The sequence below is a fragment of the Ranitomeya imitator genome, chromosome 2 (genome assembly GCF_032444005.1).
Source record: "Ranitomeya imitator isolate aRanImi1 chromosome 2, aRanImi1.pri, whole genome shotgun sequence".
NCBI lineage: Eukaryota > Metazoa > Chordata > Amphibia > Anura > Dendrobatidae > Ranitomeya > Ranitomeya imitator.
In genome coordinates this window covers 265,913,373-265,985,461 of record NC_091283.1, presented here as the reverse complement: position 1 = coordinate 265,985,461, position 72,089 = coordinate 265,913,373, and the positions used below count along the sequence as shown (strand labels likewise).

Below are 72,089 nucleotides of genomic sequence, written 5' to 3'. Positions count from 1 at the left end.
AGGGAGACTTCGCTTCTCCCAGAAGGCACCTGGAATATGCAAATTAGCCTCCTGAAGCTTGAATCCCTGGTTTGGTGATGCTTTCGAAGCAGCTGGTCCCGGCTGTACCCAACGATCTTCTAGCTTAGGGAGACTTCGCTTCTCCCAGAAGGCACCTGGAATATGCAAATTAGCCTCCTGAAGCTTGAATCCCTGGTTTGGTGATGCTTTCGAAGCAGCTGGTCCCGGCTGTACCCAACGATCTTCTAGCTTAGGGAGACTTCGCTTCTCCCAGAAGGCACCTGGAATATGCAAATTAGCCTCCTGAAGCTTGAATCCCTGGTTTGGTGATGCTTTCGAAGCAGCTGGTCCCGGCTGTACCCAACGATCTTCTAGCTTAGGGAGACTTCGCTTCTCCCAGAAGGCACCTGGAATATGCAAATTAGCCTCCTGAAGCTTGAATCCCTGGTTTGGTGATGCTTTCGAAGCAGCTGGTCCCGGCTGTACCCAACGATCTTCTAGCTTAGGGAGACTTCGCTTCTCCCAGAAGGCACCTGGAATATGCAAATTAGCCTCCTGAAGCTTGAATCCCTGGTTTGGTGATGCTTTCGAAGCAGCTGGTCCCGGCTGTACCCAACGATCTTCTAGCTTAGGGAGACTTCGCTTCTCCCAGAAGGCACCTGGAATATGCAAATTAGCCTCCTGAAGCTTGAATCCCTGGTTTGGTGATGCTTTCGAAGCAGCTGGTCCCGGCTGTACCCAACGATCTTCTAGCTTAGGGAGACTTCGCTTCTCCCAGAAGGCACCTGGAATATGCAAATTAGCCTCCTGAAGCTTGAATCCCTGGTTTGGTGATGCTTTCGAAGCAGCTGGTCCCGGCTGTACCCAACGATCTTCTAGCTTAGGGAGACTTCGCTTCTCCCAGAAGGCACCTGGAATATGCAAATTAGCCTCCTGAAGCTTGAATCCCTGGTTTGGTGATGCTTTCGAAGCAGCTGGTCCCGGCTGTACCCAACGATCTTCTAGCTTAGGGAGACTTCGCTTCTCCCAGAAGGCACCTGGAATATGCAAATTAGCCTCCTGAAGCTTGAATCCCTGGTTTGAACTCGTCCCACAAAAATTAAGCCCTCACATGGCCATATGGACGGAAACATTATGGCTCTGGAAAGAAGGGGAGCGATAAACAAAAAAAGCTCCAGAGGTGAAGGGGTTTAGAAACATGGATATGGACATATCTATGGAAATAGATATATAGATATACAGTATCTGTATGTATCTATCTATCCCATATCTATCTAATTCTATCTATCTGTCTGTGTCTATCTATCTATCTATCTATTATCTATCTATCCCACATCTATCTATCTATTATCTATCTATCCCAGATCTATCTATCTGTGTGTCTGTCTATCTATCTATCTATCTATCCCATATCTATCTATCTATCTATCTATCTATGTGTCTGTCTATCTATCTAATATCTATCTATCTATCATCTATCTATCTATCCCACATCTATCTATTATCTATCTATCTATCTATCCCATATCTATCTATCTATCTATCTATCTATCTATCTATCTATCTATCTATCTATCTATCTATCTATCTGTGTGTCTGTCTATCTATCTAATATCTATCTATCTAATATCTATCTAATATCTATCTATCTATTTATCTATCTAAAATCTATCGATCTATCTATCTACAGTATCTAATATCTATCTATCTAATATTTATCTATCTATCTATCTAATATCTATCTATCTAATATTTATCTGTCTATCTATCTATCCCATATCTATATATCTATCTATCTAATATCTATCTATCTAATATCTATCTATCTAATATCTATCTGGAGCGCCCCCAGACACAGGGCCACGAGTTCGCGGTACCGGGCCTCTCTGGTTCGGTTCTGAGGCTGTCACGGTGGCTAGACCCGGTTCGCGACCCTGCTAAGGGGCGTCCAATAAAGGTGGTACAGTCTGTCAAGGGTTCGTGACGCCACCTGTGGTGTTCTGTCAGGGTGACCGACGCTGCTATGGGGTCCGCTGGGGTGATGGAATGGCAGCTGGATGGTATACCCTCCCACAGGTGAAGTATATCCCCAGGGCTTCCCAGTAAGGTAGATGGTAATGGTGTAAGGTGCAGTCAATAACGAGGACACAGGGTTGCAGTCTCTTTACCTCTTTACTGGAGACTTCAGGATCCACAATCCAGAGCACGCTTAACAGGGCTGTCTGAGACCGACCGGTCCGATGGGCACATCCAGAGTTTCCTTCGCAGATGGAAATCGTTGCCTACCACTAGCGCCTGTTTGTGTTGTAGTCCTACCCTGCTGAGCATTCGGAATAGTCCTCACAACTGCTGTTCTCGTTCGTTTGTTCTCTACAGCTCTCTCTTTCTTTAGTTCCAGATGTTACTAGTTCAACGTCCCCCCAGATATGTTATGGCTAGAACGCACCCGTTTGACGGGAAGGCCTGGAGTTCTTCCGGGACCCTAGAGACGCCCCTCTCCCACTGTTGCCCCCTATGTCTTCGTAGGTGTTTTGGTGAGACAGCCAACCTATAATTAACTGTCCTGCGGAGTTGGAGTAAGGCCTAGAGTCAGTTACTCCCGCGGTGTTCCGGCCACCGGCTACGTGCCTCAGTAGGATGTTGCCTCGGTCTCACGGCACGACTCCTACTGGTTCTCCTTTGTGTTGTGAATTCCGCTCTTGGGCTCCCTCAGGTGGTTGTAAGTGGCACTTTTGTGAGTTGTGCTCTTGGGCTTCCTCTGGTGGTTTCAAGTGGTATGGCTGCTCCTTGGATTTAGCTGTCATCAGCTGCTTCCACTGATCGTCTTTTCTGCTCGGCTATTTATTGCCTGGCTTTTCCTTCAGCCAGTGCCACTTGTAAATGGTTTCTGGTTGGATTCACATCTCTTTGGATTTCCCTGTTATCCTGACCAGTTCAGCAAAGCTAAGTTCTTGCTTGCTCTTTTCTGTCCACAGATTGTGGACTTATCCGTTCTGTGTTTTCTATGTTTGTCCAGCTTATCAGTATGAATTAATTCTGTCTTGCTGGAAGCTCTGGGAAGCAGATTTACCCTCCACACCTTTAGTCAGGTGTGGAATTTTTTGTAAACTGCGTGGATTTTTGTAGTGTTTTATACTGACCGCACAGTATTCCATCCTGTCCTATCTATCTAGCTAGACTGGCCTCCTGTGCTCATTCTGGTTTCATTCTGTGTATGTCTTTTCCCTCTCCACTCACATTCATTATTTGTGGGGGGCTAATCTATCCTTTGGGAATTTTATCTGAGGCAAGATAGTTTTCCTGCTTCTATCTTTAGGGGTAGTTAGCTCTTAGGCTGTGACGAGGTGCCTAGGGAGAGTTAGGAGCATCCCACGCCTACTTCTAGTGTTGTGTTGAGCTTAGGGACTGCAGTCAGTACAGATACCACTTCCTTCAGAGCTCGTTCCATGTTGCTTCTAAACCACCGCATCATAATAGTACAAGTGGCCAAAAATGAATTAAATGTATCCCAAAAGAAGGAAAAAATTCTGAGACATTTTTTTTCTGTGCTCCCTTTTGTCTTTTTTTTTTCCTCTTGACCTTTGGGTGGTGCAGGATTTGTGCTCTGGCATGGATGTTCAGGGTTTATTTTCTCGTGTGGATCATCTTGCTGCAAGAGTACAGAGTATTCAAGATTATGTTGTCCAGACTCCGGCTTTGGAGCCTAAAATTCCTACTCCTGATTTGTTTTTTGGAGACAGATCCAAGTTTTTGAACTTTAAAAATAACTGCAAATTGTTTTTTGCTTTGAAACCCCGTTCTTCTGGTGATCCCATTCAGCAAGTAAAAATCATCATATCCTTGCTGCGTGGTGACCCTCAAGACTGGGCTTTTTCTCTTGAACCAGGGGATCCGGCATTATTGAATGTAGACGCATTTTTTCAAGCGCTCGGATTATTGTATGACGAACCTAATTCTGTGGATCATGCAGAAAAGACCCTGTTGGCCTTGTGTCAAGGTCAGGAAGCGGCAGAATTATACTGCCAGAAATTTAGGAAATGGTCTGTGCTTACTAAATGGAATGAGGATGCTCTGGCTGCTATTTTCAGAAAGGGTCTTTCTGAAGCCCTTAAAGATGTAATGGTGGGCTTCTCTACGCCTACTGGTTTGAGCGAATCTATGTCTCTAGCCATTCAGATTGATCGGCGTTTGCGCGAGCGCAAAGCTGTGCACCATATGGCAGTGTCCTCTGAGCAGAGTCCTGAACCTATGCAATGTGATAGGATTTTGAATAAAACAGGATGGCAGGAATTCAGACGTCAGAATAGGCTGTGTTTTTACTGTGGTGATTCTGCTCATGTTATTTCAGATTGCCCTAAACGTACCAGGAGGGTCGCTAGGTCTGTTACCATTAGTACTGTACAACCTAAATTTCTTTTATCTGTGACCCTGATTTGCTCATTGTCGTCCTTTTCTGTCATGGCATTTGTGGATTTAGGCGCTGCCCTGAACCTAATGGACTTAGAATTCGCCAGGCGCTGTCGTTTTTCCTTGCAGCCTTTACAGAGCCCTATTCCTTTGAGGGGCATTTATGCTACTCCATTGGCCAAGGATAAACCTCAGTACTGGATGCAGATGACCATGTACATGGCTCCTGCACATCAGGAAAATTGCCGTTTTCTGGTGTTGCATAACCTGCATGATGTTGTTTTACTGGGTTTTCCATGGTTACAGGAACATAATCCGGTGCTGGATTGGAAAACTATGTCTGTGACTAGTTGGGGTTGTCAAGGGGTACATAGTGACGTTCCTTTGATGTCAATTTCCTCTTCCCCTCTTCTGAGGTCCCTGAGTTTTTGTCGGATTTCCAGGATGTATTTGATGAGCCCAAGTCCAGTTCCCTTCCTCCTCATAGGGACTGTGATTGTGCTATTAACTTGATTCCAGGTTGTAAGTTCCCTAAAGGCCGACTTTTCAATCTGTCTGTGTCAGAGCATGCCGCCATGCGGAGCTATGTTAAGGAATCTTTGGAGAAAGGGCATATTCGGCCGTCTTCGTCACCATTGGGAGCGGGTTTCTTTTTTGTTGCTAAGAAGGATGGCTCCTTGAGACCCTGTATTGATTATCGTCTTCTTAATAAGATCACGGTCAAATTCCAATACCCCTTGCCTTTGCTTACTGATTTGTTTGCTCAGATTAAGGGGGCTAGGTGGTTTACTAAGATTGACCTCCGAGGGGCATATAATCTTGTTCGTATTAAACAGGGTGACGAATGTAAAACTGCATTTAATACGCCCGAAGGCCATTTTGAATACCTTGTGATGCCATTTGGGCTCTCTAATGCTCCATCTGTGTTCCAGTCCTTCATGCATGATATTTTCCTCAATTATCTTGATAAATTCATGGTCGTATATTTGGATGATGTTTTGATTTTTTCTGATGATTGAGAGTCTCATGTGAAGCAGGTCAGGATGGTGTTCCAGATCCTTCGTGATAATGCTTTGTTTGTGAAGGGGTCTAAGTGCCTATTCGGAGCTCAGAAGGTCTCTTTTTTGGGTTTTATTTTTTCTCCCTCGTCTATAGAAATGGATCCTGTTAAGGTCCAAGCTATTCATGACTGGATTCAACCCACATCTGTGAAGGGCCTTCAAAAATTTTTGGGCTTTGCTAATTTCTATCGCCGTTTCATTGCCAACTTTTCCAGTGTGGTTAAGCCCCTTACTGATTTGACGAAGAAAGGCGCTGATGTGACGAATTGGTCCTCTGCGGCTGTTGAGGCCTTTCAGGAGCTTAAACGCTGATTTACTTCTGCCCCTGTGTTGCGTCAGCCGGATGTTTCTCTTCCTTTTCAGGTTGAGGTCGACGCTTCTGAGATTGGGGCAGGGGCCGTTTTGTCTCAGAGGGAGTCTGATGGTTCTTTGATGAAACCGTGTGCTTCTTTTTCCAGAAAGTTTTCGCCTGCGGAACGCAATTATGATGTCGGCAATCGGGAGTTGTTGGCTATGAAGTGGGCGTTTGAGGAGTGGCGACATTGGCTTGAGGGAGCTAAGCACCGCGTTGTGGTCCTGACCGATCATAAGAATCTGATTTACCTCGAGTCGGCCAAGCGGCTGAATCCTAGACAGGCTCGATGGTCCCTGTTTTTCTCCTGTTTTGATTTTGTGGTCTCGTATCTTCCGGGATCTAAGAATGTTAAGGCTGATGCCCTCTCTAGGAGTTTTTTGCCTGATTCTCCTGGAGTCCTTGAGCCGGTTGGCATTCTTAAGGAAGGGGTGATTCTTTCTGCCATCTCCCCTGATTTGCGGCGGGTGCTTCAGGAATTTCAGGCTGATAGGCCTGACCGCTGTCCTGTGGGGAAGCTGTTTGTTCCTGATGGATGGACAAGTAAGGTGATTTCTGAGGTTCATTGTTCAGTGTTGGCTGGTCATCCTGGGATTTTTGGTACTAGAGATTTGGTTGCTAGGTCCTTTTGGTGGCCTTCCTTGTCGCGCGATGTCCGTGCTTTTGTGCAGTCCTGTGGGACTTGCGCCCGAGCCAAGCCTTGCTGTTCCCGCACTGGTGGGTTGCTTTTGCCTTTGCCGGTCCCTGAGAGGCCCTGGACGCATATTTCCATGGATTTTATTTCGGATCTTGCTGTTTCCCAGAAGATGTCAGTTATCTGGGTTGTTTGTGACCGGTTCTCTAAAATGGTTCATCTGGTACCTTTGCCTAAGTTGCCTTCCTCCTCAGATCTGGTTCCATTGCTTTTTCAGCATGTGGTTCGTTTGCATGGCATTCCGGAGAATATTGTTTCTGACAGAGGTTCTCAGTTTGTCTCTAGGTTTTGGCGGGCCTTTTGTGCTAGGATGGGCATTGATTTGTCTTTTTCTTCGGCGTTTCATCCTCAGACTAATGGCCAAACTGAGCAAACTAATCAGACCTTGGAGACCTATTTGAGATGCTTTGTGTCTGCTGATCAGGATGATTGGGTGTCTTTCTTGCCGTTGGCCGAGTTTGCCCTTAATAATCGGGCTAGTTCGGCTACTTTGGTTTCACCTTTCTTTTGTAATTTTGGTTTTCATCCTCGTTTTTCTTCTGGGCAGGTTGAGCCTTCTGATTGTCCTGGTGTTGATTCTGTGGTGGACAGGCTGCAGCAGATTTGCACTCATGTGGTGGACAATTTGACGTTGTCTCAGGAAAGGGCTCAACGTTTTGCTAACCGCCGTCGGTGTGTTGGTCCCCGGCTTCGTGTGGGGGATTTGGTTTGGTTGTCTTCTCTTCATGTTCCTATGAAGGTTTCTTCCCCTAAGTTTAAGCCTCGACTTATTGGTCCTTATAAAATTTCTGAAATTATTAATCCGGTGTCTTTTCGTTTGGCTCTTCCAGCCTCTTTTGCCATTCATAATGTTTTCCATAGATCTTTGTTGCGTAGATATGTGGTGCCCGTTGTTCCCTCGGTTGACCCTCCTGCCCCGGTGTTGGTTGAGGGAGAGTTGGAATATGAGGTTGAGAAGATTTTGGATTCTCGTTTTTCGAGGCGGAGGCTTCAGTATCTTGTCAAGGGAGGGAAGGGAAGGGTTATGGCCAGGAGGATAATTCTTGGGTTGTTGCCTCCGATGTCCATGCCACCGATTTGGTTCGTGCTTTTCACTTGGCTCGTCCTGATCGGCCTGGGGGCTCTGGTGAGGGTTCGGTGACCCCTCCTCAAGGGGGGGGGGGTACTGTTGTGAATTCCGCTCTTGGGCTCCCTCCGGTGGTTGTAAGTGGCACTTTTGTGAGTTCTGCTCTTGGGCTCCCTCTGGTGGTTTCAAGTGGTATGGCTGCTCCTTGTATTTAGCTGATCGTCTTTTCTGCTCGGCTATTTATTGCCTGGCTTTTCCTTCAGCCAGTGCCACTTGTAAATGGTTTCTGGTTGGATTCACATCTCTTTGGATTTCCCTCTTATCCTGACCAGTTCAGCAAAGCTAAGTTCCTGCTTGCTCTTTTCTGTCCACAGATTGTGGACTTATCCGTTCTGTGTTTTCTATGTTTGTCCAGCTAATCAGTATGAATTAATTCTGTCTTGCTGGAAGCTCTGGGAAGCAGATTTACCCTCCCCACCTTTAGTCAGGTGTGGAGTTTTTTGTAAACTCTGCGTGGATTTTTGTAGTGTTTTATACTGACCGCACGGTATTCCATCCTGTCCTATCTATCTAGCTAGACTGGCCTCCTGTGCTCATTCTGGTTTCATTCTGTGTATGTCTTTTCCCTCTCCACTCACATTCATTATTTGTGGGGGGCTAATCTATCCTTTGGGAATTTTCTCTGAGGCAAGATAGTTTTCCTGCTTCTATCTTTAGGGGTAGTTAGCTCTTAGGCTGTGACGAGGTGCCTAGGGAGAGTTAGGAGCATCCCACGGCTACTTCTAGTGTTGTGTTGAGCTTAGGGACTGCAGTCAGTACAGATACCACTTCCTTCAGAGCTCGTTCCATGTTGCTCCTAAACCACCGCATCATAACACCTTTGTGCTTGATCTCGTTTACACTGTTCCACAATATCCTTCCCTTCGTGTCTCTCTCTTGGATACCGCCGCGGGGTGTGCAGGCGCGGTTCCGTTCTGTTCTGTTCGCTAGGCACCTGCCAGGTTCCCACGCCTGACAGGGACCCCCTGTGTCTTCTCCCTGCAACACCCCCTGCCACGGGATGTTGCCTGAATCCAACCCAGTCAGCTTCTGACTAACTTCCTCCCCGACCCCTAGTTTTACCAGTGTGAGGAGTGGCCCAATAAATAAAGCCTTTTTCTCCCCCTAGTGGCCGGAGTGTGAAGTGTAAAGTGTTCTGGTGATACCTGGTCAGGAGAACCCCTTCAGTGCCATCGGACGTACCATCACTCCCCTTAGTGGCAGAGCGTCATACTGCAACGACCAGATCTCTGGGGCGCTGCATATCTATGTATCTATTAATCTAATATCTATCTATTTATCTAATATCTATCTATTATCTATCTATCTATCTAATATCTATCTATCTAATATCTATCTATCCCATATCTATCTATCTATCTATCTAATATCTATCTATTTATCTATCTAATATCTATCTATCTATCTATCCCATATCTATCTATCTATCTATCTATCTATCTATCTATCTATCTATCTATCTATCTATCTATCTATCTATCTATCCCATATTTATTTATCTATCTATTTATCTAATACTAGATTGTGGCCCGATTCTAAGGCATCGGGTATTCTAGAATATGCATGTCCCCGTAGTATATGGATAATGATGATTCCAGAATTCGCGGCACACTGTGCCCGTCGCTGATTGGTCGAGGCAACCTTTATGACGTCATCGTCGCCATGGCAACCATTATGACATCTACGTCGATACTGTGCCCGTCGCTGAATAAGAAACGTGAGATGTCTACGTCCTTTATGACATCATCGTCGCTGTGCCTGGCGGCCTCGACCAATCAGAGACGCGGGATTTCTACGTCGATGCTGTGCCGGTCTCTGATTGGTCGAGGCCTGGCAGCCTCGACCAATCAGAGAGCCGGGATTTCCAGGACAGACAGACAAACAGAAAGACAGACAGACAGACAGACGGAAAAACCCTTAGACAATCTATATATATAATTGTCTAAGGGTTTTTCCGTCTGTCTGTCTGTCTGTCTGTCCTGGAAATCCCGCATCTCTGATTGGTCGAGGCCGCCAGGCCTTGACCAATCAGCGACGGGCACAGCGACGATGATGTCATAAAGGACGTAGACATCCTGCGTCTCTGAGTGGTCGAGGCCGCCAGGCCTCGACCAATCAGGGACAGGCACAGCGACGATGATGTCATAAAGGACGTAGAAATCCCACGTTTCTGATTCAGCGATGGGCATAGTATCGACGTAGATGTCATAATGGTTGCCATGGCGACGATGATGTCATAAAGGTTGCCTCGACCAATCAGCGACAGGCACAATCTGCCACGAATTCTGGAATCATCATTGTCCATATACTACAGGGACATGCATATTCTAGAATACCCAATGCGTTAGAATCGGGCCACAATCATGACATCTAACCATTATGACATCTACGTCGATATTGTGCCCGTCGCTGATTGGTCGAGGCAAATTCGCGGCAGACTGTGCCCGTCGCTGATTGGTCGAGGCAACCTTTATGACATCATCATGCCGCGAATTCTGGAATCATCATTGTGCATATACTACGGGGACATGCATATTCTAGAAAACCCAATGCGTTAGAATCGGGCCACAATCTAGTTATATATATAGATCTATCTATCTATTTATCTAATATCTATCTATCTATCTATCTATGTGTAATGGAGTGTGGGTTGGACAAATGTAAAAGAGGAGTTGGACGGAAATGACATCACAAATCTTTTGGAAGATAGAGGGGAGAGAGGAGGGAGGGGTTTGGGTGTGTTCTGGAGTGGGTCTGGTAGGTTCGGGCTTAGTGGCAGTGCAAAGCATCTTGGAACTTGTAGTATTAGAGCACAATAACTCAGGAGAAAGGAAGTTGTCGATTAACCCCATGAGAGTTGAATCCAGCACTGAAGATGTGCTGTTACAGCATGATAACAGCTAATATTGCTAAAATAACCACAGTAGATGTTTTCAGTGGCACATAATAGCAAGATTTATGAAAAAAAAACAAAAAACTTTATAGTAGTGGACAAATTGTAAAACCATTTATCTCCAGGTAATTGGCTAAACAGGTCAGGTGTAAGGGGTAAAGGATAGGGAAGGTGAGCTGTGATATTATTACTCTCTCTGAAGTCCAAGCATGGACGCCGCCCTCCATCCAATTACCAAACCCCACAGCGACTGGAGAGGAGCATGGCCGTATATGACCCTTAGCTGGACACTGGAAGGGGTTAAATAAGCGAGATTTCGGCATTTTAGCTCCTGGTGTGGAGCCGATAGCACAATCATATGCCGCCATATACTAGACGCCCGGTAACCGGTAATAATTCCCTCATGTGTGGGGTCTATTTGTCTCCAGAGAAATCGCACGTTACATTCCACACATAACATTGTGTAGAAAAGGCGGCGCGAGGTAATTGTGCCAGTAGTGAGGGCGAATAATGGCGGAAATGTCACTGACTGAGGAGAAGTCTCCATGTAGCGTCTTCACTGCGGATCACGTGACCCCTGACTCCTCCCCCCTGTGACCTCATCACAGGTCCTGTGCGCACAGAGCAGCCATATATGTGGAGTGCGGCTCTGCAGGTGGAGGTATGTGGAGATTCCCCATTACTGAGCGCGGGGACATTAACCCCTTCTGCACGGAGACTCTTTATAAGAATCATAACGTTGTTGTTCTGTTTCCTGTAATAGATACATACGAGCCAACTATGGAGGACAGGAAGTGAGGGAGCGGATTGTTCTCCTAGTACAAGGCCCCTTTCTTGGCCCCACACAGTGTAATGCCCCCATTATGCCCTGTAAGCAGGGTTCTGCCCCACACCCAGCTTCCTCGGGCACTTTACCATGAGCTGGTACCTCAGATTCTTCTCCGCACCCCTTTCCTTTGCTTGGCGCCAAATCTGTTTTGCCTTTGGGGCTCTGGCCTTAATAATATCAGTAACTGCGTCATCAAGGTCTCCTGACCAGGTGCACACTCTAGACTCTTCCCTCCGGAAACCCTCCCTCTTCCCATTGATGTCACATGGTCCTGTCTGGACGGCAGATAGCAGTCTGTACAAATGCAGCACAGCCCTGAGGAGTCTTTTTTATGACTCCTTTTTACACCCCTTATGCAATATATATGATGCCGCTCCCATGATATAATGTTTCCACAGTACTGGCATCTCTCGTAAAAAAAAGGTATTTTCACACTATCGCCATACACACACACAGTATAATGTTCCTACAGTACCGCCATACCCCCACACACAGTATAATGTTCTCATAGTACCGTCATACCCCCACACACAATATAATGATCCTACAGTACCTCCATCCCACCACAAAGAGTATAATCTTCAAACAGTACCTCTATACCCCCATGCACAGTAAAATGTTCTCACAGTACCGCCATCCCACCGCACATAGTATAATCTTCTCATAGTACCGCCATACCCCCACACACAGTATAAAGTTCTCACAGTGCCATCATCCCACCACACACAGTCATTTGATCCCACAATAGTGGCTTCCCACACACACAGGATGTTTCCACAAGACTGGCATCCCTCTCACACACAGTATAATGTCCCCACAGTACTGCCATCCCCCCACTTTTTAATTTTCCCACAGTACTGCCCCCTACATGCACAATATGGTACTATCCACCCAGGGGAGCACCTATCATGATGCAACTTGAGTCTGTTGCCTCAGGCTGTGCCACCTGCTGATAAGAAGGGGGTCGGCATCTGCGGGGGTCCATAACACTATGCTGCCTACTTCAATAAACAAGAGTGTCAAGAGGAAAGAGAGTCATGCCGGCTCGGATGCCTGGATTAACAAGGTCCGCATATGATATTGAGGAACCAGGATGATCTGATGACAAACGGGCTACTGGACCAAACCATACATGGACAAGGCAAGAGAACCTGGATCTGATGAAATGCTACAGTAACAGCAGATGAATTGGGAGAAGATATATGAAGCGTATGAGGAAACTCTGGATGGACACAAGACCTGCATGTCCACTAACAGAGAAACAACTAGTCACCCAACATTTCAATATCATAAAGAGAAAGCTATTATCACAACTTGAGATGGATCAACTGCACTGCAGATCCACCTCGCATGAAGACCTTGAAGAACAACATGTGCAACCCCCTGAAGATCCTGATCCAACCCTGCAACTAGAGTGCACTGCAGCTGGTCTGAAACAGAAGATCTTAGTTAAACTAAATACCATCAATACCAGAGATCGACTGCCAAGGCTCAGCAAGGAAACACCACCATACAGTATGCTAGAGGATGCCAATAGAGCAGCTCTTGCATCAATTCCTACCACCACCATAACTCAAATTAATAATCTGAGCTGTGCTACTGCTTCAGCAATCATGGAAATGCTTGGCTATACAACCAGCAAGAACAACAGAAGTACGTGCTCCCCTTGGAAAAGAAGACTGTAGACAAAGATCAAGGTGCCACGAAGGGAAGTCAGCCAACTATCAGAAATACAGAAGTGTGTAAAGATCAAGAATAAGACCAAGCTGGACAAGTACAAAGGCCTGACTCCAACTGAAGAGACTGCTAGACAAAGGCTCACAGCACTCGCTGCAAAACAAGGGAGATACATTAGAGAAGCTGAGGCCAAGAAGATAAATGCCCTGTTCTCCAAAGAACCATCCAAAGTGAAAAAAAAAACACAACACCAGTGCAATGTGGCTGCAATATCTGAGAATGAAACACAGCAACCACCTAGGGTAGGAAGCAGTCACCATTACAGTAGCAGACATCCAACAACAGGTCAAGGACATGAAGAGCTGGATAGCACAGACATAATCCTCACCTACTGGTTAAATAAATTCACAGTGGTACATGAATGCATGGCAATGCAGATGAACCAACTGCTGGAAGCAGGCCACCACCCAGCATGGCTAACACAAGGAAGAACAGTGCTGAACATGAAGGATTCTCATAAAGGAACAGTTCCATCCAACTACCGCCCAATAACCTGCCTTACAACAACATGGAAACTTCTATCAGGCATCATAGCCATCAAGCTACAGAACAATATGAACCAGTACATGAATCCAGCTCAGAAAGGCATTGGGACTGACACCAGAGGCTCTAAGCACCAGCTCCTAGTACATAGAGCAGTCGCTCAAGATCCAGACAGATCAATCTCAGCACAGCTTGGATTGATTACAGGAAAGCCTATGACTCAGTGCCACACATATGGATCTGTGAATGCTTGGCTCTGTACAATGTCAACAGGAAATTTAGAACCTTCCTCAGAAATTCACTGGGTCTATGGAGAACAGCATTGGAAGTCAACTCAAGACAACTAGCACAAGTGACTATCAAATATAGCATATGCCAAGGTGATGCACTGTCCCCATTGCTGTTCTGCATAGGCTTGAACCCCCTCAGTCAGATAATTACAGAGTCTGGCTATGGATACAAGTTCAAGAGTGGAAGCACCATCAGCCACCTCCTCTATATGGTATGGCATCAAGCTTTATGCGAAAAGCGAATGAGACAAAAATTCACTGATCCACCTGACAAGGATCTACAGTGAAGACATTGGGCTGTGATTCAGACTGCAGAAGTGCGGCCGCTTGGTAATAAAGAGAGACAAGGTAGTCAAGTCTAATTTAGTGGAATTACCAGCAGGGCAGATAGCTGATGTACAGACATACTACAAGTACCTCGGCATTCCACAGGGATATGTTAACCATGATGAGGAGGCAAGGAAAGCAAATGACAACTTTCTGGTTTTAAGGAACACTAAAAGAAATCAAGAACAAAAAATGTTGTAGTCAGTAATGGTTACTTTTTTAACCAAGCATAGGGTAAAAATTATGGAGTCACTCAATTCTGAGGAAAAAATTATGGAATCATGAAAAACAAACAAAAAAACCTTACAACACATCACTAGTATTTTGTTGCACCACCTCTGGCTTTTATAACAGCTTGCAGTCTCTGAGGCCTGGACTTAATGAGGGTCACACAGGACTCTTCATCAATCTGGCTACATCTTTCCCTGATTGCTGTTGCCAGATCAGCTTTGCATGTTGGATTCTTGTCATGGACCATTTTCTTCAACTTCTACCAAAGATTTTCAATTGGATTGAGATCCGGACTATTTGCAGGCCATGACATTGACCTTATGTGTCTTTTCTCAAGGAAAGTTTTCACAGTTTTTGCTCTATGGCAGGAGGCATTATCATCTTGAAAAATGATTTCATCATCCCTAAACATCCTTTCAATTGATGGGATAAGAAAAGTGTCCAAAATATCAACATAAACTTGTGCATTTATTGAAGACTAGATGGTGGCCCGATTCTAACGCATCGGGTATTCTAGAATATGTATGTGGTTTATTTATGAAGTTTTCAGAATAATGCAATTTATACACAGGATTCGGCCAGCCGCGACCAATTAGCGAAGCGTGGTTCAAATTCCGCACCAATTCGCTACGTCATCATCTCGCGAGACCGCAATGCATGGCCCAGAGCTTCGCAAGGAGCGGGAAAGGTGCCGGAAGGTGAGTATATAATTTTTTTATATTTTTTAAATTATTTTTAATATTAGATCTTTGTACTATTGATGCTGCATAGGCAGCATCAATAGTAAAAAGTTGGTCACACAGGGTTAATTGCAGCGTTAATGGACTGCGTTACACCGCGGCATAGCGCGGTGCAACGCAGCCTTTAACCCTGTGTGAGCGCTGACTGGAGGGGAGTATGGAGGGGCCACTGACAGAGAGTAGGAAGGGGCAAATTCGCGGCAATTAGCGACGCGGGATATCCATGACAGACAAACAAACAGACAAACAGACGGAAGTGCCCCTTAGATGATTATATATATAGATGTAATGACAGCCATCTCCCCAGTGCCTTTACCTGACATGCAGCCCCATATCATCAATGACTCTGGAAATTTACATGTTCTCTTCAGGCAGTCCTCTTTATAAATCTCATTGGAACGGCACCAAACCAAAGTTCCAGCATCATCACCTTGCCCAATGCAGATTCGCGATTCATCACTGAATATGACTTTCATCCAGTCATCCACAGTCCACGATTGCTTTTCCTTAGCCCATTGTAACCTTTTTTTTTTCTGTTTAGGTGTTAATGATGGCTTTCATTTAGCTTTTCTGTATGTAAATCCCATTTCCTTTAGGCGGTTTCTTACAGTTCGGTCACAGACGTTGACTTCAGTTTCCACCCATTTGCTCCTCATTTGTTTTGTTGTGCATTTCCGGTTTTGGAGACATATTGCTTTAAGCTTCCAGTCTTGGCGCTTTGATGTCTTCCTTGGTCTACCAGTATGTTTGCCTTTAACAACCTTCCCATGTTGTTTATATTTGGTCCAGATTTTAGACACAGCTGACTGTGAGCCAACATTTTTTTTCCAACATTGCGTGATGATTTACCCTCTTTTAAGAGTTTGATAATCCTCTCCTTTGTTTCAATTGACATCTCTCGTGTTGGAGCCATGATTCATGTCAGTCCACTTGGTGCAACAGCTCTCCAAGGTGTTATCACTACTTTTTAGATGCAGACTAACGAGCAGATCTAATTTGATGCAGGTGTTGTTTTTGGTTATGAAAATTTACTGGGTGATTCCATAATTTTTTCCTCAGAATTGAGTGATTCCATAATTTTTCCCCTATGCTTGGTTAAAAAAGTGACCATTACTGACTACCAAATTTTTTTATTTTTGATTTCTTTTAGGCTATGTACACACATTGCGGATTAAGCTTAGGAATTTCTGGTGCGGATTCTGCCTCTCCTGGCAGAAAACGCACCTGCGGATTTGTCTCATTTTTTGTACGGTTCTGCGGCGTTTTTTTGTGCGGTTTTGCTGCGGATTTCCTGCGTTTTGTACCCTTACGGTTTTCTATAATGTTATGGGTACAAAAATGCTGCATATTCAAAAAAAAGAAGTGACATGCTACCTCTTTTAAACCGCAGCGTTTCCGCAGCGGATTTTCCGCAAAGTGTGCACAGCATTTTTTTTTCTCATTGATTTACATTGTACTGTAAATCAATTGCAGATCTGCAGCGTTTCTGCACCTCAAAAAACGCTGCGGATCCGCAGAGAATCCGCAACATGTGCACATACCCTTAGTGTTTCTTAAAGCCAAAAAGTTGCAATTTGAAATGACTTTAGTTTTGTGCCATGTCTGTGATCTGCTTTTTTTCTACAAAATTAAACTAAATGAACATCCTCCAAGGCCGATGATTCCATAATTGTTGCCAGGGGTTGTGTATATATATATAGATAGATTTTTTTTTTCTTTACGTTGGAGGGCTCAATTCCAGCTATTGCTGTCGGACCTGTGATTTCTATCTACTCCACTGTGTACAGGATAATAGAGTATAATAAAGTAGTTATGAACGAGACTTAACTAACATTGTGCAGTGACTCTGCTTTCCATATAGTGACAGATATTTCTTCTTGTTAAAACAATGATTTTTTTTCACTTTAAAACTTTGTTAAACACCTCTGATCAGTGCGATCATATAACATACAAGCCTCCGATGGCTCCGATCAGTGGCGTAACTAGAAAGTTATGGGCCCCGATTCGAACTTTCAAATGGGGCCCCCCCAACCATGCAAAAATGGTCCAAGCAGTCAGACCCCCACCAATCAATACGTTATCACTTATCCTGTGGAGAGGTGATTACTTTTTTCCACAGGAAACCCCCTGTAAGTGCATCTCCGCCGCTGTGTACAAAGCATTAAAACTAATGGAAAGAAAGAATCTTCTCCTAATTAATATCAGAGAGAACAAATGACCGCCATACACAATACAATCCACTATACCAAGACCAATAATATCACATACAGGAAGAAACACCACCACACCAGGACCAGACCACATAGTGACCAAGTAATACTATATACAAGGGACAAATACCGCCACACCATGAACAGATCACATATTACCACCACTTGGTGACCAAATAGCACATACAAGGGACAAATACCACAACACCATTTCCAGACCACATATTACCACCACAGTGACTGAATACTACAATACTGATCAGTAATTAAAAAAAAACACAATACTATCATCATAAGTGCCAGTATTCACAGGAGATCTGTACTTAGTATGCAGTGTCTGTGTAGAGGTAATACAGAGATCACTGGTGGTATTATACCCAGGAGCTCTGTACATAATGTATAGGTAATACAGTGATCACTGGTGACATTGTACACAGGAGCTCTGTATATAATGTATAGGTAATACAGTGATCACTGGTGACATTATACACAGGACCTCTGTATATAGTATACAGTGTATAGTGTCAGTGTATAGGTAACACTGACTCACCAGTGACGTCTCTAGGTGAAGTCCTTCATCTTTCATCCAGCACAGACCGCCATCATTTCTTCCAGCCAGGGCTCGTTTCTGCAGGAAATAACACAGTTATCACAAGCTCCGCTTGCAGAACACTTTACTTAATTTTTAACAACTTCTACATTACACCACATGAAGAAAAAAAGGCGATATAGTGTCACTCTGCACAGTAACAGGACCGCCCCCCCATTTAAAACAGTATACTCAAAAAATAAAATAAATACATCACTGCAGTCATAATATCCCTTAATTAGCCCTTATGGTAATAATATTCCCCACCCTGGCCCCGTTTATCTGATTCCTGGCTCCAGCCATATGTTCTTTCATCCTGCCCTCATGAGTATCCATTTTACCCCATAAGATCTCCCCATCCTGCCCCATCTGTCTCCATCGTATCCATCCTGCCCCATGATCCAATCCTGCCCCATGTCTTTCATTCTGCCCCGTGTCTCCAATCATGCCCCATGTCTACATTCTGCCCATGCCTCCAGTCCTGCCCCCAGTGTGTCCAGCAATCTGCCCCAGTGTGTCCAGCATATTACCCCTAGTGTGTCCAGCATATTACCCCCAGTGTGTCCAGCAACCTGCCCCAGTATGTCTAGCATATTGCCCCAGTGTCCAGCAATCTGCCCCAGTGTCCAACAATCTGCTCCAGTGTCCAGCATTGCCCCAGCGTGCCCAGCAATCTGCCCCAGTGTCCAGCATTGCCCCAGTGTCCAGAAATCTGCCCCAGGGTCTCCAGCATTGCCCCAGTATGTCCAGCAATCTGCCCCAGGGTCTCCAGCATTTCCCCAGTGTGTCCAGCATTGCCCCCAGTGTGTCCAGCAATCTGCCCCAGTGTGTCCAGCATTGCCCCAGTGTGTCCAGCAATCTGCCCCAGTGTCCAGCATTGCCCCAGTGTCCAGCAATCTGCCCCAGTGTCCAGCATTGCCCCAGTGTCCAGCAATCTGCCCCAGTGTCCAGCATTGCCCCAGTGTGTCCACAAATCTGCCCCAGTGTCCAGCATTGCCCCAGTGTGTCCAGAAATCTGCCCCAGGGTCTCCAGCATTGCCCCAGTGTGTCCAGCATTGCCCCCAGTGAGTCCAGCAATCTGCCCCAGTGTGCCCAGCAATCTGCCCCAGGGTCTCCAGCATTGCCCCAGTGTGTCCAGAATTGCCCCCAGTGTGTCCAGCAATCTGCCCCAGTGTCCAGCATTGCCCCCAGTGTGTCCAGCAATCTGCCCCAGTGTGCCGAGAAATCTGCCCCAGTGTGCCCAGCAATCTGCCCCATGGTCTCCAGCATTGCCCCAGTGGGTCTAGTGTTGTGAATTCTGTTATCGAGCTCCCTCCTGTGGTCATGAATGGTATTTCGGCGAGTTCTGTTCATGGACTCCCTCTGGTGGCTGTGAGTGGAGCTGCTGCTTCTGAGGTACTGTCACGCTCACGCCCTGACTGGTGGGCGTGAGCTCGGGGGGTTTGTGGCCCCACTGTGCCACAAACCAGACTACCCTGGAAGGGGCGTGACTACGACAGCTGCCTGGGTTTTCACTGGAGCCTCTGATGGTGAGGTCAGGCTTGTGCAGCAGGCAGCTGCCAGGTGCTACTCCAGGGTGGTGTCTGGCTGTGGCTGCTGATCCCACTTGGGAGACAGGAACACCAGGATTGGTGCAGGCATTAGGCAGGACTGGCAGAAGAGCACGGCTGGAACTCAGACGAGTAGGCTGGCAGAGACACGGCAGAGAACACAGGACTGGCTAGGACAGCAGGAACACAGGACTGGAAGGCAGGGCAGGAACGGCAGGACTGGCAGGAACACAGGATTGGGAGGCACTGCAGAGAACACAGGACTGGAAGGCAGGGCAGGAACGGCAGGACTGGCAGGAACACAGGATTGGTTGATGTGGTATATGAAGGAACAGGAAGGGGCCTGTTCACACTGGAGGTGCAGGTACAGATATGTAGTTTGGAGGAACAGGTAGGGACCTGTTCACACTGGAGGTGCAGGAACAGATATGAAATATGAAGGAACAGGTAGGGACCTGTTCACACAGGAGGTGCAGGAAAGGAAACAAGCAGAAAGGAATGAGGTATGAAGAAACAAGTAGGGACCTGTTCACACAGGAGGTGCAGGAAAGGAAACAAGCAGAAAGGAATGAGGTATGAAGAAACAAGTAGGGACCTGTTCACACAGGAGAGGAGTGCAAGACTGCAGATAGGAGTGGAAAAGCAGCAAGAGATAGCGTAGCAACAAAAGCTGAGCAGAGCCACAAAGAATGTGGAGAGAAGCTGCAGCAAGAGATACTGCAGAAGCTAAGCAGAGTGGAACCGCAAGAATTGCAGAGAGGAACTGCAGAAAGAGGTTTCTGCAGCAACGGGAGCGAAGCAGAGTAGAACGGAGCAGAACCGCAGGAGTGCGGAGCAGCGGTAAAGCCACCAAGATACAGAGCAGGCAGAGCTGCAAGAGTGCGGAGTGTAAGCAGACTGAGAACACAAGGAAAGACACAGCAGGGAAGGAAGCCACAGACAAGGAGACCGAGATAAGACTAAGTACAGACAAGGCAATGGAACAAGAGACAAGGCAATGGAACAAGACACAAGGACAAAGACACAGGGACAAAGACACAGGGACCAGGATTGTTGTGAATTCTGTGGCTGAATTCACTTCTGTGGTCACAAGTGGTACTGCAGCTTCTGAGCTTCCTCCCTCAGGTGTTCTGGTGAGCTCGTTGCCTGCTTTGTTATTTAACTCCACCTGATTCTGTCTTCCTTGCTCCTTGTCAATGTTCCAGTGTTGGATCTGAGCTTCTGGATCTTTCCTGTGGCCTGCTGCTCTGCTTAGATAAGTGCTTCTTTGCTTTTGTTTCTACTTTTTCTGTCCAGCTTGTTAATTCGTTTTGCTGGAAGCTCTGAGACGCAAAGGGTGTACCGCCGTGCCGTTAGTTCGGCACGGTGGGTCTTTTTGCCCCCTTTGCGTGGTTTTTTGCTTTAGGGTTTTTTGTAGACTGCAAAGTTCTCTTTGCTATCCTCGCTCTATCTAGAATATCGGGCCTCACTTTGCTGAATCTATTTCATCCCTACGTTTGTCTTTTCATCTTGCTAACAGTCATTATATGTGGGGGGCTGCCTTTTCCTTTGGGGTATTTCTCTGAGGCAAGTCAGGCTTGTTTTTCTATCTTCAGGCTAGTCAGCTCCTCAGGCTGTGCCGAGTTGCATAGGTAGTGTCAGGCGCAATCCACAGCTGCCTTTAGTTGTGTTTAGGATAGGTTCAGGTATTGCGGTCTACAGAGATTCCACGTCTCAGAGCTCGTTCTATTGTTTTTTGGGTTATTGTCAGATCACTGTATGTGCTCTGATTGCTGGCACACTGTGTCACTGGATTGCCTACATAACACAGGATATACTGCCTCCTGGAGGGCGGACAACAAGATCAAGGCAATAGCACAGAGAAAAGCCTCCAGCGAGGGAGTAACTCAGAGCAAGACCTGGCAAACTCAGAAGCTAAACACTAACTGAGCAACCACATTGCACAGGCCCAGACCACAGGGTGGAGCTGCACTATATACTGGAGACATCTTGTTAATGGGTCAGGAACTGATTAGACAGATGTACCTGATTCCTATAAGAACCAGAGAGTTCAGGCGCCGGCCCCCTATACACATAGCCATGAAGCATGCACAGAGCAGAGACACAGAACATGGAGCTGGCATGAAACAGAAACCACGTCATGGCCTGGAGCAGTCGGTAAGATTGTGTGAGAGATGTGAGGCCATGCCGTGATGCCAGCAGAGTTGTTACAGGTTCCTTCCACAGGTGACTTAAGTTGTTCTTTAGCTGCTGCTCTATTTAACTCCACTTAGATCGTTACTCCATGCCAGCTGTCAATGTTCTAGTACTGGTTTAGTTCGCTCCTGGATCTTTCTGGTGACCTGTCTACTCCAGCAGAAGCTAAGTTCCTGCTGGTTATTTATTTGTTTACTATTTGTCTTGTCCAGCTTGCTATTATGATTTAGTCTTGCTAGCTGGAAGCTCTGGAATGCAGAGTGGCACCTCCGCACCGTGAGTCGGTGCGGAGGTCTTTTTGCACACTCTGTGTGTTTTTTGTAGTTTTTTGTGCTGACCGCAAAGATACCTTTCCTATCCTCTGTCTGTTTAGTAAGTCGGGCCTCACTTTGCTGAAATCTATTTAATCTCTGTGTTTGTGACTTTCATCTTAACTCACAGTCAATATATGTGGGGGGCTGCCTTTTCCTTTGGGGAATTTCTCTGAGGCAAGGTAGGCTTTATTTTTCTACCTTTAGGGCTAGTTAGCTCTGAGGCTGTGACGAGTTGCATAGGGAGCATTAGGAGCAATCCACGGCTATTTCTAGTGTGTGTGATAGGTTTAGGGGTTGCGGTCAGCAGAGTTCCCACTTCCCAGAGCTTGTCCTGTAGTGTGTTAACTATCAGGTCGTTCCGGGTGCTCTTAACCACCAGGTCCATAACAGTCCAGCATTGCCCCAGTGTGTCCAGCATTCTGCCCCAGTGTCCAGCATTGCCCCCAGTGTGCCCAGCAATCTGCCCCAGTGTGCCCAGCAATCTGCCCCAGTGTACCCAGCAATCTGCCCCAGGGTCTCCAGCATTGCCTCAGTGTGTCCAGCAATCTGCCCCAGTGTCCAGCATTGCCCCCAGTGTGCCCAGCAATCTGCCCCAGTGTGCCCAGCAATCTGCCCCAGTGTGCCCAGCAATCTGCCCCAGTGTGCCCAGCAATCTGCCCCAGGGTCTCCAGCATTGCCCCAGTGTGTCCAGCAATCTGCCCCAGTGTCCAGCATTGCCCCCAGTGTGCCCAGCAATCTGCCCCAGTGTGCCCAGCAATCTGCCCCAGGGCCTCCAGCATTGCCCCAGTGTGTCCAGCATTGCCCCCAGTGTGTCCAGCAATCTGCCACAGTGTCCAGCAATCTGCCCTAGTGTCCAGCAATCTGCCCCAGTGTGTCCAGCAATCTGCCCCAGTGTCCAGCATTGCCCCAGTGTGTCCAGAAATCTGCCCCAGTGTCCTGCATTGCCCCAGTGTGTCCAGAAATCTGCCCCAGGGTCTCCAGCATTGCCCCAGTATGTCCAGAAATCTGTCCCAGTGTGTCCAGAAATCTGCCCCAGCATTGCCCCACTGTGTCCAGAAATCTGCCCCAGTGTGTCCAGAAATCTGCCCCAGGGTCTCCAGCATTGCCCCAGTGTGTCCAGAAATCTGCCCCAGTGTGTCCAGAAATCTGCCCCAGTGTCCAGCATTGCCCCCAGACAGAGTCAGACATAAAGAAAAAAAAAAAGTAAAATCCTCACCTCTCCCGTTCCCAGCGCAGGTCCGGTGCAGTGTCTCTCCATCTCTGCAACGCTCAGGACAGAGAAGCTGAGCGCGCAGTGATGACGTCATCGCACCCTCTGCCCTGAGACGTCGCAGAGTCAGAGAGCGCTGAAGACGCTGCAGCTACCGCGCAGCCGCAGGAACCAGGAGAGGAGTATTAGAAGAAGGGGGGTCCAATGCCAGCGCTGGCACCGGGGGGGCCCTGGTCTTGGCGGCAATCGGTGCCACGACCAGGGCCCCCTGATCGGCACCGCCCGAAGATTTAAAGGGCCCGCGTCTCATTGTGCCGCCCATCTCATTGTGCCGCCCGGGTCGGGTGCCTTGGACCTCCCGGGCCCCTGACCAGATGGGCCCGGTCGCAATGGCGACTGCTGCGACCGCGGTAATTACGCCCCTGGCTCCGATGATGCCCTGTACTACTATAGTGTATCAGCACTGCCTGTCAGTGTAATACTAATGGCCCCGTACCATACCTCCCAACTGTCCCAGATACAGTGGGGCAGTCCCGATTTTGACAGTCTACCCCGCTGTCACAGGCGGGATCTCACTTTTCCCACACTGCAATGTGAGCCTTAGCCTCATCCCTCCACCCGCAGAGCGGCACACCACATATATGGCTGCTCTGTGCGCACAGGACCTGTGATGAGGTCACATGAGGGGAGGAGTCAGGGGTCACATGATTGAGGCCTCTGTGTATGCATGCAGTACTCTGCTTGTTGTCATGGTGCTGGATGAGGGTAAGTTTCTGTGTGGGTTCAGGAGGTGTTTACAGTGTGGATGTAGCAGAGCCGTGTGTGTACGGAGCAGTCTCGTGTGTACAAGGTGTATGTAGCAAAGCCACGTGTGTACAAAGCAGGGCTGCGTGTGAACGAGGTGTATGCAGCGGGCGCTAGCTGTGTTGGATCGGAGCAGATATTGCCTCGTTCTGACACTGACTGGCACAGGAGACACGGAGAGTTCTTTATCAGTGGTGTACTGGAGCTGCAGCGACGTGAGCAGTCAGTGGTGCGGAGTGGCTGGATGATATCATTCAGCGCAGCGGGAGTGGAAGCTGCCGGGTGCTGCTAGGGAGCGCGTTGAAAGGTGTGTGTAGTGATGGAGAAGGCAATGAGGGTGAGGTAACCATGTGTGGCCATTATACAGTATGGAGCATCATGTGTGGCCATTATAATATACACAGCATCATATGTGGCCATTATACAGTATGGAGCACTATGTTTGGCCATTATACAGTATGGAGCATCATGTATGGCCATTATACAGTATGGAGCATCGTGTGTAGCCATTATACAGTATGGAGCATCATGTGTGGCCATTACACAGTATGGATCACTCTGTGGCCATTATACAGTATGGAGCACTATGTGGGGCCATTATACAGTATGGAGCACTATGTGGGGCCATTATACAGTATGGAGCACTATATGGGGCCATTATACAGTATGGAGCATCATGTGGGGCCATTATGCTGTTCCCAGCATCATGTGGGTCCATTATACAGTACAGAGCACTATGTGTAGCCATTATACAGTATGGAGCACTGTGTGGCCATATTTTTTTGTTTATAATTGTTTATGAAACAGTGTGATCAGCAGTGATAAATGGGTGTGTTGAGGTGTGGATATGAGTGTGACTAGTTGTGAAATGGGTGTGGTCAGAGGCGTGGCCTAAAATTTGCCGCTCCGCGTGCCACAAACTTTATTCCTCTTTCCTTTCTTTAAAAGTTGAGAGGTATGCCATACACATAAGATAAGAGTTGGCTGAACGGTCATTTGGCAGACGGCCATCTCTCCCGACTCCCCCATACACACAAATATTCCAGCTTTCCTGGGGTCTGTATGAGAGAGTCGCCTCCAGACTCCTCTAGAGGAGGATTATCTACAGGAAGAACAAACAGATTATCCTCTGAAATTCGGGATGTCAGATGCTTCTCTGCCCTGACATCATCTGTTGGGAGGCCCCAAATACATTATATAGTCGCCCTAACCCCCGAAATCAGTGATTTCATGTAACTTTAGTCTAATGTGTATGGGGGCGATGAAAGGTGACTTATTGGCCACCGCCTCTGGCCTAATAGACCTTCATACATTGCAGCCCAGACACCATTATTAGGCATGTGAGTATCGTAATAACTAGGCCGCCCCATACTGCCGAGTACTTGGGGGCGGGGGGCATTCAGCCAAACTCTGTCACCTTCTTAGATGCCATGTTTGCTTTTCACAGCAGCAAGTGGTTAAACTGCCAGGGTTTTTGTTAAAGCCTCATCTGTGCCATCCCTGCAGTGCACATCTATGTTCTGGGGCACAAAAAAAATAATTTCTTTTTAATAAATGTTAAACAAGTTAAAAATTATACAATGTGTCTTCTGCTTTTTCCATGTTTTTTTTTCTTTTTACAAGAATTGTTGGAGCCAATTTTCTTTAGAAACATTTTAATATCTGCTTTTTCTGGTGTTTTTCCTGTAATATTGGAAAGCCTAAGGCCAGAAATAAACCCCATAAATCACTGTACATGGAGACTTTGGGATCAGATCATTTCTGTCCGCGTTGATTGTGGAAACAAAAAGCTTTTCTAAAAGCCTCAAACTTCTGTGTGTGAATCAGAGCTGAGATCTAACGTGATAGAAGATTACAGTGCGGGGAAGATGGGAAACCTTCACATAGAGGCCGGTGGTGATGGAGTCAGTGACCGACTCTGGCCAAATCTGTCTCTAGAGCCGTAGTAGAAGATGAAGATGTCGTCCTCATCATGAAGTAGTTATTTCTCATGTCGCATGTAATGAATATCTCCTGCAGTATTGCTAATGCCGATTCCAGGGTCGGTAAATGAGATGAGAATTAGCGTTATGGAAGATGAGTCTATGAGAAACGTATTCAGCTGCCGACTCCGAGGAAGAAACTGCTTGTTGTCTGTGGCCTAAATATATAGGATTTATTAGTAGATGTAAAGTAGGAAACTAAATACTATAAAATAATAAATCTCCTCATATGTTTCCCTTATTATCTCCAGTAATTGTATTATTACACAGGATTCTTATGATGTTACATCGGCTCATCTTCTCATTCAGGTCTCTACAATATCGGATCCTCTCAGTGAAGATCTTCTACAAAAGAATATTTTCCTGATTTACCCATCAAAGATGGATATGGACAGAAACAAGATGGCGGAGAGGATATTACACCTCACCCTAGAGATCCTCTTCCGGCTTACTGGAGAGGTGAGAGATTCTGATGACGTCACATTACATCATTCTTATCTATGGGAATAACAGATGGACAGAACTGGAGAGGTGAGGACTCTGGAAATGTCTGTAGTGAGATTTCTTAATGTGTCTCTCCATTACCAGGATTACACAGTGGTGAAGAAGTCATCTAGTGATCGCTGTCAGGACCCTGTGTCTGAGGGATGGGGAAGACGCCTGAGCCCAATCACGGGGCCTCCACCTCACCCCCAGATCCATGAGGACATCAATGACCAGAAGATCCTAGAACTCATCTACAAGATGATTGAACTGCTGACTGGAGAGGTGACAGTGCTGGGAATGCTGGGACATTATACAGTAACACTATGACGGGATCGCGGGATGATGGTATCATTGTATGTGTCAGGTTCCTATAAGATGTCAGGATGTCGCTGTCTATTTCTCCATGGAGGAGTGGGAGTATTTAGAAGGACACAGAGATCTGTACAGGAACGTCATAATGGAGGTTCCCCAGCCCCTCACATCTCCAGGTAATAGACAGGACTAAACACGTACAGCTTATAATTATTTGTATGTAAAGAATGAATTCACTCCCTGTATGTGTTTCCTCCAGATCTATCCAGTAAGAGGACAACACCAGAGAGATGTCCCCGTCCTCTTCTTCCACAGGACTGTAACCAAGAAGATCCCAATGCTCCTCAGGATCATCAGGTAGATGGAGAGAAGGTGTCAGGAGATCTTCCCTATGATGTGTAGACGCCGGTGAAGGTCTTGTGCTCAGTCTTGTTTTATCCACCAGTATTATATGTTTTATACTTCTGTACTGAGAACGGTGGAGATGGCAGGATTAGAGCTGATCATAGATGTGACTTCTCCATCTGTCGTGACTTTTACAATATTTGTTTCAGGGTGAAGATCTGACCCATATTAATACTACAGAGACATATATGAGGGGGGATGAGTGGTGTAAAGAGGAGATTCCCACATATAACTACCCAGGTGAGTAGTAACCACTGAATGCGGAGAGGTCACAGATTCTTCTCAGTCACCGGCTGTGGCTCCTTTATAGGTTGTGTAGTCCGGCCGTATTACCATGATTGCCATGGATTCTGGCTGATGAATTGGGGCTCACATAAATTTGTTTGCAGGATAATATGCTCTTGCAAGCTATCTGTCAAACAAATTAAAAAAAATTGATTGGCCCAAAATTTTCCACCTCCACATTAATACCAGGAATGGCAATAAAATTAGGGATGAATGGAGTAGCCGAATCCGAAGCCTCCCATCTGGGAAATGCTACATCAAGAGGCAAAGCCCCTTGGACATTGGTGTGCGCCAACTCACGAGCACTAGGGACAGTGCTAGTACTGGGCATTGTTCCCTGAGTTGGAGACATTTCTCCAGAAGCGCTATTTGTCCTTGTTGTACTGGTCTTTGTGTGTGAGGATGGACCAGAATCACTGCTCATTTCTGAGCTATCACTGTCACTGCTACTAAAGCCCTCGAAATCCACATCGCCATCCGGCACTGCGCTATCTTCGCTGTCAGAACTTAAAAGTGCATAAGCCTCCTCTGCACTATAATACTGATGGGCCATTTTATTTGTTTTTTTTCGGAAATAGAAAACACTGATGTGACCAAATTATTGGGGAGACAATTGAGAAAAGCTTAATTCTTTAGCCTAACCCTAACTTTAGAATAAACCTTAACTTTAGCCCCAACACTAACCCTAACTATAGCACTAACCCTAACCTGCCTTATCTGTTTTTTTTTACTTTATAACAAGATCGCTGACTGACTCAGCTGTTGCCAGCAGCACTTGTAACACTGATTCTCCTCTAATCTCTCACTGACAGGAGATCTGAGGAGAAACAGCGTTTTTATGAGGCAGATCGCCCGGGAAAGTTGATTACTACAACACGCTTTCTTAGTGATTTGTCTCATTGGATGGTTTGATCTCAAACCAATTTTTATCTTGAGCACCTTAAGCTACCGTTACACTGCGATACGACCTGGCCGTGATCGTTGGTAAGTCGTTGTGTGGTCGCTGGAGAGCTGTCACACAGACAGCTCTCCAGCGACCAACGATGCCGAAGTCCCCGGGTAACCATCGGGTTACTAAGCGCAGGGCCGCGTTTAGTAACCCGATATTTACCCTGGTTACCATTGTAAATGTAAAAGAAAAAACACTACATACTCACATTCCGATGTCTGTCACGTCCCCCGGCGTCAGCTTCCCGCACTGACTGTGTCAGCGCCGGCCGACCGTAAAGCAGAGCACAGCCGTGACGTCACCGCTCTGCTTTACGGCCGGCGCTTACACAGTGCAGGGAAGCTGACGCCGGGGGACATGACAGACACCGGAATGTGAGTATATACTGTTTTTTTTTTTTTTACATTTACAATGGTAACCAGGGTAAATATCGGGTTACTAAGCGCGGCCCTGCGCTTAGTAACCCGATGTTTACCCTGGTTACAAGTGAACACATCGCTGGATCAGCGTCACACACGCCGATCCAGCGATGACAGCGGGCGATCCAGCGACTAAATAAAGTTCTGGACTTCTAGCTCCAACCAGCGATGTCACAGCAGGATCCTGATCGCTGCTGCGTGTCAAACACAACGAGATCGCTATCCAGGACGCTGCAACGTCATGGATCGCTATCATTATCGTTCAAAAGTTGCTCAGTGTGAATGTACCTTAATTCACATGTGTTAATTGTGTCATGTTAGTTTGTCCATTTTATCTTAGTGATTAAGGCTGTGTTCACACGTTCCGGTTTTTTCGCGGTTTTTTCACGGTTTTTCCCTATAAAAACGCTATAAAACCGCAAAAAAACCGCATACAAGAAGCATCCCATCATTTAGAATGAATTCCGCATGTTTTGTGCACATGATGCGTTTTTTTCCGCATGAAAAACGCATCAGGCACAAAATCCGGACATGCTCATTCTTTTTGCGGTTTTTATGCGGATTTCCCACTGCAAAATGCATTGGGAAGTGTCCGGAAAAAACCGCGGAAAAAACGCGACAAAAACGCATCAAAACCGCGGCAAAAAACGCATGCGGTTTTCTTCCGGATTTCATGCAGAAAATGTCCGGTTTTTCACAGGAATTTTCTGCATGAATTCCTGAACGTGTGCACTTAGCCTAAAAGTTACGTTTCAATTATTGGGAACAGACAAATGTCCACAGCATATTTCTCCTGTTGCCTTCTCTAAATAGGAGGGAAGGAAAGAGAGGGAGGGGGTATAGGGCTTTATCAGGTCCGGCTCCAGGTTTTTGAGGGCCCCGGGCGAACGAGTCTCAGTGGGCCCCCCCCAACCCCCCCTTTAACACATACCACGATTCATGATGCACAGATAAGAAATAAAAAAGTATAGTACAATGCCAGATTTAACTTCTTACATGAGCAATAGCTATTGTAAATTCTACAATACCATACAGTAGAGGGGCTTTATATAAGTCAACCCTTACCCCTTATATGCCAATTGTTGTGACCTACTTCCTCAGTTACCAGTAGGCATTTTATTGTTAGCTGAACTTGCTGCAAAGAAAAAACTGGATACATTGAATATGACCAACTTTTAATGGAAAACATTTTAAAGTAAACATTGGAAACTATTAACGTAGAACATTTGTAAAAGTGCAAAATGGGTAGCAGTATCGCAACACATCAGTATTCATTGTCCCATTGTTTTGAATTCACTGTCGATTTGTAGTGCTGATGACTGACCCCAATAAGTGACATGTGCAAAAATGCAGCTTAACAGCTATAAAAACAAGAAAACAAAAAAAAATAAACCTGTAGTGCAATTCGGTGGCAAACCAAAGTTTTGATTTGAAAATTGCTAAAAAGCTTTTCTGCTGTTTTTTTCAGCTGCAAAACAATATATAACTTGATTAAAATCTACACATTCTGCTTCTTGTGACTCAATTGAAAGAATTGCCAATGCATTTAACCTTTCTTGAGACATCTGGGACCTGAGGAAGTTTTTAATAAGCTTCAGTTTACTGAAGCTTCTTTCAGCTGACGCAACTGAAACGGGCACTTTTAGCAGGAGCTTCAATGCCAATACCAGATTTGGGAAGGCCAGGTTCAGCGAGTTAGAAAACAGATATTGCAGGGTTTCCTGTGGAGTTAGATGATCAGGCAGCATCCTAGCCAGTGTCTTCAATTCCTCCAGCAGAATCTCTCCATCAACTGCTGGATCAGCAAAGTTTAAACATTGCTGTTGTAATGTCGGCAAGTCACTGGCTGCTTTTTTTATGTCACTGAGAAATCCAAACTTGGCCATGAATTTTTTTAAGAAAACGAATCTTGTTGCGATTTCATCAAGCACAGTTTTAAGTAAAGGCTTGAAGAATGTTTCTTCAAATTCTTCTCTTGGATTTAAATATAATGTTCCACTTGCTTGCTGGCTCTTGGCAATCTTTATCATTGCATTGACAAGTTTTTTTCCTAATTCTGTGTGCTGGGTACTCAGTGGGTACATCAAGCTTCTTACATATATCGGCAGCTTTACTTTCTGCTTGTTTGAACCCCAATGTGAAATACTCTGTGAAGGCTGTAGTGATGGCCTCAACCAGTGAAATTGTGCTGGAGAGGTTCATAGTTTTCGCCTGTAAAACCACATAACACATAATGAAACTACAAAAGGGTAGGTACAAAGTGAATCCAATAGAATCTTTGCTTCGCTGTATGTGTCACTGGAATATTTAGTGCCATGTACAAAGACTTCTAAAGCTTCAACAAGCTGAGGAAACTGAAACAAAATGGCTTTAACTGATTCAAGCCGAGCACACCATCGTGTCTGAGATAGAGCCTTTAGTGTTAATTGTGATAAATGCTTATTGGCCACTTCCCACCTCTTAGTTGCTCCAGAAAAGAATGCATAAATGCGACTCAAAAGGTCATAAAATTGTTTTGATCGGTTGGAACTCTCTGCAGCATGTACGACAACAAGATTCCAGTTATGTGGAGAACATGGCACAAAGAATGCATGAGAGTTTTTCTCCAAAACAATGGCCTGCACTCCTTTATATTGTCCCCTCATATTAGCTCCATTATCATAACACTGGCCACGAATATATGAGACACACAACTGATGCTGTTCTGTCCATCTTTCTAACACAACTGTTGCTAGGCCTCTTCCAGTTGTGTCTGTGACATGCAGAAATTCCAAGAAGCTTTCTTTGACCTCCACTGTTTTGCTAATTTCATCCATGACCACATATCGCAGCACTAGGGACAACTGCTCTTGCTTAGAGATGTCAGGTGTGCAGTCTACGATGATGCTGAAAAAGTTAGCTCCCTTCACTTTTTCCATTATTATTTGAATTACTGCATCTCCAATCAAATGTAAAAAGTTGTTTTGCATATCTTTGCTCAAATAATGCACATTTGTGCCTTCTTTAGCACGCTGCAAGTGTTCCTTCTTTAACAACTCTGCTGGCATCACAGCATGGCCTCACATCTCTCACACAATCTTACCCACTGCTCCAGGCCATGATGTGGTTTCTGTTTCATGCCAGCTCCATGTTCTGTGTCTCTGCTCTCTGCATGCCTCATGGCTATGTGTATAGGGGGCCGGCGCCTGAACTCTCTGGTTCTTATAGGAATCAGGTGCATCTGTCTAATCAGTTCCTGACCAATTACCAAGAGGCCTCCTGTATATAGTGCAGCTCCACCCTGTGGTCTGGGCCTGTGCAATGTGTTAGCTCAGTTAGTGTTTAGCTGCTGAGTTTGCCTGGCCTTTCTCTGAGTTACTCCATCTCTGGAGGCTTTTCTCTGTGCTATTGCCTTGATCTTGTAGTCCGCCCTCCAGGAGGAAGAATATCCTGGTCTCTGTGTCTTTGTCCCTGTGTCTTGTTCCATTGCCTTGTCTGTACTTTGTCTTTTCTCGGTCTCCTTGTCTGTGGCTTCCTTCCCTGCTTTGTCTTTCCTTGTGTTTTCAGTCTGCTTACACTCCGCACTCTTGCGGCTCTGCACTCAGACCTTGCTTCGCACTCTCTGGCTTTGCTCTGTGGCTCCGCTCTTTGCGGTTCTATCTGGCTCCGCTCTTTGTGGTTCTATTTGGCTCCGCCTCCAGCGTCTCCGCTCTTGGCTCCGCCTCCAGAGTCTCCGCTCTTGGCTCCGCCTCCAGCGTCTCCACTCTTGGCTCCGCCTCCAGCGTCTCCGCTCTTGGCTCCACCTCCAGCGTCTCCGCTCTTGGCTCCACCTCCAGCGTCTCCGCTCTTGGCTCCGCCTCCAGCATCTCCGCTCTTGGCTCCGCCTCCAGCGTCTCCGCTCTTGGCTCCGCCTCCGGCGTCTCCGCTCTTGGCTCCGCCTCCGGCGTCTCCGCTCTTGGCTCCGCCTCCGGCATCTCCGCTCTTGGCTCCGCCTCCGGCATCTCTGCTCTTGGCTCCGCCTCCGGCGTCTCCGCTCTTGGCTCTGCCTTCTCCTTCTCTTCTCTTAGTTCCACCTTCTACTCGTACTCAGCCTCCTGCGTTTCTGTTGTTGGTTCTAGCTCTTGTGCTTTCGCTCTGCATCCGCTCTTGCGGTCTTTCTCTACTTGTTACTTAGTCCTCCTGTCGGAACAGGTTCCTACCTGTTCCACATACCTGCCTGCAGACCGGTCCCTACCGGTTCTTCCTATGTTCCAGCCGTACCCGCCTGCCTACCAGAGAGCCAGCCGTGTCCGCCTGCCCGCCATTGTCTCTGTTGTACCCGTCTGCCTGCCTGTGTCCCAGCCATGCCCGTCTGTCAGCCAGAGTGCCAGCCGTGCCCGCTCTGTTCCTTAGTGGGATCAGCAGCCACAGCCAGACATCACCCTGGAGTGGCACCTGGTAGCTTCCTATTGTACAAGTCTGACCTCACCATCAGAGGCTCCAGCGAACACCTAGGAAGCTACTTAGTTACGCCCCTTCCAGGGAAGTTTGGTCTGTGGTCCAGTGGGACCACACCCCCTTATGCCCACGCCAACCAGTCTGGGCGCGTGCGTGACAGTTTGCACAGGCCATGGTCCCCGCTGAGTCCCATGTGCCTTTGCTATCGGAGCAAGATGAACTCTCTTCTTGCCAGTATTGGCCTCCGAGGAAAATGTTTACCCAGTCTGAAAGCCAGTCCTTCACTGCTCCATCCCCAATTGTCATCTCTAATGAGCTGTTTGATCGACTTCAAGTCTGCGCTCCTAATGACGAATCCAAGCCAAGCGACCTAATACTATCTAATAGACCTGACAGAATAACAAATCTGCAGGTGGTTGGGCATTTAGGAAATAGCGACCACAATATTGTGCAGTTTCACCTGTCTTTCACTAGGGGGACTTGTCAGGGAGTCACAAAAACATTGAACTTTAGGAAGGCAAAGTTTGAACAGCTTAGAGATGCCCTTAATCTGGTAGACTGGGACAATATCCTCAGAAATGAGAATACAGATAATAAATGGGAAATGTTTAAGAACATCCTAAATAGGCAGTGTAAGCGGTTTATACCTTGTGGGAATAAAAGGACTAGAAATAGGAAAAACCCAATGTGGCTAAACAAAGAAGTAAGGCAGGCAATTAACAGTAAAAAGAAAGCATTTGCACTACTAAAGCAGGATGGCACCACTGAAGCTCTAAAAAACTATAGGGAGAAAAATACTTTATCTAAAAAACTAATTAAAGCTGCCAAAAAGGAAACAGAGAAGCACATTGCTAAGGAGAGTAAAACTAATCCCAAACTGTTCTTCAACTATATCAATAGTAAAAGAATAAAAACTGAAAATGTAGGCCCCTTAAAAAATAGTGAGGAAAGAATGGTTGTAGATGACGAGGAAAAAGCTAACATATTAAACACCTTCTTCTCCACGGTATTCACGGTGGAAAATTAAATGCTAGGTGAAATCCCAAGAAACAATGAAAACCCTATATTAAGAGTCACCAATCTAACCCAAGAAGAGGTGCGAAACCGGCTAAATAAGATTAAAATAGATAAATCTCCAGGTCCGGATGGCATACACCCACGAGTACTAAGAGAACTAAGTAATGTAATAGATAAACCATTATTTCTTATTTTTAGTGACTCTATAGCGACAGGGTCTGTTCCGCAGGACTGGCGCATAGCAAATGTGGTGCCAATATTCAAAAAGGGCTCTAAAAGTGAACCTGGAAATTATAGGCCAGTAAGTCTAACCTCTATTGTTGGTAAAATATTTGAAGGGTTTCTGAGGGATGTTATTCTGGATTATCTCAATGAGAATAACTGTTTAACTCCATATCAGCATGGGTTTATGAGAAATCGCTCCTGTCAAACCAATCTAATCAGTTTTTATGAAGAGGTAAGCTATAGACTGGACCACGGTGAGTCATTGGACGTGGTATATCTCGATTTTTCCAAAGCGTTTGATACCGTGCCGCACAAGAGGTTGGTACACAAAATGAGAATGCTTGGTCTGGGGGAAAATGTGTGTAAATGGGTTAGTAACTGGCTTAGTGATAGAAAGCAGAGGGTGGTTATAAATGGTATAGTCTCTAACTGGGTCGCTGTGACCAGTGGGGTACCGCAGGGGTCAGTATTGGGACCTGTTCTCTTCAACATATTCATTAATGATCTGGTAGAAGGTTTACACAGTAAAATATCGATATTTGCAGATGATACAAAACTATGTAAAGCAGTTAATACAAGAGAAGATAGTATTCTGCTACAGATGGATCTGGATAAGTTGGAAACTTGGGCTGAAAGGTGGCAGATGAGGTTTAACAATGATAAATGTAAGGTTATACACATGGGAAGAGGGAATCAATATCACCATTACACACTGAACGGGAAACCACTGGGTAAATCTGACAGGGAGAAGGACTTGGGGATCCTAGTTAATGATAAACTTACCTGGAGCAGCCAGTGCCAGGCAGCAGCTGCCAAGGCAAACAGGATCATGGGGTGCATTAAAAGTATTGTATCATACAATTATTAGGTTCTGTAGAAGGAGGTAGATCTGGGGATTTATTATGATGGAATATAGGCTGAACTGGATGGACAAATGTCTTTTTTCGGCCTTACTAACTATGTTACTATGTATGTTACTATGTTAGATCCTCCATGCTACTATGGGGACCCAAAGCAATGTCGTGTGTTCCTGGAGCGGTGCTTGCGTTATTTCAAGTGGCATGCTCCCCAATTCCCCACTGACTGGTTGAAAGTAGGTTTCTTAATGGCCTACCTTAGAGGAGATGCTTTGATGTGGTGTGACCCCCTTTGGGAAGCAGGGGACCCCATCATCTCGAATCTGCCGGCCTTCCTGGTGGCCTTCTGTAAAGCCTTCGATGAGCCAAGTACTGCATCTCCTGAAAAGTCTTCCCCTTCAAGCTCAGAGACGGTCCAGACGAAAGAAACCTGTAGGTAAACCGTCACTTCCGTCCATGACCGTCCAAGACTCATCTGTTCCACAACCCGCCAAAACGGCCACCCGAGCAAGATCCAAGAGGTCTAATAAAAGGGGTCTGGCAAATCTGCAGCCTGAATCTGGTGCTGAGATTGAAATACGGTATCCCTGTGGTTGTAAAGAACATTCAGATGGTCTTTGCCCTGTGAAGCCTGTACTCCAAAACCCTGGACCAGAAGGAGAGGCTGCCCCTGGCGAGAGTACTTCCTCTCCGTCAAAGTTAATGACTGTTTCTCTGCCTTCTGGGAGCCTTGGTGTGTTTAAGCTGCCTATCATTCGGAGTCAGTGTATGGTCTCCGTTCTACAGCTCCAGAACCTGGTGTGGGCGTTGCCTGATAATGGCCGAGCCCTGCTAAAGAGCAGTCTAGTCCTGCAAGGACAACTACAGCTCCAAGTTGGAGCCTTATGCACGAAGAAGTTTGTTTTCCGTATGCTGTCTGTTATGCCCATGGGTCATTCTGAGCCAAGGACTCTACCACCCGCTCTGGTCAAGAGTTCCAGTAAAGTGCTTAGTTTGAACTTACCCAGTGTTGAGAAGTGTCTGGTTCCCATGCGTCAAAGACACTCAGCAGTGTCATCTTCTTCAGCTGGTCTGTTAGTCGAGTCAAGGTGTGCTGACGTCACCGAAGATGGGGAAACGGTGACGATGTCTCCACACATCTCCAATGACTATACCAGTAAACAGTTAGTCGTCGAGTCAAGGTGTGCTGACGTCACTGAAGATGGGGAAACGGTGACGATGTCTCCACACATCTCCAGCGACTATACCAGTAAACAGTTAGTCGTCGAGTCAAGGTGTGCTAACGTCACTGAAGATGGGGAAGTGGTGACTATCTCTCCACACATCTCCTACGACTATTCCTGTAATCTATTCCTCCGCTTTTGGCTCCGCCTCCAGCGTCTCCGCTCTTGGCTCCGCCTCCAGCGTCTCCGCTCTTGGCTCTGCCTCCAGCGTCTCTGCTCTTGGCTCCGCCTCCGGCGTCTCCGCTCTTGGCTCCACTCTTGGCTCTGCCTTCTCCTTCTCTTCTCTTAGTTCCACCTTCCACTAGTACTCAGCCTCCTGCGTTTCTGTTCTTGGTTCTAGCTCTTGTGCTTTCGCTCTGCATCCGCTCTTGCGGTCTTTCTCTACTTGTTACTTAGTCCTCCTGTCTGAACAGGTTCTGTTATGAAAGGTAATTCAGTACCACAATGGACATAGAGGTCAGAACACATACAGTGACCTGACAATAACCCAAAAACATAGAACGAGCTCTGAGACGTGGGGACTCTGCTGACCGCAATCCCTAATCCTCTCCAACCACACTAGAGGCAGCCGTGGATTGCGCCTAACGCTCCCTATGCAACTCGGCACAGCCTGAGAAACTATCTAACCTGGAGATAGAAAAATAAGCCTACCTTGCCTCAGAGAAATACCCCAAAGGAAAAGGCAGCCCCCACATATAATGACTGTGAGTTAAGATGAAAAGACAAACGTAGAGATGAAATAGATTTTGCAAAGTGAGGCCCGACTTCCTGAACAGAGCGAGGATAGGAAAGGTAACTTTGCGGTCAACACAAAACCCTACAAAAACCACGCAAAGGGGGCAAAAAGACCCTCCGTACCGAACTAACGGCACGGAGGTACACCCTCTGCGTCCCAGAGCTTCCAGCAAGCAGGAAAAAACAAATAGACAAGCTGGACAGAAAACACAGCAAACAAAATAGCAAAGCGGAACTTAGCTATGCAGAGCAGCAGGCCACAGGAACGATCCAGGAGGAAACAGGTCCAATACTAGAACATTGACTGGAGGCCAGGATCAAAGCACTAGGTGGAGTTAAATAGAGCAGCACCTAACGACTTCACCACATCACCTGAGGAAGGAAACTCAGAAGCCGCAGTACCACTTTCCTCCACCAACGGAAGCTCACAGAGAGAATCAGCCGAAGTACCACTTGTGACCACAGGAGGGAGCTCTGCCACAGAATTCACAACAGTACCCCCCCTTGAGGAGGGGTCACCGAACCCTCACCAGAGCCCCCAGGACGACCAGGATGAGCCATATGAAAGGCACGAACAAGATCGGGAGCATGGACATCAGAGGCAAAGACCCAGGAATTATCTTCCTGAGCATAACCCTTCCACTTAACTAAATACTGGAGTTTCCGTCTTGAAACACGAGAATCCAAAATCTTCTCCACAATATACTCCAACTCCCCCTCCACCAAAACCGGGGCAGGAGGATCAACAGATGGAACCATAGGTGCCACGTATCTCCGCAACAATGACCTATGGAATACGTTATGTATGGAAAAAGAATCTGGAAGGGTCAGACGAAAAGACACAGGATTAAGAACCTCAGAAATCCTATACGGACCAATGAAACGAGGTTTAAACTTAGGAGAGGAAACTTTCATAGGAATATGACGAGAAGATAACCAAACCAAATCCCCAACACGAAGTCGGGGACCCACACAGCGTCTGCGATTAGCGAAACGTTGAGCCTTCTCCTGGGACAAGTTCAAATTGTCCACTACATGAGTCCAAATCTGCTACACCACAGTATCCACACCAGGACAGTCCGAAGACTCAACCTGCCCTGAAGAGAAACGAGGATGGAACCCAGAGTTGCAGAAAAACGGCGAAACCAAGGTAGCCGAGCTGGCCCGATTATTAAGGGCGAACTCAACCAAAGGCAAAAAGAACACCCAGTCATCCTGATCAGCAGAAACAAAGCATCTCAGATATGTTTCCAAGGTCTGATTGGTTCGTTCGGTCTGGCCATTAGTCTGAGGATGGAAAGCCGAGGAAAAAGACATGTCAATGCCCATCCTACCACAAAAGGCTCGCTAAAACCTCGAAACAAACTGGGAACCTCTGTCAGAAACGATATTCTCTGGAATGCCATGTAAACGAACCACATGCTGGAAGAACAATGGCACCAAATCAGAGGAGGAAGGTAATTTAGACAAGGGTACCAAATGGACCATCTTAGAGAAGCGATCACAGACCACCCAAATGACTGACATCTTTTGAGAGACGGGAAGATCTGAAATAAAATCCATAGAGATATGTGTCCAAGGCCTCTTCGGGACCGGCAAGGGCAAAAGCAACCCACTGGCACGAGAACAGCAGGGCTTAGCCCGAGCACAAATCCCACAGGACTGCACAAAAGTACGCACATCCCGCGACAGAGATGGCCACCAAAAGGATCTAGCCACTAACTCTCTGGTACCAAAGATTCCAGGATGACCAGCCAACACCGAACAATGAACCTCAGAGATAACTTTATTCGTCCACCTATCAGGGACAAACAGTTTCTCCGCTGGGCAACAATCAGGTTTATTAACCTGAAATTTTTGCAGCACCCGCCGCAAATCAGGGGAGATGGCAGACACAATTACTCCCTCTTTGAGGATACCCGCCGGCTCAGATAAACCCGGAGAGTCGGGCACAAAACTCCTAGACAGAGCATCCGCCTTCACATTTTTAGAGCCCGGAAGGTACGAAATCACAAAGTCAAAACGGGCAAAAAACAGCGACCAACGAGCCTGTCTAGGATTCAACCGCTTGGCAGACTCGAGATAAGTCAAGTTCTTATGATCAGTCAAGACCACCACGCGATGCTTAGCTCCTTCAAGCCAATGACGCCACTCCTCGAATGCCCACTTCATGGCCAGCAACTCTCGATTGCCCACATCATAATTTCGCTCAGCAGGCGAAAACTTCCTGGAAAAGAAGGCGCATGGTTTCATCACTGAGCAATCAGAACTTCTCTGCGACAAAACAGCCCCTGCTCCAATCTCAGAAGCATCAACCTCGACCTGGAACGGAAGCGAAACGTCAGGTTGACACAACACAGGGGCAGAAGAAAAACGACGCTTCAACTCTTGAAAAGCTTCCACAGCAGCAGAAGACCAATTGACCACATCAGCACCCTTCTTGGTCAAATCGGTCAATGGTTTAGCAATGCTAGAAAAATTGCAGATGAAGCGACGATAAAAATTAGCAAAGCCCAGGAACTTTTGCAGACTTTTCAGAGATGTCGGCTGAGTCCAATCATGGATGGCTTGGACCTTAACAGGGTCCATCTCGATAGTAGAAGGGGAAAAGATGAACCCCAAAAATGAAACCTTCTGAACACCAAAGAGACACTTTGATCCCTTCACAAACAAAGAATTAGCACGCAGGACCTGAAACACCGTTCTGACCTGCTTCACATGAGACTCCCAATCATCCGAGAAGATCAAAATGTCATCCAAGTACACAATCAGGAATTTATCCAGGTACTCTCGGAAGATGTCATGCATAAAGGACTGAAACACTGATGGAGCATTGGCAAGTCCCAATGGCATTACTAGATACTCAAAATGGCCCTCGGGCGTATTAAATGCAGTTTTCCATTCATCGCCTCGCTTAATACGCACAAGATTATACGCACCACGAAGATCTATCTTGGTGAACCAACTAGCCCCCTTAATCCGAGCAAACAAATCAGATAACAACGGCAAGGGGTACTGAAATTTAACCGTGATCTTATTTAGAAGGCGGTAATCTATACAAGGTCTCAGTGAACCATCCTTCTTGGCTACAAAAAAGAACCCTGCTCCTAATGGCGACGATGACGGGCGAATATGCCCCTTCTCCAAGGACTCCTTCACATAACTCCGCATAGCGGCGTGCTCAGGCACAGATAAATTAAACAGTCGACCTTTTGGGAATTTACTACCAGGAATCAAATCGATAGCACAATCACAATCCCTATGCGGAGGTAGGGTATCGGACTTGGGCTCATCAAATACATCCCGGTAATCAGACAAGAACTCTGGAACCTCAGAAGGGGTGGATGACGAAATAGTCAGAAATGGGACATCACCATGTACCCCCTGACAACCCCAGCTGGACACCGACATGAATTTCCAATCTAATACTGGATTATGGACTTGTAGCCATGGCAACCGCAACACGACCACATCATGCAGATTATGCAACACCAGAAAGCGAATAACCTCCTGATGTGCAGGAGCCATGCACATGGTCAGCTGGGTCCAGTACTGAGGCTTATTCTTGGCCAAAGGCATAGCATCAATTCCTCTCAATGGAATAGGACACTGCAAGGGCTCCAAGAAAAACCCACAACGCCTAGCATACTCCAAGTCCATCAAATTCAGGGCAGCGCCTGAATCCACAAATGCCATGACAGAATACGATGACAAAGAGCAGATCAAGGTAACGGACAGAAGAAATTTTGACTGTACAGTACCAATGGTGGCAGACCTAGCGAACCGCTTAGTGCGCTTAGGACAATCAGAGATAGCATGAGTGGAATCACCACAGTAGAAACACAGCCCATTCAGACGTCTGTGTTCTTGCCGTTCAACTCTGGTTAAAGTCCTATCGCACTGCATAGGCTCAGGTTTAAGCTCAGGTAATACCGCCAAATGGTGCACAGATTTACGCTCACGCAAGCGTCGACCGATCTGAATGGCTAAAGACATAGACTCATTCAGACCAACAGGCATAGGAAATCCCACCATGACATCCTTAAGGGCTTCAGAGAGACCTTTTCTGAAAATAGCTGCGAGCGCACCTTCATTCCATTGAGTGAGTATGGACCACTTCCTAAATTTCTGACAATATACCTCTATCTCATCCTGACCCTGACACAGAGCCAGCAAATTTTTCTCTGCCTGATCCACTGAATTAGGTTCATCGTACAGCAATCCGAGCGCCAGGAAAAACGCATCGATATTACTTAATGCAGGATCTCCTGACGCAAGAGAAAATGCCCAGTCCTGAGGGTCGCCACGTAAAAAAGAAATAATGATCCTAACTTGTTGAACTGGGTCACCAGAGGAGCGAGGTTTCAAAGACAGAAATAGTTTACAATTATTTTTGAAACTCAGAAATTTAGTTCTATCTCCAAAAAACAAATCAGGAATAGGAATTCTCGGTTCTAACATAGAATTCTGAACCACAAAGTCTTGAATATTTTGTACTCTTGCCGTGAGCTGATCCACACATGAAGACAGACCTTTAATGTCCATCGCTACACCTGTGTCCTGAACCACCCAAATGTCTAGGGGAAAAAAAAGGCAAAACACAGTGCAGAGAAAAAAAAATGGTCTCAGAACTTCTTTTTTCCCTCTATTGAGAATCATTAGTACTTTGGGCCTCCAGTACTGTTATGAAAGGTAATTCAGTACCACAATGGACATAGAGGTCAGAACACATACAGTGACCTGACAATAACTCAAAAACATAGAACGAGCTCTGAGACGTGGGAACTCTGCTGACCGCAATCCCTAATCCTCTCCAACCACACTAGAGGCAGCCGTGGATTGCGCCTAACGCTCCCTATGCAACTCGGCACAGCCTGAGAAACTAGCTAACCTGAAGATAGAAAAATAAGCCTACCTTGCATCAGAGAAATACCCCAAAGGAAAAGGCAGCCCCCACATATAATGACTGTGAGTTAAGATGAAAAGACAAACGTAGAGATGAAATAGATTTAGCAAAGTCAGGCCCGACTTTCTGAACAGAGCGAGGATAGGAAAGGTAACTTTGTGGTCAACACAAAACCCTACAAAAACCACGCAAAGGGGGCAAAAAGACCCTCCGTACCGAACTAACGGCACGGAGGTACACCCTCTGCGTCCCAGAGCTTCCAGCAAGCAGGAAAAAACAAATAGACAAGCTGGACAGAAAACACAGCAAACAAAATAGCAAAGCGGAACTTAGCTATGCAGAGCAGCAGGCCACAGGAACGATCCAGGAGGAAACAGGTCCAATACTAGAACATTGACTGGAGGCCAGGATCAAAGCACTAGGTGGAGTTAAATAGAGCAGCACCTAACGACTTCACCACATCACCTGAGGAAGGAAACTCAGAAGCCGCAGTACCACTTTCCTCCACCAACGGAAGCTCACAGAGAGAATCAGCCGAAGTACCACTTGTGACCACAGGAGGGAGCTCTGCCACAGAATTCACAACAAGGTTCCTACCTGTTCCACATACCTGCCTGCAGACCGGTCCCTACCGGTTCTTCCTATGTTCCAGCCGTACCCGCCTGCCTACCAGAAAGCCAGCCGTGTCCGCCTGCCCGCCAGTGTCTCTGTTGTACCCGTCTGCCTGCCTGTGTCCCAGCCGTGCCCGCCTGTCAGCCAGAGTGCCAGCCGTGCCCGCTCCGTTCCTTAGTGGGATCAGCAGCCACAGCCAGACATCACCCTGGAGTGGCACCTGGTAGCTTCCTATTGTACAAGTCTGACCTCACCATCAGAGGCTCCAGCGAACACCTAGGAAGCTACTTAGTTACACCCCTTCCAGGGAAGTTTGGTCTGTGGTCCAGTGGGGCCACACCCCCTTATGCCCGCGCCAACCAGTCTGGGCGCGTGCGTGACACCTTCATAACCAAGTAAAAATCTGAGATCAGTTCCAGTAACTGTAGAAAAATCCCGTTGTGTTCTGTGAATACAGTATCTGATGATCCTCTGAATGGGAGATTGTTTTTTGCCAACCATCGAATCACCTTCAGTATCCGAAACAAAACCACGCCAATGTTGCTCTTCCAAATGGATTTGCCTACGTAAATTTTTGTCAATGGCTCTTCCAGATGTTACGCTAGCTTCCAGCTCTTTCCATTTTGCATAATTGGTGAAGTGATGGCTTGATATTTCGTGGGAGTGTAAAGATCCCTTACCACTGATATGTTTCCAGTCCCTGAAACCACCAGGACTCGAAAACACAGATTTTGCTTCGTTGTCAAACAACCGACAACAAAAACAATATATGCAATCTCCAACCATGGAGTAAACAAGCCAGTCTCGTAAAACCTTTATTCCAGTACCCATCAACCTGTAGTAATGGGTACAAGCGAAGCATCTCTTTGAACCATCCGAAAAGTCTGTGAGCGGGAAATTTTCCAATCTCACTTGTTTGGGGCCCCTTTTTATTGCCTGACAGCTCAGCACATCAGAAATGATATCAGGCCATTCAGCTGGATCAACGGTTAGTTCTGGCCGAGGTTCAGAAAGACTGAGGAGTTGCTGATGTGAAGAATCTTCAATTTCTTCCGTAATTTCATCAGTGCTGGAAAATGCTTCCACAGAGACACTCGAACTTGGTTGAATTCCTGATGTAGTGCAACTGGTTGACTCACCACTAGTGTTGAGCGATACCGTCCGATACTTGAAAGTATCGGTATCGGATAGTATCGGCCGATACCCGAAAAGTATCGGATATCGCCGATACCGATACCCGATACCAATACAAGTCAATGGGACACCAAGTATCGGAAGGTATCCTGATGGTTCCCAGGGTCTGAAGGAGAGGAAACTCTCCTTCAGGCCCTGGGATCCATATTAATGTGTAAAATAAAGAATTAAAATTAAAAATATTGATATACTTACCTCTCCGGAGGCCCCTGGACATCACCGCTGGTAACCAGCAGCCTTCTTTGTTTAAAATGAGCGCGTTTAGGGACTTCCATGACATCACGGCTTCTGATTGGTCGCGTGCCGCTCATGTGACCGCCACGCCACGGTTATATTCACATGAATATAAAAAGTTCCACCATGTGGAGAGGAGGAAAACCAGCCAGTACACTGAAGGTAAGGCACACCAACGCAATATGACCTGGGTAAGTATCACAGAACAAGGTTTCCTAGGATAACAGTATTCCTGCAATGAGGGATTGCCTCCCAGGTACCAAAAAGTCCCATATTCAGCTAAGAATCATATGATCTAGTATTCAAACATATTACTGAGGTAATATGAACTTACCCATCATAAGTCAGAGTTTTTTGTGTGGCCTTCCCACCACCCCTGACGCGCGTTTCGCGTAGTCGCTTTCTCAAAGGGGGAGTGATAAATCACTGAAGCTGAATATGGGACTTTTTGGTACCTGGGAGATGATCCCTCATTGCAGGAATACTGTTATCCTAGGAAACCTTGTTCTGTGATACTTACCCAGGTCATATTGCGTTGGTGTGCCTTACCTTCAGTGTACTGGCTGGTTTTCCTCCTCTCCACATGGTGGAACTTTTTATATTCTGTCATGTTGATCATTTGTATGTCACTTTTTTGATATTTGTTATTAATAAAATATCTATACATTTTCTATGAAATTTTAGTGTCTATGCTCCCTTTTTCGCTAGTGTATCAGATTTGGGATTAGGAGTGACACTCCTGTATATAATTTATAGCTATTTGATACATGGGAGAGCCTTATTTTGGGTACTGACCATGCTCTCGGCCATTTATTGTACTACATGCTTATTGATTATCGTATCTGTATATTCTACTAATCTAAATCTATTCTGGACTTCATTCATTGAGGCGCCAGAGCACAGCCCACGCCAAGCAGTATATAACACACAGCCCACTCAGTATATAACACAGCCCACGCAGTATATAACACACAGCCCACGCAGTATATAACACACAGCCCACACAGTATATAACACACAGCCCACGTAGTATATAACACACAGCCCACCCAGTATATAACACACAGCCCACGCAGTATATAACACAGCCCACGCAGTATATAACACACCGCCCACGCAGTATATAACACACAGCCCATGCAGTATACAGCACAGCGCACGTAGTAATAGCACAGCCCCGTGATGTAGTATATAACACACACCGCGGCAACATCTAAAATGGGTGACACTGGCTGAGATCAGATTTGGAATGTAAAAGGGTCAGTGAGTCACGCAGCAGACCCAGGCTCAGCAGCAGGCTGCATCCCATTCATTCCCCGCCCCCGCAATGCGCAGCGTTGGGACCGTCAACGAAGACGAGTCACTCACTCACTCCTTCGCCGGCCCGTCCGTCGCCCTCGTTGTGGACACAGGAGAGGGTGCACCGACCGTGCACCTCACTGCAGCTGCTGCTCGTCTTCTCCTGCTTGGCGCTGCCGGACCTGTCCTCATGTCCTGGATGGTGGACGACATATAACACACAGCCCACGCAGTATATAACACACAGCCCACGCAGATGCAGTTTATAACGCACAGCCCGTGACGCAGTATATAACACACAGGCCACGCAGATGCAGTTTATAACGCACAGCCCGTGACGCAGTATATAACACACAGGCCACGCAGATGCAGTTTATAACGCACAGCCCGTGACGCAGTATATAACACACAGCCCACGCAGATGCAGTATATAACGCACAGCCCGTGACTCAGTATATAACACACAGCCCGTGACGCAGTATATAACACACAGGCCACGCAGATGCAGTATATAACGCACAGCCCGCGACGCAGTATATAAAACACAGCCCGTGACGCAGTATATAACACACAGCCCGTGATGCAGTATATAACACACAGCCCGTGACGCAGTATATAACACACAGCCCACGCAGACACAGTATATAACACACAGCCCACACAGTATATAACACACAGCCCACGCAGACGCAGTATATAACGCACAGCCCGCGACGCAGTATATAATGCACGGCACAGCCCATGACGCAGTATATAACACAGCCCACGCAGTATATAACGCACAGCCCGTGACGCAGTATATAAAACACAGCCCACGCAGACGCAGTATATAACGCACAGCCTGTGATGCAGTATATAACGCACAGCCCACACAATATATAACACACAGTCCACGCAGACGCAGTATATAACGCACAGCCCGTGACGCAGTATATAACACACAGCCCACACAGTATATAACACACAGCCCACGCAGACGCAGTATATAACGCACAGCCCGTGACGCAGTATATAACGCACAGCCCACGCAGACGCAGTATATAACGCACAGCCCGTGACGCAGTATATAACGCACAGCCCACACAGTATATAACGCACAGCCCACGCAGACGCAGTATATAACGCACGGCACAGCCCATGACGCAGTATATAACACACAGCCCGTGACGCAGTATATAACACACAGCCCACGCAGACGCAGTATATAACACACAGCCCACAAAGTATATAACACACAGCCCACGCAGACGCAGTATATAACGCACAGCCCACGACGCAGTATATAACGCACGGCACAGCCCATGACGCAGTATATAACACAGCCCACGCAGTATATAACACACAGCAGACGCAGTATATAATGCACAGCCCGTGACGCAGTATATAAAACACAGCCCACGCAGACGCAGTATATAACGCACAGCCTGTGATGCAGTATATAACGGACAGCCCACACAGCCCACGCAGACGCAGTATATAACGCACAGCCCGTGACGCAGTATATAACACACAGCCCACACAGTATATAACACACAGCCCACGCAGACGCAGTATATAACGCACAGCCCGTGACGCAGTATATAACGCACAGCCCACGCAGACGCAGTATATAACGCACAGCCCGTGATGCAGTATTTAACGCACAGCCCACACAGACGCAGTATATAACGCACAGCCCATGACGCAGTATATAACGCACGGCACAGCCCATGACGCAGTATATAACACACAGCCCACACAGTATATAACACAGCCCACTAGTATATACCGTATATGGCAACACCTAAAATGGGTGACACTGGCTGTCTGAGATCAGATTTTGAAAGTAAAAGGGTCAGTGAGCCACGCAGCAGACCCAGGCTCAGCAGCAACAAGGCTGCATCCCATATTCCCCCGCCCCCCCGCAAAGCGCAGCGTTGGAACCATCACCGAAGACGAGTCACTGACTCACTCACTGCTTCCCCGGCCCGTCCGTCGCCCTCGTTGTGGACACAGCAGGAGAAGGTGCACCGACCGTGCACCGTCCTCACTGCAGCTGCTGCTTGTCTTCTCCTCCTGCTTGGCGCTGCCACTGCTGGACCTGTCCTCTCCTCATGTCCTGGATGGTGGACGCTGGACGACGTGGAATGGATAGATTCTGGAAGGCTTCAGCCAGGGAATGGTCCGAACGGCTCTCTCTGTCCTCTTCTTGCTCTTAGGATGACGAGCCCGCCGACCGGAAGTAACAGGAGAGATGACCCAGCGTCACCCCGAAGTGTCTTGTGTATCCATGGTGAGGGCTGGCGGAGGTGAGTATTGCTGCTATTGCAGCTGCGCAGCGCCAGGCGCTAGCGAAACGGCTCAGACAGAGCTGACTGTGCCCCCTGCAGCCGAGGCGCCGCCGGGCAATGTGGATTTGATTTGATATGACTCAGCAGTCACTGTAGACAGTCAGTCACACACACAGCAGGGATGTAGTGAGTGACGTGTACTACCATAAATGGGCCCCCCCGTCTCGCCAGGGCCCCGTACTTGCCCAGGTGCGCCGGGTGCTGACGCCGGCCCTGGGCTTTACTAAACTCCCTGTCGTTCCCCTTCTATTGCCCCTGTCCTAACAAGAACAGGCCCCAAGTATACCCTGCTAGGGACAATCACCATCCACTACATCTAATATATAGGTCTCCCTACGCGTTTCCTCCCCAGTCACGGGGATTCATGACTAACCATAGGCAGTGACACAAATTGTCACACCCATTGATAGGTACCCTGGCACTGCAGGGTTACTTAGATGACGGACAGTTAATTTTTTGCATACTTTATGTGCCATTGGCTTTAAATGAACTCCCCTGATGAATTCTTGTGACTGGGGAGGAAACACGTATGGAGACTTATATATTATATGTAGTGGATGGTTGTTGTCCCTAGCAGGGTATACTTGGGTCCTGTCCTTGTTAGGACAGGAGCAATACAAGGGGCACGACAGGGAGTTTAGTAAAGCACTATACCCCCTCCCTCTCTTTCCTCTCCTATCTAGAGAAGGCAACAGGAGGAACCTGCTGTGGACGTTTGTCGTTCCCATTGGTGAGACCAAACCAATTTTTATCTTGAGCACTGGTTTGCATGAGCACCTTAATCACATGTGATAATTTTGTCATATTAGTTTGTCCATTTTATCTTAGTGATTAAAAGTTAAGTTTTAATTATTGGGAGACTCTCCGTGCTATATTCTAACCTCTGTTTATCCATTGATAGATGATGGACTTGACAGGGGACTTGTTTTTTTGTTAGATGAGAATTGGTATTATTTTTGCCTGCATAACATTGATTGATTCTTTATATTCAATATTTGGGAGACAGAATGAACAAACAGTTGAACACCACACACTACTGGTTCATCCAACAAGGTTTTCTATTAGACTGTGAACAGTCATTGTTTGGTAAATAATTAAAGTTTTTACATAGCTTGCCATTTTTATGGATGGTTTAAGTTGAAATGTTCAAAAATATAAAACTCAAGTATATTTTATTAAAAAAATGTTTTTTGTTTTTTTTATCTTAGCAGATGACTGTACCAGGAGATCAGAGGGACAGTTGACATCTTCAGTTTTTAAATCTGATGATCTTGAGATCCTACAAGATACAACTGAAGGGAATGCCATTACTCCAGATATATCATCATCCATTCACAGCAAAGATCTGTCATCTGGTCCTATGAAACAGGTCCCATCTTCTGATTCATTGCTAACTACTAAGGAAAATCAAAGTCATAAACGAGGCATTAAAAGACAATCTGCTTCTAAAGCAAATAAGTCTTTTTACTGTTCAGAATGTGGGAAATGTTTTAAATATAGTAACATAGTAACATAGTTAGTAAGGCCGAAAAAAGACATTTGTCCATCCAGTTCAGCCTATATTCCATCATAATAAATCCCCAGATCTACATCCTTTTACAGAACCTAATAATTGTATGATACAATATTGTTCTACTCCAGGAAGACATCCAGGCCTCTCTTGAACCCCTCGACTGAGTTCGCCATCACCACCTCCTCAGGCAAGCAATTCCAGATTCTCACTGCCCTAACAGTAAAGAATCCTCTTCTATGTTGGTGGAAAAACCTTCTCTCCTCCAGACGCAAAGAATGCCCCCTTGTGCCCGTCACCTTCCTTGGTATAAACAGATCCTCAGCGAGATATTTGTATTGTCCCCTTATATACTTATACATGGTTATTAGATCGCCCCTCAGTCGTCTTTTTTCTAGACTAAATAATCCTAATTTCGCTAATCTATCTGGGTATTGTAGTTCTCCCATCCCCTTTATTAATTTTGTTGCCCTCCTTTGTACTCTCTCTAGTTCCATTATATCCTTCCTGAGCACCGGTGCCCAAAACTGGACACAGTACTCCATGTGCGGTCTAACTAGGGATTTGTACAGAGGCAGTATAATGCTCTCATCATGTGTATCCAGACCTCTTTTAATGCACCCCATGATCCTGTTTGCCTTGGCAGCTGCTGCCTGGCACTGGCTGCTCCAGGTAAGTTTATCATTAACTAGGATCCCCAAGTCCTTCTCCCTGTCAGATTTACCCAGTGGTTTCCCGTTCAGTGTGTAATGGTGATATTGATTCCCTCTTCCCATGTGTATAACCTTACATTTATCATTGTTAAACCTCATCTGCCACCTTTCAGCCCAAGTTTCCAACTTATCCAGATCCATCTGTAGCAGAATACTATCTTCTCTTGTATTAACTGCTTTACATAGTTTTGTATCATCTGCAAATATCGATATTTTACTGTGTAAACCTTCTACCAGATCATTAATGAATATGTTGAAGAGAACAGGTCCCAATACTGACCCCTGCGGTACCCCACTGGTCACAGCGACCCAGTTAGAGACTATACCATTTATAACCACCCTCTGCTTTCTATCACTAAGCCAGTTACTAACCCATTTACACACATTTTCCCCCAGACCAAGCATTCTCATTTTGTGTACCAACCTCTTGTGCGGCACGGTATCAAACGCTTTGGAAAAATCGAGATATACCACGTCCAATGACTCACCGTGGTCCAGTCTATAGCTTACCTCTTCATAAAAACTGATTAGATTGGTTTGACAGGAGCGATTTCTCATAAACCCATGCTGATATGGAGTTAAACAGTTATTCTCATTGAGATAATCCAGAATAACATCCCTCAGAAACCCTTCAAATATTTTACCAACAATAGAGGTTAGACTTACTGGCCTATAATTTCCAGGTTCACTTTTAGAGCCCTTTTTGAATATTGGCACCACATTTGCTATGCGCCAGTCCTGCGGAACAGACCCTGTCGCTATAGAGTCACTAAAAATAAGAAATAATGGTTTATCTATTACATTACTTAGTTCTCTTAGTACTCGTGGGTGTAAGCCATCCGGACCCGGAGATTTATCTATTTTAATCTTATTTAGCCGGTTTCGCACCTCTTCTTGGGTTAGATTGGTGACCCTTAATATAGGGTTTTCATTGTTTCTTGGGATTTCACCTAGCATTTAATTTTCCACCGTGAATACCGTGGAGAAGAAGGTGTTTAATATGTTAGCTTTTTCCTCGTCATCTACAACCATTCTTTCCTCACTATTTTTTAAGGGGCCTACATTTTCAGTTTTTATTCTTTTACTATTGATATAGTTGAAGAACAGTTTGGGATTAGTTTTACTCTCCTTAGCAATGTGCTTCTCTGTTTCCTTTTTGGCAGCTTTAATTAGTTTTTTTAGATAAAGTATTTTTCTCCCTATAGTTTTTTAGAGCTTCAATGGTGCCATCCTGCTTTAGTAGTGCAAATGCTTTCTTTTTACTGTTAATTGCCTGTCTTACTTCTTTGTTTAGCCACATTGGGTTTTTCCTATTTCTAGTCCTTTTATTCCCACAAATGGAAAATAAATCTTGATAGTCATCAAAGAATCCACACAGGGGAGAAACCTTTTACCTGTTCAGAATGTGGGAAAGGTTTTAACCAGAAATGGTATCTTGTTAGTCACCAGAGAACCCACACAGGGGAGAAGCCTTTTTCCTGTTCAGAATGTGGGAAATGTTTTAAATGGAAAATAGATTTGGTTTATCACCATAGAACTCACACAGGGGAGAAGCCTTTTTCCTGTTCAGAATGTGGGAAATGTTTTATCCAGAATTCAGATTTGGTTAGGCACCATAGAACTCACACAGGGGAGAAGTTTTTTTCCTGTTCAGAATGTGGGAAATGTTTTAACCAGAAATCACTGCTTGTTACTCACCATAGAATTCACACAGGGGAGAAGCCTTTTTCCTGTTCAGAATGTGGGAAATGTTTTATCCAGAAATCAGATTTGGTTAGGCACCATAGAACTCACACACAAGAGAAACCTTTTTCCTGTTCAGAATGTGGGAAATGTTTTAACCTCAAATCAGATTTGGTTAGGCACCATAGAACTCACACAGGGGAGAAGCCTTTTTCCTGTTCAGAATGTGGGAAATGTTTTAACCAGAAATCAGATTTGGTTACGCACCATAAAACTCACACAGGGGAGAAGTCTTTTTCCTGTTCAGAATGTGGGAAATGTTTTAACCAGAAATGGCATCTTGTTAGACATCAGAGCAGTCACAAAGAGGAGAAGCCTTTTTCCTGTTCAGAATGTGGGAAATTTTTTAACCAGAAATCAGGTTTGGTTAGGCACCATAGAACTCACACAGGGGAGAAGTCTTTTTCCTGTTCAGAATGTGGGAAATGTTTTAACCAGAAATGTCATCTTATTAGACATCAGAGCAGTCACAAAGAGGCGAAGCCTTTTTCCTGTTCAGAATGTGGGAAATGTTTTAACCTCAAATCAGATTTGGTTAGGCACCATAGAACTCACACACAAGAGAAACCTTTTTCCTGTTCAGAATGTGGGAAATGTTTTAACCTCAAATCAGATTTGGTTAGGCACCATAGAACTCACACACGGGAGAAGCCTTTTTCCTGTTCAGAATGCGGGAAATGTTTTAGCCAGAAATGGCATCTTGTTAGTCACCAGAGAACTCACAAAGAGGAGAAGTCTTTTTCCTGTTAAGAATGTGGGAAATGTTTTAACCTGAAATCAGATTTGGTTAGGCACCATAGAACTCACACAGGGGAGAAGCATTTTTCCTGTTCAGAATGTGGGATATGTTTTAACAGGAAAGCGCTTCTTGTTAGGCATCAGAGCAGTCACACAGAGAAGCCTTTTTCATTTTCTTAAAGTGGGAAATACTTTACTTGGAAATCAACTGTTAATAAACATCAGAAACATCACATAGGGGAGAAGCCTTTTTTATGTTCATAATGTTGGCATAGTTTTAACCAAAATTGAATCTTCTTAAATAGGTTGTCTCTTGTCATTCCTCATGTTTGCTGAAAAAAAGGATAAAACTGAACTTTATTACTTCCAAATGTAAAACTATACTCATAATTCACCCTCTGGAGGTTAGTCAGTAGGTGACTAATAGAAAAAACATATACCCCACAGTTCAGTATATAGAGTGAGGTGACGTATACACACTCACTCTCCAAGCCTCTCATTTCTATGGGTTTCATCGTCCTCACCAAAGGCGACTCATCAGGAGACTATTTAATATTGACCTATATTTAAGCAAAACTAGACAAAAAAACTGAAACCATGTATCATGTTATCCGAAACAGTCAGAAAACCAGCCACATATTGGCAGATCCCAGACCTCAAACTTTATACTTCATAAGTTTATAAGCCAGTCCAGTGTCAGGAATAGATAGTAAAAAATACAGTATAATTCTTGTGTTTTTATCCTATAGTGACTGCCCTAGTTTGGAATTGTAACAGCTGTTAATTAGTAGTGCAAAGTGTCCTAGGCTAAACTCCGTTTTCAAATGGCCCAATATGTACCACTCAGGGAAAACTTACCTGCTCCAAAGATCAATAGCAGCTTCTAATGGCCATGCTGTCAAGGAATGAGGGCAATATCGTTATAAAGACTAGGGATATGTGCAACCATAATGTATGGAGGATCTGTGCCATTATTTAGTATGAAAATGTCACGGAGTGACTGGCCCAGTGTGACATGACCCAGCAACATACAGCATTGTATCTTAATTAACCAGAAAACTATTTTTAGCAAATGAAGAATAATAGAATGTTATCTGTATGTTGGTTTTCAAATTTAAAGTGTTGATTTCTGGTTGGTCAAGAAAACAGACTTTTGTTAGTGTAATGCTAGGGTCACATTGCATTAGCAGCAGCCCGTTCAGCACATACGCTAACGGGCTGCTGCTAGCGCAAGTGCCTGCGCTACATCACGCTAGCGCAGATGTAGCTTCTGCTAGCTCCATCTGTGCTAGCAGTGACGGACCCGGAAACGCTGCAGCCAGCGTCTCGGGTCCATCACTCAATGACGGCACATCACTAGCGCACGCCCATTGTGGGCGAGCGCTAGGCGATGCGTCCGACATTGCATTCAATGGCGGCGTTAACGGAGTACGTTACACCGCGTTATGCCGCGGTGTAATGTACTCCATTTAACGTTGCCCCTGAACGCAATGTGAACCAGGCCTAAGCCTGGAATATTGACTTTTATTGTGGCTTATCCTTGATCACTAGTGATGTTTGCTGTTATGCTAATTATGCATTGTTTTATTGAGCCAGTTTGTTGACTTCTAAAGCAGAGAGGGAAAAGCTATGCAGATAATTTAAATAATCAAGTAATGCTATTTGATCTCGTCTGCATTCTTAAAGGGAACCTGTCACCTGAATTTGGCGGGACTGGTTTTGGGTCATATGGGCGGAGTTTTCGGGTGTTTGATTCGCCCTTTCCTTACCCGCTGGCTGCATGCTGGCTGCAATATTGGATTGAAGTTCATTCTCTGTCCTCCATAGTACACGCCTGCACAAAGCAATCTTGCCTTGTGCAGGCATGTACTATGGAGGACAGAGAATGAACTTCAATCCAATATTGCAGCCAGCATGCAGCCAGCGGGTAAGGAAAGGGTGAATCAAACACCTGAAAACTCCGCCCATATGACCCAAAACCAGTCCCGCCAAATTCAGGTGACAGAGTTCCTTTAAGGTACCGTCACATTTAGCGACGCTGCAGCGATCTAGACAACGATCCCGATCGCTGCAGCGTCGCTGTGTGGTCGCTGGAGAGCTGTCACACAGACAGCTCTCCAGCGACCAACCATGCGAAGTCCCCTGGTAACCAGGGTAAACATCGGGTTACTAAGCGCAGGGCCGGCGCTGTACTTCTCTGCACTGACTGTGAGCACCAGCCGGAAAACACAGCGGTGACGTCACCGCTGTGCTCTGCTTTCCGGCCGGCGCTTACACAGTGCAGAGAAGCACAGCGCCGGGGGACAGACACCGGAATGTAAGTATGTAGTGTTTTTTTTTTTTTTACATTTACGCTGGTAACCAGGGTAAACATCGGGTTACTAAGCGAGGCCCTGCGCTTAGTAACCCGATGTTTACCCTGGTTACCAGTGAAGACATCGCTGAATTGGCGTCACACACGCCGATTCAGCGATGTCTGCGGGAGTCCAGCGACGAAATAAAGTTCTGGACTTTTTGCTCCGACCAACGATGGCACAGCAGGATCCTGATCGCAGCTGCCTGTCAAACTCAACGATATCGCTAGCCAGGACGCTGCAATGTCACGGATCGCTAGCGATATCGTTCAGTGTGAAGGTACCTTTACCCTTTATGTAAATACTGAATGAGGGCCACTTGTTAAGTCTAAAAATAGGTTACATGCCTCTGTATAAAGATACTGAGAGATTCTGCCAAGACATCCATACATCTCAAAAGGACCAGAGAAAGGACAGCAGCCATTTTACATCATGGCTCCATTACAAGGTACATGGAGCTATCATTCATTTTCAGCCTCAGTTGGAAGAATACAGATCTGTTCCATAGACCATCGCTGAACCATGAATACGTCTGAAGAAGCCAGGTTGTGATCCTCAGATCAACTGGCCTTGTACCTTGTATGGACTCGGTGGACTGTCATCTTCCGACACTTGTTGTTACCTCCTCTCTGTGTGCGTGCCACAGGTGGAGTAACCGACCCTGGAATATGAAGCCAGGTTGTGATCCTCAGATCCACTGGCCTTGTAGCTTGTATGGACTCAGTGGACTGTCATCTTCCTACGCTTGTAGTTACCTCCTCTCTGTGCATGCCACAGGTGGGGTAGCGACCCTGGAAGATCTGTAGTCACAGGTGCTATTATCCCAGCGAATCAGCGGAAGGGTGAGACTCTAATGTGCACCACCTTGGGATGTTTGCTGGGACTGTTCTATGTGTTATCTGCCTGTTTTGTGGTACAATAAAGCATTGCCACACTGTTTTACCCTCACCCTGTGTTGCCTGAGTAGCATTTTGCCCATGTTAAAAGGAGAGCGGGAGTTCGGTGAGACGATCCCTGGTGCATGCGTTTTTGGCTAGCGGGCAGCGCTCATAGCAATCCGGCAGTGACAACCATAGACTTATAGACACAAAAGAGCACAGTGAGGTAAAAAATACTCTGTTGTAAAAAAATCACAGTAATAAGCAAGTGCTACGTCAAAAGATGGAAAAATCAGGGTATTTATTTGATACGTTTTTTTGCAAAAAAAGTATACTAAGCTGCTCCACCAATCGCCAAGGTCTACCCATATAGAGCAGTCCTACCTAATGTATATAATCCCTATCTGATGTATCTAAAAACCTAATCATCTGTATAGTACCTGTATAAGCAGGGTTCAGAGAGGGAATTTTCATGTGGACATGCTGGATGGAACAGCTTTGATGCAAATGACCCATAAGGAGTGGTGGACTCCCTAGTCTTATAGAAACAAGAGAACAATTACAGAACCAGAAACACATGGGCTACTTGCACAATGAACAAGTCTGTAGGAACCTGTTCACACACCACCAAGAAACTTGAAGACACAAAAGAGCACAGTGAGGTCAAAAATACTCTGTTGTAAAAAAATCACAGTAATAAGCAAGTGCTAAGTCAAAAGATGGAAAAAACAGGGTATTTAGTTGACACGTTTTTTTGCAAAAAAATGTATGCTAAGCTGCTCCACCAATCGCCAAGGTCCACCACTCCTTATGGGTCATTTGCATCAAAGCTGTTCCATCCAGCATGTCCACTCTGAACCTTGCTTATACAGGTATTATACAGATGATCAGGTTTTTAAATACATCAGATAGGAATTATATACATTAGGTAGGACTGCTCTATATGGGTATACCTTGGCGATTGGTGGAGCAGCTTAGTATACATTTCTTTGCAAAAAACGTATCAACTAAATACCCTGTTTTTCCCATCTTTTGACTTAGCACTTGCTTATTACTGTGATTTTTTTTACAACAGAGTATTTTTTACCTCACTGTGCTCTTTTGGGTCTTCAAGTTTCTTGGTGGTGTGTGAACAGGTTCCTACAGACTTGTTCATTTTGCATGTAGCCCATGTGTTTCTGGAACCATAGACTTATGTTGGAGACCTCTGGTTGTCATGCCAACCCATCGGTGAGCCGCAATCATGTGACGAGATCACTGATGAGCGGGATATCTGGCACGCTTGCTGACATGTGCCAGAAAAGATGTGGCTCAGCGCTGGAGCCCACATCAAAGGGAGGGAGTCTGTTATGACCTGGTGGTCAGGACAATAATGGACCTGGTGGTTAAGAGCACACGGAATGACCTGATAGCTACTGATAATAAGGACGAGCTCTGGGAACTCTGCTGACCGCAATCCCTAAACCTATCAAACACACTAGAAATAGCCGTGGATTGCGCCTAACGCTCCCTATGCAACTCGGCACAGCCTAAGAAACTAGCTAGCCCTGAAGATAGAAAAATAAAGCCTACCTTGCTTCAGAGAAATTCCCCAAAGGAAAAGGCAGCCCCCCACATATGACTGTGAGTAAAGATGAAAATACAAACACAGAGATGAAATAGATTTAGCAAAGTGAGGCCCGACTTACTGAACAGACCGAGGATAGGAAAGGTTACTTTGCGGTCAGCACAAAAACCTACAAAAAGACCACGCAGAGGGCACAAAAAAGACCCTCCGCACCGACTCACGGTGCGGAGGCGCTCCCTCTGCGTCCCAGAGCTTCCAGCAAGCAAGACAACAAATTAAATAGCAAGCTGGACAGAAAAATAGCAAACCAAAGAAATACAAGCTGGAACTTAGCTTCTGATGGGAAGACAGGTCACAAGAACGATCCAGGAGTGAACAGACCAATACTGGAACATTGACAGGTGGCATGGAGCAAAGATCTAAGTGGAGTTAAATAGAGCAGCAGCTAACGAATTAACCTCGTCACCTGTGAAACTCAGAAACACCCACCAGAGGAAGTCCATGGACAGAACCAGCCGAAGTACCATTCATGACCACAGGAGGGAGCCCGACAACAGAATTCACATCAGTACCCCCCCCCTTGAGGAGGGGTCACCGAACCCTCACCAGAGCCCCCAGGCCGACCAGGATGAGCCAAATGAAAGGCACGAACCAGATCGGCAGCATGAACATCAGAGGCAAAAACCCAGGAATTATCTTCCTGACCATAACCCTTCCACTTGACCAGGTACTGGAGTTTCCGTCTCGAAACACGAGAATCCAAAATCTTCTCCACCACATACTCCAACTCCCCCTCAACTAACACCGGGGCAGGAGGATCAACGGATGGAACCACAGGCGCCACGTATCTCCGCAATAACGACCTATGGAACACATTATGGATGGCAAAAGAAGCAGGAAGGGCCAAACGAAATGACACAGGATTGATAACCTCAGAAATCTTATACGGACCAATGAAACGAGGCTTAACCTTAGGAGAGGAAACCTTCATACGAACATAACGAGACGACAACCAAACCAAATCCCCAACACGAAGTCGGGGACCCACACAGCGCCGGCGGTTAGCAAAACGTTGAGCCTTCTCCTGGGACAATATCAAATTGTCCACTACATGAGTCCAAATCTGCTGCAACCTATCCACCACAGTATCTACACCAGGACAGTCTGAAGACTAAACCTGCCCTGAAGAGAAACGAGGATGGAAACCAGAATTACAGAAAAACGGCGAAACCAAAGTAGCCGAGCTGGCCCGATTATTAAGGGCGAACTCAGCCAACGGCAAAAAGGACACCCAATCATCCTGATCAGCAGAAACAAAGCATCTCAGATATGTTTCCAAAGTTTGATTAGTTCGTTCGCTTTGGCCATTTGTCTGAGGATGGAAAGCCGAGGAAAAAGACAAATCAATGCCCATCCTAGCACAAAAGGATCGCCAAAACCTTGAAACAAACTGGGAACCTCTGTCAGAAACGATGTTCTCCGGGATACCATGTAAACGAACCACATGCTGGAAAAATAATGGCACCAAATCAGAGGAGGAAGGCAATTTAGACAAAGGTACCAAATGGACCATCTTAGAAAAGCGATCACAAACCACCCAAATGACCGACATCTTTTGAGAGACGGGGAGATCCGAAATAAAATCCATAGAAATATGCGTCCAGGGCCTCTTCGGGACCGGCAAGGGCAAAAGCAACCCACTGGCACGAGAACAGCAGGGCTTAGCCCGAGCACAAGTCCAACAGGACTGCACAAAAGAACGCACATCCCGCGACAAAGACGGCCACCAGAAGGATCTAGCCACCAAATCTCTGGTACCAAAGATTCCAGGATGCCCAGCCAACACTGAACAATGAATCTCAGAGATAACTCTACTAGTCCATCTATCAGGGACAAACAGTTTCTCCGCTGGGCAACGGTCAGGTCTATCAGCCTGAAATTTTTGCAGCACCCGCCGCAAATCAGGGGAGATGGCAGACAAAATTACCCCCTCTTTGAGAATACCCGCCGGCTCAGGAACACCCGGAGAGTCAGGCACAAAACTCCTTGACAGGGCATCAGCCTTCACATTCTTAGAGCCCGGAAGGTACGAAACCACAAAATCAAAACGGGAGAAAAATAATGACCATCGAGCCTGTCTCGGATTCAACCGTTTGGAAGACTCAAGATAAGTCAAATTCTTGTGATCAGTTAAGACCACCACGCGATGCTTGGCTCCTTCCAGCCAATGACGCCACTCCTCGAATGCCCACTTCATGGCCAACAATTCACGATTACCAACATCATAATTGCGCTCAGCAGGCGAAAACTTTCTAGAAAAGAAAGCACATGGCTTCATCACCGAGCCCTCAGAACTTCTTTGCGACAAAACAGCCCCTGCTCCAATCTGAGAAGCATCAACCTCAACCTGAAACGGAAGCGAAACATCTGGCTGGCACAACACAGGGGCAGAAGAAAAACGACGCTTCAACTCCTGAAAAGCCTCTACAGCCGCAGAAGACCAATTGACCACATCAGCACCCTTCTTGGTCAAATCAGTCAACGGTTTAGCAACAGTAGAAAAATTAGCGATGAAGCGCCGATAAAAATTAGCAAAGCCCAGGAACTTTTGCAGGCTCTTCACAGATGTCGGCTGAGTCCAATCGTAAATGGCCTGGACTTTAACAGGGTCCATCTCGATAGTAGAAGGGGAAAAAATGAACCCCAAAAATGAAACCTTCTGAACTCCAAAGAGACACTTTGACCCCTTCACAAACAAGGAATTTGCACGAAGGACCTGGAACACCATTCTGACCTGCTTCACATGAGACTCCCAATCATCCGAAAAGACCAAAATATCATCCAAATACACAATCAGGAATTTATCCAGGTACTCTCGGAAGATGTCATGCATAAAGGACTGAAATACTGATGGAGCATTGGAAAGCCCGAATGGCATAACCAGGTACTCAAAATGGCCCTTGGGCGTATTAAATGCTGTTTTCCATTCATCGCCTTGTTTAATACGCACAAGATTATACGCCCCTCGAAGATCTATCTTGGTGAACCAACTAGCCCCTTTAATACGAGCAAACAAATCAGACAGCAACGGCAAAGGATACTGAAATTTGACTGTAATTTTATTAAGAAGGCGGTAATCAATATAAGGTCTCAAAGAACCATCCTTCTTGGCCACAAAAAAGAACCCTGCTCCTAACGGTGATGACGACAGGCGAATATGGCCTTTCTCCAAGGATTCCTTTATATAACTCCGCATAGCGGCGTGTTCTGGCACAGATAAATTGAACAATCGGCCCTTAGGAAACTTACTACCAGGAATCAAATTAATTGCACAATCGCAATACCTATGAGGAGGTAGGGCACTGGCTTTGGGCTCATCAAATACATCCCGATAATCCGACAAAAACTCTGGAACTTCAGAAGGAGTGGAAGACGAAATAGACAAAAATGGAACATCACCATGTACCCCCTGGCAACCCCAGCTGGACACAGACATAGATTTCCAGTCCAATACTGGATTATGAACCTATAGGAAACAGAAAACAGAGACACAGGCAGCCATATGGTCCCATAAAATACATTCTTTGTTAAATATAAAAGATATAAAATTCACCAGACAAAAAACAGGTGTACAGAGGGGAAGTAACAGTACGCACTAATGGTAATGGCAAAAAGCAGTCCTGGAAAACGATCCATAAACCACACTGCTGAACTAGCAATATGCTAGAGAGAAGTTTCCCATGTCACATGTAAATGAGTTAGTAGTATTATATTATATACAGGGCCAGTGCCCACATGCAGGGAATACTAACATCAAAGCACAGTGCACCGATGTACTTACAGCAGGCAATGGTGGTCCAGGGAACGCACAGGCAGGCCTAACCCCAACGCGCGTTTCGGAGCGCACCGCTCCTTCATCAGGGGGTAAATATAATGAAAAAGGTGCGCATATTTATGCGCTGCCGACCGGAACCCGGAAGGAAGAATATAAACGCCCACAACACCCAGCAGACCGCGGCCAGCATGCGCCACCTCCAACATAGCCGCCGGCACCGGAAACACGTGGGGCCCCACGTGACCAATGCCGGACGGCAAGCCACAGGCGCGGACGCTGACCGCGGTCGCCAGGGGCCAGAGCGCATGCGCAAGTGAAAACCCAGCACAGCGCCACCATAAAGATATATTAGAGAGGACAAGAAACAAGGCACAACTAATAACAATCCATAGTATTATACGGGCACATACTTATGAAAAAGAATATGTATATAGAAATAGATATTACACAAGGAGGCACCATATAAGTATATAAAAAACAAGAAACAGAACATAATCCTATATACCCATAGTATGCACCAGTAAAATAAAATAAATAAACATATATATACATAAATAAAACATATATAAATCACCAATAATGAAAACAATAATACCATCAAAACCAGAAATAATAAATAATAAAGGAAGAAAATAAAACAAATATGTGTACACATACATACATACACAAACATAAATAATAACCAAGCACAGATGATAAGCACTTCTGCTCTAGTAACAAACAACATCAAATATATACACAATATGCCCACATATAGCCCTCCCCAAACAGGCAAAAAATGCCAGAACATCAAAACTGTAAACATACAATACTAATAGTGTAAACATAGTAGCACCAAGCTCAAAGTGTTGACACGACGAAGCAATCAGTCGGCAGCATCATAAAGGCACATGATTCCAACAAATCACCATATACGTAAACTAGAAAGCAACAGAAACAAGTTAAAATACAAATAAAAGAAACAAAACCACAAGAAACGTACACAATATAATAATAATAATAATAATGATAATGCACAGACATGCGTGGATCACAAAAATGGGGCAAACGAGATATTCTCATTTAGGCCGTCAGGGCAGATAGTACGTAATGTCCAAATCCACCTTGACTCGAGTTGAGCAAGGCATTTGGACAACCCGCCACCACGGATATTTATGTTGAGCAGATCTATGCCGCGTACCCTCAACGACGCTGCGTCACAGGAGTGGAAGTCTCTAAAATGTCTTGGCAGTGTTTTAAGGGTGGTAGCATCAAGACATGTGGTTGCCGCCTGAATGCCAAGAACATGTTCTCTAACTCTGACTTTTAATTGTCTTGTGGTCAAGCCAACATATATGAGGCCACAAGGACAAGTAGCATAGTAAATAACGTATCTAGATGTACATGTTATATGTTTTTTAATAGTAAAATTCTTGCTACCGTCAGAGCTAGAGAACGATGAACAACGCTCGATGTTAGGACATGCAACACATTTACCACATGGAGCACAACCACCCCGCGCGGCAGCGCCGCTGAGGAACGTCGGCACAGTCTGCCCAACATAATGGCTATGGGTGAGCCGGTCTCTTAAATTTCTCGCACGCCGAAATGTCATAAGCGGATATTTTGGAAGAAATTTCTTAAGGATAGGGTCAGCCTGCAATATAGGCCAGGTCCTCTTCATTGCCATACGCATATCGGCGTGCTGAGAATGGTACAATGTTATGAATCTGATTTGGTCACCACCACTAGGTTTCACGGAATCGCTCCTATAGAGAAGACTATCTCGGTCGGCATGTTTAGCCCGGTGATAGGCCTTTTTTAGAACACGCCTGCTGTAACCCCTTGCCAGGAACCGCGACATAAGTTCACCTGCACGAATGCTGAAATCTTGCTCACTTGAGCAAAGGCGCCTCAACCGTAAAAACTGACCTGTGGGAATAGCTTTAATCATATGTGGAGGATGGCACGATGAGGCATGCAGGAGGGTGTTAGTCGCCGTAGATTTACGGAAAATATCCGTTTGCAACCTCCCCCCCGCATCTCTCCTAATCGTGACATCCAGGAAATCTATCCTATCTCTATCCCACACCGGGGTCAGACGAATATTAAGGTCATTACTGTTCAAGTCGGAGATAAACCGCGCAAGGTCGACGGAGGTGCCCTGCCAGATAAAGAAGATATCGTCGATATAGCGAGTCCACAGAAGGACCCGCTCAATCGACCCCTGTTTATCTGACAGGAAGAGGTCCCTCTCCCACATACCCACGAACAAATTAGTATACGAGGGCGCAAAAGCCGCCCCCATAGCCGTACCCTGGGTCTGCAGGTAGAATGACCTCTTGAAAACAAAAAAGTTATGTGTGAGAGTGAACTCAAGTAGCTCCAGGATGAGATCCCTCAAAGATGGTAGAAGAGTAGATGTACTCAAAAAGTATTGGACCGCACGAATGCCGTCCTGATGTCGAATATTAGTGTAGAGGGATTCAACATCAACTGAGGCCAAAAGAGTATCACTCTCTAAACACAGTCCGTCAACCCTACGCAGTAAGTCCCCGGTATCCTTGAGGAACGAAGGCAACAAGGACACCAGCAGCTGTAGGTAAAAATCAATCCATCCGTTCACGCGTTCGAGGAAGTTCCCCTTCCCTGACACAATCGGTCGACCGGGTGGCACCGATGCATCCTTATGTATTTTCGGCAGGAGATACAGGGTAGGGATTGTAGGTTCCTTGACGACAAGCGCCGAAGCTAGCTCACGGGTGACAACACCGCCATCCAAGGCCCTTTGAATGATGGTATCCAACTTAGAAGCAAATGCAGAGAGGGGGTTATACGTTAATTTCCTATAACAGGTAATATTATTAAGTTGTTTAAAAGCCTCCCTCTCATACATTTGCTTAGGCCAGATGACGACGTTGTCACGGCTGTGGTGGAACCGGTCACTACTAGAGAAATACGTTGCTTCAAATATGATTCCACATGGTTTACGTGTTAAGGCCATCCCCACATTTGTAGTTAATGACGAACAATTTATCAAAAAATGGGAGGAGGCATGCAATATTTGTTCTATGTCTTTATTAAATTTGCTGATTAATCGTAATACCACGGAAATTGCTGAACTTGATATGGCCATTGATGCAGCTCAAGTCGAAATAAGAAAGGAATGTTCCGGAGAAAAGTTGTCTCAACTAGAATTAGATCTGGATAGATCTATGGATCAATTGGTCAAGAAAATACAAGATAATCATGTATCTAAATTTACTCGTGACACCAAGGATTATCAAAACAATCGAGTATATCTTTGGAGAAAAAGCAACGTAGATCTCCATAGAGTTCCATCCAGTGGTTCTATTTCCTCGGTTAGTGGACAATCTGCCGAAAATACATAAGGATGCATCGGTGCCACCCGGTCGACCGATTGTGTCAGGGAAGGGGAACTTCCTCGAACGCGTGAACGGATAGATTGATTTTTACCTACAGCCGCTGGTGTCCTTGTTGCCTTCGTTCCTCAAGGATACCGGGGATTTACTGCGTAGGGTCGAAGGACTGTGTTTAGAGAGTGATACTCTTTTGGCCTCAGTTGATGTTGAATCCCTCTACACTAATATTCGACATCAGGACGGCATTCGTGCGGTCCAATACTTTTTGAGTACATCTACTCTTCTACCATCTTTGAGGGATCTCATCCTGGAGCTACTTGAGTTCACTCTCACACATAACTTTTTTGTTTTCAAGAGGTCATTCTACCTGCAGACCCAGGGTACGGCTATGAGGGCGGCTTTTGCGCCCTCGTATGCTAATTTGTTCCTGGGTATGTGGGAGAGGGACCTCTTCCTGTCAGATAAACAGGGGTCGATTGAGCGGGTCCTTCTGTGGACTCGCTATATCGACGATATCTTCTTTATCTGGCAGGGCACCTCCGTCGACCTTGCGCGGTTTATCTCCGACTTGAACAGTAATGACCTTAATATTCATCTGACCCCGGTGTGGGATAGAGATAGGATAGATTTCCTGGATGTCACGATTAGGAGAGATGCGGGGGGGAGGTTACAAACGGATATTTTCCGTAAATCTACGGCGACTAACACCCTCCTGCATGCCTCATCGTGCCATCCTCCACATATGATTAAAGCTATTCCCACAGGTCAGTTTTTACGGTTGAGGCGCATTTGCTCAAGTGAGCAAGATTTCAGCATTCGTGCAGGTGAACTTATGTCGCGGTTCCTGGCAAGGGGTTACAGCAGGCGTGTTCTAAAAAAGGCCTATCACCGGGCTAAACATGCCAACCGAGATAGTCTTCTCTAGGAGCGATTCCGTGAAACCTAGTGGTGGTGACCAAATCAGATTCATAACATCGTACCATTCTCAGCACGCCGATATGCGTATGGCAATGAAGAGGGCCTGGCCTATATTGCAGGCTGACCCTATCCTTAAGAAATTTCTTCCAAAATATCCGCTTATGACATTTCGGCGTGCGAGAAATTTAAGAGACCGGCTCACCCATAGCCATTATGTTGGGCAGACTGTGCCGACGTTCCTCAGCGGCGCTGCCGCGCGGGGTGGTTGTGCTCCATGTGGTAAATGTGTTGCATGTCCTAACATCGAGCGTTGTTCATCGTTCTCTAGCTCTGACGGTAGCAAGAATATTACTATTAAAAAACGTATAACATGTACATCTAGATACGTTATTTACTATGCTACTTGTCCTTGTGGCCTCATATATGTTGGCTTGACCACAAGACAATTAAAAGTCAGAGTTAGAGAACATGTTCTTGGCATTCAGGCGGCAACCACATGTCTTGATGCTACCACCCTTAAAACACTGCCAAGACATTTTAGAGACTTCCACTCCTGTGACGCAGCGTCGTTGAGGGTACGCGGCATAGATCTGCTCAACATAAATATCCGTGGTGGCGGGTTGTCCAAATGCCTTGCTCAACTCGAGTCAAGGTGGATTTGGACATTACGTACTATCTGCCCTGACGGCCTAAATGAGAATATCTCGTTTGCCCCATTTTTGTGATCCACGCATGTCTGTGCATTATCATTATTATTATTATTATTATATTGTGTACGTTTCTTGTGGTTTTGTTTCTTTTATTTGTATTTTAACTTGTTTCTGTTGCTTTCTAGTTTACGTATATGGTGATTTGTTGGAATCATGTGCCTTTATGATGCTGCCGACTGATTGCTTCGTCGTGTCAACACTTTGAGCTTGGTGCTACTATGTTTACACTATTAGTATTGTATGTTTACAGTTTTGATGTTCTGGCATTTTTTGCCTGTTTGGGGAGGGCTATATGTGGGCATATTGTGTATATATTTGATGTTGTTTGTTACTAGAGCAGAAGTGCTTATCATCTGTGCTTGGTTATTATTTATGTTTGTGTATGTATGTATGTGTACACATATTTGTTTTATTTTCTTCCTTTATTATTTATTATTTCTGGTTTTGATGGTATTATTGTTTTCATTATTGGTGATTTATATATGTTTTATTTATGTATATATATGTTTATTTATTTTATTTTAGTGGTGCATACTATGGGTATATAGGATTATGTTCTGTTTCTTGTTTTTTATATACTTATATGGTGCCTCCTTGTGTAATATCTATTTCTATATACATATTCTTTTTCATAAGTATGTGCCCGTATAATACTATGGATTGTTATTAGTTGGGCCTTGTTTCTTGTCCTCTCTAATATATCTTTATGGTGGCGCTGTGCTGGGTTTTCACTTGCGCATGTGCTCTGGCCCCTGGCGACCGCGGTCAGCGTCCGCGCCTGTGGCTTGCCGTCCGGCATTGGTCACGTGGGGCCCCACGTGTTTCCGGTGCCGGCGGCTATGTTGGAGGTGGCGCATGCTGGCCGCGGTCTGCTGGGTGTTGTGGGCGTTTATATTCTTCCTTCCGGGTTCCGGTCGGCAGCGCATAAATATGCGCACCTTTTTCATTATATTTACCCCCTGATGAAGGAGCGGTGCGCTCCGAAACGCGCGTTGGGGTTAGGCCTGCCTGTGCGTTCCCTGGACCACCATTGCCTACTGTAAGTACATCGGTGCACTGTGCTTTGATGTTAGTATTCCCTGCATGTGGGCACTGGCCCTGTATATAATATAATACTACTAACTCATTTACGTGTGACATGGGAAACTTCTCTCTAGCATATTGCTAGTTCAGCAGTGTGGTTTATGGATCGTTTTCCAGGCCTGCTTTTTGCCATTACCATTAGTGCGTACTGTTACTTCCCCTCTGTACACCTGTTTTTTGTCTGGTGAATTTTATATCTTTTATATTTAATAAAGAATGTATTTTATGGGACCATATGGCTGCCTGTGTCTCTGTTTTCTGTTTCCTATATATTGATTGGCAGCTGGCCCCTATTATTCATCCATATATAGCATTTATTATCTTGGAGATTCCATCGTGTTATTATATTATATTATTCCTAATATGCTGGCTTTAGTATTATGTTGGATTATGAACCTGTAGCCATGGCAACCCCAAAACGACCACATCATGCAGATTATGCAACACCAGAAAGCGGATATCCTCCTGATGTGCAGGAGCCATGCACATGGTCAATTGGGTCCAATACTGAGGCTTATTCTTGGCCAAAGGCGTAGCATCAATTCCTCTCAATGGAATAGGATACTGCAAGGGCTCCAAGAAAAAACCACAGCGCCTAGCATACTCCAAGTCCATCAAATTCAGGGCAGCGCCTGAATCCACAAATGCCATAACAGAATAAGATGACAAAAAGCAAATCAGAGTAACAGACAATAGAAATTTAGACTGTACCGTACCAATGGTGGCAGACCTAGCGAACCGCTTAGTGCGCTTAGGACAATCGGAGATAGCATGAGTGGAATCACCACAGTAAAAACATAGCCCATTCCGACGTCTGTGTTCTTGCCGTTCAGCTCTGGTCAAAGTCCTATCACATTGCATAGGCTCAGGCCCATGCTCAGATAGTACCTCCAAATGGTGCACAGCTTTACGCTCACGCAAGCGTCGATCGATCTGAATGGCCAAGGACATAGACTCATCCAGACCAGCAGGCATGGGAAACCCCACCATGACATCCTTAAGGGCTTCAGAGAGACCCTTTCTGAAGATTGCTGCCAGGGCACATTCATTCCACTGAGTGAGCACAGACCACTTTCTAAACTTCTGACAATATATCTCCGCTTCATCCTGACCCTGACACAGAGCCAGCAAGATTTTCTCTGCCTGATCCACTGAATTAGGTTCGTCATAAAGCAATCCAAGTGCCAGGAAAAACGCATCAACATCACGCAATGCCGGATCTCCTGGCGCAAGGGAAAATGCCCAGTCTTGAGGGTCACCACGTAACAAAGAAATAATGATCTTTACTTGTTGAACAGGGTCACCTGAGGAGCGAAGTTTCAAGGCAAGAAACAATTTACAATTATTTTTGAAATTCAAGAACTTAGATCTATCACCAAAAAACAAATCAGGAATTGGAATCCTAGGCTCTGACATCGGATTCTGAACCACAAAATCTTGAATGTTTTGTATCCTTGTAGTGAGATTATCCATCCAAGAGGACAAACCTTGAATGTCCATGTTTACACCAGTGTCCTGAACCACCCAGAGGTAAAGGGGAAAATAGAGACAAAACACACTGCAAAGAAAAAAAAATGGTCTCAGAACTTCTCTTATCCCTCTATTGAGATGCATTAGTACTTTGGGCCACCTGTACTGTTATGACCTGGTGGTCAGGACAATAATGGACCTGGTGGTTAAGAGCACACGGAATGACCTGATAGTTACTGATAATAAGGACGAGCTCTGGGACGTGGGAACTCTGCTGACCGCAATCCCTAAACCTATCAAACACACTAGAAATAGCCATGGATTGCGCCTAACGCTCCCTATGCAACTCGGCACAGCTTAAGAAACTAGCTAGCCCTGAAGATAGAAAAATAAAGCCTACCTTGCCTTAGAGAAATTCCCCAAAGGAAAAGGCAGCCCCCCACATATGACTGTGAGTAAAGATGAAAATACAAACACAGAGATGAAATAGATTTAGCAAAGTGAGGCCCGACTTACTGAACAGACCGAGGATAGGAAAGGTTACTTTGCGGTCAACACAAAAACCTACAAAAAGACCACGCAGAGGGCGCAAAAAAGACCCTCCACACCGACTCACGGTGCGGAGGCGCTCCCTCTGCGTCCCAGAGCTTCCAGCAACCAAGACAACAAATTAAATAGCAAGCTGGACAGAAAAATAGCAAACCAAAGAAATACAAGCTGGAACTTAGCTTCTGATGGGAAGACAGGTCACAAGAACGATCCAGGAGTGAACAGACCAATACTGGAACATTGACAGATGGAATGGAGCAAAGATCTAAGTGGAGTTAAATAGAGCAGCAGCTAACGAATTAACCTCGTCACCTGTGAAACTCAGAAACACCCACCAGAGGAAGTCCATGGACAGAACCAGCCGAAGTACCATTCATGACCACAGGAGGGAGCCCGACAACAGAATTCACAACAGGAGTCTGACAATCGGCGTACATTTACGGCTGGTGTCGTAAAGGGGTTAAAGGGGATTGTTGTAAGAGACAGAAGTGGTAATCAATCATGTATACATACATGTATGTGTGTATGAAGCCCTGCCCATTCCACATAGCCTCGCCCACTCCGCATAGCCACACTCACTCCACACGCAAAGCCCGTATAATATCTAATATATCTATTTCATAGGCACATCTTCTTGACAACAATAGCTTACACTGCCTGTGTTGCCCATAGCAACCAATCACTAAGCATCTTTCATTTCGCCAGAGCTGTTTAGAAGATGAAAGCTGAGCTGTGATTAGCTGCTACGAGCAACAGTTTTCCTTGTAGACAGTTGTGGTAACTGAGGCCTATTATTCTTCTCATTTCTATAGCGTTATCGTCCTTCTGTAAAGCTGGAAATAACACAATTTATTACCGTGCCGACACAGACCCCCCTCTGCCACAGACTGCAGGGGGCCCAGAATCAGGAACTTCTTTGTCTGGCATGAAGCATCTCATTAACTTCAACCACAGATTAAAGAAAGAACCACAGATTAAAGAAAGAAACACAAGACTGATTTCCCCAACCCAGGATCCATTCTACTCGGTGTAACAGCGTCACCCTGACAATGCCGGGTTCACTGTATACCTATTAATACAGCCACAACTAATGCCGCTCTAAATGACTCCTTTACAATTTCTAACTAAATGGTATTACTGAAATGCTCTGTGCTGCGGGGACACTGCGCCTCCACACTGTACAGACAGGGGGCAACCTGGAGACTACACACAGGTATATACTGTATACAGTGGAGAGGACACACAGGTATATACTATATACAGGGGAGAGGACACATATACTATATACAGGGGAGATGACACACAGGTATATACTATATACAGGAGGAGATGACACACAGGTACAGTACAGTCCAAAAGTTTGGACACACCTTCTCATTTAAAGATTTTTAATTACTATGAAAATTGTACATTCACACTGAAGGCATCAAAACTATGAATTAACACTTGTGGAATTATATACTTAACAAATAAGTTTGATACAACTGAAAATATGTCTTATATTCTAGGTTCTTCCAAGTAGCCACCTTTTGCTTTGATGACTGCTTTGCACACTCTTGGTATTCTCTTGATGAGCTTCAAGAGGTAGTCACCGGGAATGGTCTTCCAACAATCTTGAAGGAGTTCTCAGAGATGGTTAGCACTTGTTGGCCCTTTTGTCTTCACACTGCGGTCCAGCTCACCCTAAACCATCTCGAGTGGGTTCAGGTCTGGTGACTGTGGAGGCCAGGTCATCTGGCGTTGCACCCCATCACTCTCCATCTTGGTGAAATAGCCCTTACACAGCCTGGAGGTTTGTTTGGGGTCATATATCTTTAGTCTGGCTGGGATAGCACGCGCGAGGGGTCGCGTGTGCAACAGATATTAAGTGCAACAGTATAAAGTGCTTGGCAGTTAGACAATGGCATTGAAGCTGATGTTCCTCTCTTCTTCACACAGGTAATTTATCCATCATCCATTTCTGTGCTGACTGCAAGTATGAACAGAACCATATCTAGCAAGCTTTGCTCATGGTAATTTATCCATCATCCATTTGTGTGCTGACTGCAAGTGTGAACAAAACCATATCTAGCAAGCTTTGCTCATTGTAATTTATCCATCATCCATTTGTATGCTGTCTGCAAGTGTGAACAGAACCATATCTAGCAAGCTTTGCTCATGGTAATTTATCCATCACTCCTGTGTTGCTTTTTTTCCCCTCTGTTTTTGGTTTCTGATTTAAAGTGTTTAAAGCTTTTTTTTCTCTCATTTTTTCCCACTGTTTTATGGCCTTGTTAAGCATTGGTTGTTTACCCTGCATATTAATGCTTGCTCTGGCCTTATGCTAATTGGTTAATTGCTGATTGTTGCCATTTGGTTCATGATGCTAGCAGTCATTTCATATATATTTAGTCTGGCTGGGATAGCACGTGCGCGGGGTCACGTGTGTAACAGTATAAAGTGCTTGGCAGTTAGACAATGGCAGTTGGACAGGGCAGGAGACGGGTAAGGTGCATAAGTTTTTCAAACAATCATGCTTCTTGGTCAGTCATACTACATTATGCCTTGATCATATCAATCTGCTGATTTGTTTTTACTTCTGCTTTCTCTCAACTCGCCCGCCCTTTAACACATTCTGGGCACTCTCTCTATATCCACCCCTCCCTTCTCCCCTCTCCCATTTATAAATCTGAAGCTCTACTGACATTTCTTACCCACTCCAAACAAGCCACGACCTCCATGCAGCACTCA

The 72,089-nt window shown here is 45.8% G+C and overlaps 1 protein-coding gene across 1 annotated transcript; it reads left to right on the top strand.

Annotated features, from left to right (window-relative positions):
- The first annotated feature begins 23,901 nt into the window (after window positions 1-23,901).
- On the top strand, window positions 23,902-49,636 carry LOC138667375 (gastrula zinc finger protein XlCGF66.1-like). Its single transcript, XM_069755604.1, has 7 exons — window positions 23,902-24,004; window positions 26,335-26,484; window positions 26,614-26,793; window positions 26,876-26,999; window positions 27,083-27,180; window positions 27,378-27,468; window positions 49,138-49,636. Exons 1-7 carry the CDS (start codon window positions 23,963-23,965, stop codon window positions 49,443-49,445), a joined length of 993 nt encoding a protein of 330 aa, XP_069611705.1. The 5' UTR covers window positions 23,902-23,962; the 3' UTR covers window positions 49,446-49,636.
- Window positions 49,637-72,089: the final 22,453 nt, after the last annotated feature.

Coding starts and splice junctions, on each gene's coding strand:
- LOC138667375 (XM_069755604.1), top strand. CDS start 23,963: ATGCATGCAGTACTCTGCTTGTTGTCATGGTGCTGGATGAGG. Junction 26,485..26,613: donor TCTTCCGGCTTACTGGAGAG/GTGAGAGATTCT, acceptor CTCCATTACCAG/GATTACACAGTGGTGAAGAA. Junction 27,181..27,377: donor ATGCTCCTCAGGATCATCAG/GTAGATGGAGAG, acceptor TATTTGTTTCAG/GGTGAAGATCTGACCCATAT.